The sequence below is a fragment of the Anabrus simplex genome, chromosome 2 (genome assembly GCF_040414725.1).
Source record: "Anabrus simplex isolate iqAnaSimp1 chromosome 2, ASM4041472v1, whole genome shotgun sequence".
In the NCBI taxonomy this organism is placed as follows: Eukaryota; Metazoa; Arthropoda; class Insecta; order Orthoptera; family Tettigoniidae; genus Anabrus; species Anabrus simplex.
Window position 1 is genome coordinate 148,053,271 of NC_090266.1, and position 72,089 is coordinate 148,125,359.

Genomic DNA, 72,089 nt, shown 5'->3' on the forward strand with positions numbered 1-72,089 from the left:
GATACGCTTACCATTTTATACGTTGGTTAACCACTACCGTTCTTACCACCTACTCTTCCCTCAAAAACTAATTGAACAAGTCAAGATGTGTCCTCTCATTATATTCTTCTCGTCAAATTTAGCCAAATCAATCTCCTCTCACCAATTCGATTCAGTATCTCTTCATTCATGATTCGATCTACCCATCTCACCTTCAGCATCCTTCTGTAACACCACATTTCAAGAGCTTCTATTCTCTTCCTTTCTGAGCTTGTTATCGTCCATGCTTCATTTTCATACAATGCCACGCTCCAGACGAAAGTCATCAGAAGCATCATTCTAATTCGAAGTGAGCAAAACGTCTTTTGTTAAAAAGTCGTTCCTTTCTTGTGCTAGTCTGCATTTTATATCCCCCATGCTTCTGCCATCGTCAGTTATTTTACTACCCAAGTGACAGTATTCGTCTACTTCCTTTAAGACTACATTTCCTAATCTAATTGGGCCGATGACCTTAGATGTCAGGCCCCTTCAAAGAACAAGCAAGCTTAATATAATATTTCTTTCAGCACCCGATTTTGTTCGACTGCACTCTATTACCTTTGTTTTGGACTTATTTATCTTCATCTTGTACTCCTTACCCAAGACTCTGCACGTAGTATTCAGGAATTTCTCTAGATCGTCTGCAGACGCAGATAAGATAACAATAACATCGGCAAATCTCAGGGTTTTGATTTCCTCTCCTTTTATTGTGATTCCCTTTCCAAATTCCTCTATGATTTCCTTTACCCCGTGTTCTATATAAACATTGAGAAAGAGGGGAGACAAACTGCAGCCTTTCCTCACTCCTTTCCGGATTGCTGCTTCTTTTTCAAAGCCTTCGAGTCTGATCACTACGGGCAGATTTTTGTACAGATTGTAGATAATTCTTCTTTCTCGGTACCTGATCCAGATCACCTTCAGGATTATAAATAGCTTGGTTCAATCAATATTAGTGATTGCCTTTTCTAGATCTAGGAATACCATGTACGTGCGCTTGTCCTTCTTAGTTCGATCCTCTAAAGTTTTATTATTATTATTATTATTATTATTATTATTATTATTATTATTATTATTATTATTATTATTATTATTATTATTATTATTATTATTTTTGCTAATTGCTTTACGTCGCACCGACACAGATAGGTCTTATCGCGACGATGGGATAGGAAAGGCTCAGGAGTGGGAAGGAAGCGGCCGTGGCCTTAATTAAGGTACAGATCCAGAATTTTCCTGGTGTGAAAATGGGAAACCACTGAAAACCATCTTCAGGGATGCCGACAGAGGGGTTAGAACCTATTATTTCCCGAATACTGGATACTGGCCGCACTTAAGCGACTGCAGCTATCGAGCTCGGTTCTATTATTATTATTATTATTATTATTATTATTATTATTATTATTATTATTATTATTATTATTATTATTATTATTATTATTATTATTATTATTATTATCATTTAATTACCTAGCGAGTTGGCCGTGTAGTTAGGGGCGCAAAGCTGTGAGCTTGCATCTGCTAGATAGTGGGTTCGAACCACACTGTCGGCAGCACTGAATATGGTTTGCTGTGGTTTCGCATGTTCACACCAGGCAAATGCTGGGGCTATACCATAGGCTAATTAAGGCCACGGCCGTTTCCTTCCCACACGTAGGCCTTTCCTCCCATCGTCGCTATAAGACTCAGCGAGGGATCCCACCTCTACCGCCTCAAAGGCAGTGTCCTGGAGCTTCAGACTCTGGGTCGGGAGATACAACCGGGGAGGATGACCAGTACCTCGCCCATGCGGCCTCACCTGCTTTGCTAAAGAGGAGCCCTGAGAGGAATGGGGAGATTGGAAGGGATAGACAAGGAAGATGGAAGGAAGCGGCCGTGGCCTTATGTTAGGTACCATCCCGGCATTTGCCTGGAGGAGGTGGGAAACCACGGAAAACCACTTCCAGGATGGCTGGGGTGGGAATCGAACCCACCTCTACTCAGTTGACCTCCCGAGGCTGAGTGGACCCCGTTCCAGCCCTCGTACCACTTTTCAAATTTCATGGCCGAGCCGGGAATCGAACCCGGGCCTCCGGTGGTAGCAGCTAATCACACTAACCACTACACTACAAAAGCGGACCCACGGGATTTCAACACCAGGAATCAAAGAACGTTCGCCGGGATGGTAAGCAAGCAGCCTAGCCGCTACACCACCCCGTTCCGCAGTAATACTACTAATGATAATGGATTGCTCAAATATCGTCGCTGGGTCAAGGAAACCTCGTAACTCCTTCGGAGCATAGTTTTCAGAAGAAGCCCAAAATTGAGCGGTCAGTAATGGTCAGAGAATCATTCCTGGCATCGTCATTGCTTAATGATAGCTCAATTATTCGACCATTGGAGTCTTGCGTTCCCTTCTCAGACAACGCGACAAGCCTTCACAAGACAGATGGAGAAATGTGGTTTTCTCGTGAGTGGGATTACGAGGTTTTCATTGCCTAGCAACGATATAGGCCTATATACGTGGATAATTATTCATGCAAAAATTACTACTGTATTATATGCAGCGCGATTCAGCCGCCCCTTCCAATGTAGTTTTATGCAACCCACAATATCCATTCCGTCCTGAAAATATCTGCCCTACTGTTATATTCGGACAACACAACCAGATATCTTGGTATTTACCGCCTCACTATGAGAGGACGCCGTAATGTTATACTCGTATTAAAACACTGGAAGACATGCGTGTGCCTTCTAGATCATACGAACCTGAGACGCCGGCGAAACACTAAATTGATTTTCTGACCGCAGTAAACCTAATGCTTGCTATAAGCTGCGCTCCGTGCCGTACGGAACCGTAGTGTAGTTCGTAAAGGCGTGGCGGACCTGGCTTGCATGTCAGGTAGGAGGTTCGAATCCAGGGCGAAGATTATAAATATTTTAAAATATATTTCTTTTTACAATTGGCTTTACGTTGCACCGACAGAGATACGGTAGGTCTTATGGTGACGATGGGGATAGGAGTGGAAAGGAAGCGGCCGTGGCCTTAAATAAGGTACAGCTCCAGCATTTGCCTGGTGTGAGAAGGGGAAACCACGAAAGACCATCTTTAGGGCTGCCGACAGTGAGGTTCGAACTTACTATCTCCCGGATGCAAGCTCACAGCCGAGCGCCCCTAACCGCACAGCCAACTCGCCCGGTAAACATTTGTTTAATCCCTGCACGCAATGTATGTTCAATAACGGCTTCCATGCAAACTGTGTGTGAGTGAATGTGTTTGTGGCCCTAAGAAGGGACGAATAGTTAGCAGGCCGGATACATACCGACCGGAAATAATAGGAACACAACTGACCTGAAAATGCTTTATCGCAGCAAATGCTCGATGTGATGACCATTTTGGTTTATGCACATTCGGGCCCGATGTCCAATAGATCGTCCTGAGCCCTGAAGCATTCCAGGTGTACAGTAATTGCTCGGCAGGCGTCCGTGATGAGTTGCCGGAGCTGGTCGGAGTTTTCTAGCGCTTGAGTGTAAAAGACATTCTATTAATGTCTCCAAAAGAATAAGACTAACTGCGTTAAATCCGGTGATCTGGCGGGCCAAGAAACAGGGCCTTCTTGTCCTATCCATTTCCCTGGCAGTCCCTCGTTCAGATGGTTACGAATGGGCAAAGTCGAATGTGGTAAAGCTCCATCCTGTTGCAACCACATCGTCAAACGATCGTGCAAGGGCATATCCTCCAGCAGCAGTGGGAGTTCCTGACGCAGAAAGTGCAGGTAGCTTGGCCCAGTCCATTGGCCCTCAAAGAAATAAGGTCCAATCAGGCGATCCCCCAAGATTCCACACCAAATATTCACTCCGCGTCGTACTTGATGGGCCGCCTGTCGCACCCAGTGAGGATTGTCCGGACTCCAATAGTGCATGTTGTGGCGATTGACGTTCCCATTATTGTGGAAGCGCGATTCGTCCGAGAACAAGATATGCGATACAAATGCTGCATCATTGTACAGCCTGCCTAATATCCACTGACAGAACTCCATTCGAGCTTCGAAATCCCGTCCATGGAGCTCTTGGTGTAGCTCAAGGTGGTATGGGTGAAATTAATGTTCATGCAGTATTCGCCAGACGGACGGCTGGCTGGTGTTCACCTGTCGTGCGGTCGCCCTTGTACTGATGTGTGGGTTATTACGAGCTGCCTCCAGGACGGCATCTTCTCTTTCATCCGATGTAGCGGGCCTATCCCGGACTGGTGGCTGGTTGGAAATCACGCCTGTTGTCCTTAGGCGTCTTTCAACACGGCGGAATGACGTAGCAGTCAGGTGTCGCCTGTCGGGATACCTTTCCTGGTACAGACGTTGTGCTTAGCACGCATTTTGTCTTGCTCCCCCATAAACGAGGAGCATGTTAACTTATTCCTCTGTGGAAGACATGCCGAATGACAGCAGCGATTACAGTACATTCAGGCCCTAACCAGCGGAGTATGCACAGAGCACAAGATGAATAACATCGTCATTCTACTGTTTGAATGGGGCAAACGTGGGCCTGTGTTTACGTATTGAAACATCATACCGAAGCAAAAATATTTTTAAAAGCAGGATTCGAATCGCCGCTGGCTAGGCGAAAGCCTAACCACATCCGCTACGCTACGTTGCTCGAAACATGCTGGTAGTACGACTTGAGCAGAGTACATACGCCATTCGGTTCGGTGTTTAAGACATTAATTACTGCCTGTTACCTAGTTTTATGCAGTGATTCCCCTCTTCATTACACTCGGTCACGAGGGACGACACATTAACATAATTACGTGGTAAAAGGACGTTGCTACATGATTTTCAAGGCGTCATGTTTGCGAACGGATGATATGAAATTTCGCTAGGGTTTAGAATCGTGTGTAAAATGCACTCACTGAACATACATCAGTACCATACAGTACGTCTGCAGGGGAATAGCACCCCTATAACCATGTGAACGTTAGTTGGGCTGCATCAAACAATATTGGAAGGGGCTGCTGAATCACGCTGGATACTGCTACTGAAAAAATTGAAGTGAATGAGTGGATTTCGAAACAAAAATTTTAAGACGAGCAATGCAGCGCAACGAGCATTTTGGGAAGAAAGAACTGACACATACTGTATTTTAGAATGCATAGTTCGGAAAGGGGACTCTGTTTAGGGGTAGACGAAGACACTAGTTCAAACTATATGTTACTGAAAATGAGCAGACTAAAATATTTTCTGAACTGCTCACTGAAAATAGAATCTACGATACATTTGCGTACCCCTTGAGACGACCCCGCGAATCCCTAGTGGTACGCGCACCACACTTTGAATACCACTGCACTATTGTATGTGTAGGTTCAGCAGGAATGGAGATAAGCTACGGGATACTATCGTATTTTCAAGAAGAACCCCGCGATATAAAATCGTTAATGATAAATGAAATGAAATGGCGTGTGGCTTTTAGTCCCGGGATGTGTACGAGGACTTCGGCCCGCCAGGTGCAGGTCTTTTGATTTGACACCTGTAGGCGACCTGCGCGTCGTGATGAGGATGAACTGATAATAAAGGCGACACATACACCCAGTCCCCGTGCCAGGGAAACTAACCAATTTATGGTTAAAATTCCCGACCCTGCCGGGAATCGAACACGGTACCCCTGAGACCAAAGGCTAGCACGCTAACCATTTAGCCATGGAGCTGGAGATCGTAAGTGATCATACAACAGTTCAATATTTTGCCCACCACCGTATTCATAGTCGTATTGGCTCTTACAATAGTTTACATGGTCAGAACTGTCGATTCGACCTGCCTTAAAGGTAGCAGAACATGCACCTCAGCTGCTTCTTTCTGTTCTCCTGTAAAGTTAGTGAAACATCACTTACGATAGTTGTTTTTTTTTTTTTTTTTTTTTTTTTTTTTTTTTTTTTTTTTTTTTGCTATACGTCGCACCGACACAGATAGGTCTTATGGCGACGATTATGGTAGTTAACCCCTGACGTCTAGAATTGTAATAATAATATTGTTATTGGCTTTAAGTCCCACTAACTACTTTTACGGTTTTCGGAAACGCCGAGGTGCCGGAATTTAGTCCCGCAGAAGTTCTTTTACGTGCCAGTAAATCTACTGACACGTGACTGACGTATTTGAGCACCTTCAAATACCACCGGACTGAGCCAGGATCGAACCTGCCAAGTTCGGGTCAGAAGGCCAGCGCCTCAACCGTCTGAGCCACTCAGATCGGCGTCTAGAATTGTAGACTACTGTATAAAGTGTGTGTGAAGTCTGATATCAGTGTGAATACACCAAACGGGTTTTATATAACTGTTGATATCGTGAATACAGTACATCCATGGGACCGGTTCTAGGACATTTCGCACCACCAGATATTTCGTACCACTTGACCTGGAAAGTGTCAACTAATGACTTTAGAATATTTAGGAGAGGGCATTCCGTACCACTTGAAAGAGTGGGAAGTATTGTGAAGCAAAAATGAAGGAATTCATTTGTATATTCATTGTCCACTACTGGCGCAGAAACCTCCGCACGGTGTGACCACTACTGATTGGCACACGTGTTAATTCTTATCTCGTATTCGTCATTTGCCGGGAACTGGCTACTTCAAACTTTCAGTAGTTTCCTGTTTTCGCGTGACCTTCAAGCCCATATCGGCCAGTTCATCCGAATCTGTTATTTTACTTCCTTGATAATGAAATAATGTAGTAGTTTATCACTTTTCGCAATACTATCCATCGTTATGCTCATCAGGCACATTGCGCCCGAACACGATGTATATTTCTATTGTATTGTTTCTTTCAGTATTTATACTTCAAAAAAATCAACTTTCTTACGATAATATTTACATAAACATAAGTGATAAGGATACTTTAAAGGGCAATTATTAAAATAATATCGAAGTTTTCCTGAGCAAATGTTGTAATTTTTTTCGTTTCTCATTTCTAAAGTATGTCTATCAGGCTCGTTACGCCCGCTGGCGTAGAAATGGAAATCCAATTTGACATCAGGTGGTACGGATTGTCCTGGCGTAAATATTTGGGGATTACGGGAAAACCGTTCGCGGGTAGATAAAGACTAAGGTGGTACAGTATGTCCTCAAAAATCAAGTGGTAGGGAATGTCCGTGGTACGAAATGTCCGGACACCCATGGGACCTCCAGTGTGTGTCATTTTGCTATCCTATGTTTAACGTCGCACTAGCTTGCACAGGTTTTTAACAACGATGGTATAAGAAAGGGATAAGACTGGAAAGGCAGCGACCCTTGCCATAATTAAGGTACTTTTTCAGGTATTAAAGTTTTTTGTTTTGTTTTTACCATTTCCTTCACTTCACACCGACACAGATAGGTCTTATGACGACGATGGGATAGGAAAGGGCTAGGAGTGGGAAGGAAGCGACCGTGGCCTTAATTAAGGAACAGGACCAGCATTTCATTTATGTGAAAATGGGAAACCAAAGAAAACTATTTTCAGGGCTGCCGACAATGGGGTTCGAACCCACATCTCCCGGATGCAAGCTCACAGCTGCGCAACCCGAACCGCACGACCAGCTCTCCCGGTGGTACTAAAATGGGAAAGAACGCAAAACCATCTTCAGAGCTACTGGAGGTGGGGGGCTCGAAAACCATCAATCATTCTCTGAACGTAAGCTTGCAGCTACACGACCATTACCGCGCAGGTGACTTGCTCGCAACCCCAAGGACATGCCTTCTTATTTGAAATACCATTACAGAGATTCACAGGGATTCAAACCGCAGGACAATTGAACATGTTAGACCAGGACAGATTATGTTCCAAGTTTTCTGGCCTTCGAACTAGCTAGGATATCAGTTATAAACCTACCAGTAGCTTATGTGCAGCCAATGTTCAGTATTCGGAAGATAGTGGTGGTTTTCCGTGGTTTCCCAATTTCACAACAGGCAAGTGCTGGGTCTGCACCTTATTAAAAGCCACGGCTGCTTCCTTCCCACTCCCAGCCCTCTCTTGTCCCATCGTCGCCATAAGTCCTATCTGTGTCGGTGCGACGTAAGGCAACTTGTAAACAAACAAATAATAAAAGAAACCTACCATGCTATTGGTTTTGAATTTCAGCGAACACGAGAGGCGACGGTGGCATAAGACATGGCTAGAACTGGAAATAAATGACCGTGACCCAAACTTTTCCACATGGGAAACCACAGAAAATTATCTTCGGTGCTGCCGACTTTGGGGCTTGAACTCACAATCTTCCGAACGCAAGCTAATAGCCACACGGCCCGAACCGCACAGTCAATTCGCTCTGTCAGTCATAAAGCTCAATGCGATTGGCAATTAAATTGTTGGCAATAAATGTTGGTGAAGTAAATCACGAAACTAAAAGATAATACAACGTTAAATTTTCCCCGTAAATTTATTACCGTTAAGTAATTAGACATCATAACCAACCCGATGACCTTCTGTGGAGTGTAAGGTTTAGAGATGTGTAGCTAAGTAACAGAGGTGAAACGTAAGTTAGACGTACCTCTTCATAACACTTTTTTACCAGATTGTCCCTATGATTTGAAACAGAGATGAATTTTTAGCAAATTCGTGTAATATACCCCGGGATTTACTGGGAAGCTAGCATAAAACTGTATGGCGCCCTAGGGGTACCGACACATAAAGGAACTCCCGTGGGACAAATTTCCTGCACTTTGACTTCTTAGCAAACCGTAAAATTAGTTAGTAGGACGCAAACATTATTATTATTACTATTATTATTATATGCGAATACGCACATTAGGACTACGCAAAGTTCCTAGAGGCATGCATTTGCCTTCCTTCGTACACATATTCCTTTCATTCTTTTACTGTAGGCTTCCTTCCTACCTTTAGACCAGGTTGTTCCAGTCTTCTGTTTCGGTCTTACCTCTTGATCAACTTGCCATTTGTGAATTTTGGATCTGAAGATTTCCCTCTTTTCGACATTTGCTGGTGTAATTCCTGCCTGTTTCAAGTCGGTTTTGATTTCGCCCATCCATTTCACTGTGTCTGTTATGGCTTTACTCTTGTTTTCGCAGAATTCGACTGTTTGTTTTGTATGTCTGGATACATTCATTCAATGTGCCCGTGGAATCTTAGCCTGCGTTTTATAATGTATCTTAACTGTGAGTATTTGCTTTTCTGTCTACCTCTAAGTCGGTATTGTCCGTCGGCGAGTTTTGGGCCCAGAATTTTTCTTATGATTTCGAGTTCGTTTTTCTCAATATTTTCAATGTCTCCTTTCCTGGTCAAAATTAGCTATTTCTGACCCATAAGGGTATTCTGGTTTAAAGACTGTATTGTAATGCCGTTGCTTTGTGTGCTCGGAGATGCATTTTTTTGCAGATATCCTAGGTTAGTCGGTAAGCAGTTTCCATATTTTGGCATCTAATTTCATTGGCTATTATTATTATTATTATTATTATTATTATTATTATTATTATTATTATTATTATTATTATTATTATTATTATTATTATTATTATTATTATTGTCCAGCTCCATGGCTAAAAGGTCAGCGTACGAGATCTTCCACTCAGAAATTTACTCACTTCCAACATTGATACAGGAATTAGAAGGACGTTTTTGAAGACTTTCGTCTGGAGTGTGGCATGTATGAAACGTGGACGACAACGAGCACAGAAAGAGAATTGAAGCGTTTGAAATATGGTGTTACAGAAGAATGCTGAAGGTCAGTTGGGTAGATTGAATCACAACTGAAGAGATACTGAATCGAGTTGGTGAGAGGAGATCGGTTTGGCTAAATTTGACGAGAAGAAGAGATAGAATGGTAGGGCACATCTTAAGGCACCCAGGACTTGTTCAGTTGGTTTTTGAGGGACCTATACGCGGTAAAAACGGCAGGGGTAGACCAAAGCATGAATAGCCTATGACAAACAGATTAGAGTAGATGTAGCTACATAGAAATGAAAAGGTTATCAATTTTTTATTATTAACAAATACATCGCAAATGGGAAATATCCTGGTGGCAATGGTCACTTACAGCAGTGTAACAATAAAGTTAGCATAATTCCCCAACAGCAAACAAACAAACAAACAAACAAACAAACAAACAAACAACAAGCAATTCCATGGAAAGAAAACATTACAAGAAATACTACTAGTTTAACATTCTAAATCCAGCATCGTCATATACAAATTCACACACAACTTATATCCAGTGCATAAACCTACGTCTTACAATACTATAGGTTTAGCTTACTACTAGTTCAATATTGTGAGTGATAATAAAGTGATGTTAAACAATATTTCTTCTTCTGCCGCTTTTCCCACACCTGTGGGGTCGCGGGTGCGAACTGCGTCGCACTTGGTACATTTTCCCCTGTTTTACGGCCGGATGCCCTTCCTGACGTCAACCCTATATAGAGGGATGTAATCACTATTGCGCGTTTCATAATAATTAATAATTAATGTTATTTGTTTTACGTCCCACTAACTACTTTTAAGGTCTTCGGAGACGCCGAGGTGCCGGAATTTAGTCCCACAGGAGTTCTTTAACGTGCCAGTAAATCTACCGACACGGGGCTGTCGTATTTGAGCACCTGTAGAGGTTGGTACTGTAGTGTGTTCTATGAATATGAAGAGGAAAGTGTTGGGACAAACACAAAAACCCAGTCCCCAGGCCAGAAGAATTAATCAGAGGCGATTAAAATCCCCGACCCGGCCGGGAATCGAACCCGGGATCCTCTGAACCGAAGGCGTCAACGCTGACCATTCAGCCAACGAGTCGAACAAAGTGATGTTAAACAATAAGTAACCTAAAACAACAACAAGAGTACAACATGCAATTATTATTCTTCCTCTTTATCTGTTTACCCTCCAGGGTCGGTTTTTCTCTCGGTCTCAACGAGGGATCCCACCTCTACCGTCTCAAGGGCAGTGATCTGGAGCGTCAGACTCCGGGTCGGGGGATACAACTGGCGAGGATGATCAGTACCTCGCCCAGGCGGCCTTACCTTATATGCTGAACAGGGGCCTTGCGGCGAATGGGATGATTGGAAGGGATAGACAAGGAAGAGGGAAGGAAGCGGCTGTGGCCTTAAAAGTTAGGTACCATCCCGTCATTTGCCTGGAGGAGAAGTGGGAAAGCACGGAAAACAACTTCCACGATGGCTGAGGTGGGAATCGAAACCATTTCTACTCAGTTGAACTCCCGAGGCTGAGTGGAGCCCGTTCCAGCTATCGTACCGCTTTACAAATTTCATGGCAGAGCCGGGAATCGAACCCGAGCCTCCGGGGGGGGGAGCTAATCACTGTAACCACTACACCATAGAGGCGGTCAACATGCAACTCCATGGAAAGGAAATATTGAAAGAAATACTACTTCATTACCTATCTAAATCCAGCGTCATCGTATACAAATTCACACAGGATAGGATGGTATTAAGAGCTGCATCAAACGAGTCTATGGTGTGATGACCCAAACAACAATACAGTGTTATAATGAGTGTTTCGATAGACTGAAAAGCTTTATAGCAGTAATATTTTGAAAAGCAATAATAATAATAATAATAATAATAATAATAATAATAATAATAATAATAATAATAATTTAGCATGGCCTCCGAAGAGGTATAATGCAGGTCTTTGATTTGACTCTCATAGGTGATCTGCGTATCTGTGATGATGCCCTACATAGGATGAAATCTAATGTTGCATCGGTAGATGCAGAGTGGGTCTCTGGCCATAAGTGGCCACGGTTGGTCCGTGGCCGAACAACTCTGCACTCTGACCGGCCAACCGTGCAGAGGAGGGTTGGCCACGGCTCTACCGTGGCTCTACGCCTCTGCATGCGGGAGACGGGACAGTGCTGGACCTCACGGCTGGCCCCAACCGTCGGCTGTCCTGAGAATGGCCTTCCGTGCTTTTCCATTCTCCTGCACTAGGGTGAATGCCGGGACATTTCCTAGTATAGGCCACGGCCGCCAATACCCTCACCTTCCCCGAGCATCTCCTTCACCGTAAGAAATCTCCTGGCCTGAGAGACGGCATTATCGTCTAAGAGGCCCGCCTCCCCCTTCAGGGGAGGATTGAAAACATTTTAGTCGTAGTAGTAGTAGTAACTAATGTTGAACAGGTACAAACACCCAGTTCCCGGGCCAGACGAAATAGCCTATGAAGATTTAAATGTTGACACAACCCGGGATCCCTTGCAAGAAAGGCAATAAGCTAGCCATGGTGCGGATATCGCAACAGTAGCATACCTCACACATTACTCGCCAACTGAATAAAGAAGTGACTCTATAGTGCTTGTCTGGTGTGGTAAACATCGTTAAAGCGTGATATTTCGACACAGCCAATTAGCGACCATCACTGCCACATTTTCTAGCGATGAACCCTCCTTAGTCATAATACTGCACTACACTCACCGCGATTCCAACATCGGACTCTCTCAATCAATAAGGGATATGGAACAGAAGCTTCATGGTAGCGAGAGTACTGCTTTATACAAGTTACAAGACTTAGAGTATCTGGAGAAATACCGGTGATATCAACAATCCACTTGTCAAGTAGAAGAAGAAGAACGGCCCGGGATGAGTAGGAGGCCTACATATGGTAGAGAGCTGGCCTTCTGAGATCAAGCTGACGGGTTCGACCCCAGGCCAGTCCAGTGATATTTGAAAGTGCTGAAATCTACCAGCTTCGAATGGGTAGATTTACTGGTAGGTAAAAGAATTCCTGAGGAACAAAGTTCCGGCACATCGGCTTCTCCGCGAACAGTAGTCTAAAATTAGTTAGTGTAAGTTTAATTATAGCCGCCCCGTGGTTCGATTCCCGGCCTGACGGCTGGTTCGAGGTCCACTCAGCCCACGTGATTAGAATTGAGGAGCTATCTGACGGTGAGGTAGCGCCCCGGTCTAGAAAGCCAAGAATAACGGCCGAGAGGATTCGTCGTGTTGACCACACGACACTTCGCAATCTGCAGGCCTTCGGGCTGAGCAGCGGTCACTTGGTAGCCCAAGGCCCTTCAAGGGTTGTAGTGCCATGGGGTTAAGTATAATAATAGTACAATCTGCTTTACATCTCACCGACACAGATAGATCTTGTGGCGAAGATGGGATAGGAAAGGGCTAGGTGTGGGAAAGTAGCAGCAGTGGCCTGAATTAAGGTACAGCCCCAGAAATTGCCTCGTGTGAAAATGGGAAACCACGGCCTCTCCCCGCTGGGTTGTGTTGTTCAAATCCCGGTCAGTCCATGTGAGATTTGTGCTGGACAAAGCGCAGACGGGACAGAATTTTCTCAGGGTACACCGGTTTTCACCGAGCTCGATGGCTTCAGTCGCGTAAGTGCGGCCAGTATCCAGTATTCGGGAGATAGTAGGTTAGAACTCCACTGTCGGCAGCCCTGAAGATGATTTTGCGTGGTTTCCCATTTTCACACCAGGAAAATGCTGGGGCTGTACCTTGATTAAGGCCACGACCACTTCCTTCCCACTCTTAGCACTTTCCTATCCCATCGTCGCCGTAAGACCTATCTGTGCCGGTACGACGTAAAGCAACTTGTAAAAAAAGTCCGGTCTTTCCTGTCATCTTTCATTTCAGCAACACTCTCCAAAAGCATTTCATCTGTCAGTCATTAATCATTGCCCCAGAGAAGTGCGACAGGCTTCGGAAGCCGGCAGAGTTCGTATCCCCACCGCTAACTGGGGCTGCATTCTGTAACCGTTACTTCAGCAGCTACACCAAACACAGTAAAGGGAGGAAAGTGAGTGCAATTACACAGTGCCTAAGACACTACACACACAATAAAACATCTGATGAACTACGCGGAACTCCGCCGATGAAATGAAATGTCGTATGGCTTTTAGTGCCGGGATATCCCAGGACGGGTTCGGCTCGCCAGGTGCAGGCCTTTCTATTTGACGCCTGTAGGCGACCTGCGCGTCGTGATGAGGATGAAATGGTGATGAAAACAACACATAAACCCAGCCCCGTGCCATTGGAATTAACCAATTAATGTTAAAATCCCCGACCCGGCCGGGAATCGAACCCGGGACCCTCTGAACCGAAGGCCAGTACTCTGACCGTTCAGCCAACGAGTCGGACACTCCGCCGATAACAACACTGGTAAATGTCAGTAGAGGCAACTTGACGATAAAAAACCAGGAACGTGGAAAGGAGCTAGGAACCTACCAAGGGCATGGAGATGGCTTAGGTTGCAGTTTCCGAGAAATCAACCGTAATCCTTGATTTTCAAAATATATATATATATATATATTTTTTTTTATTTAGGAAACCAAAACAGCGAGAAGCCGAATTACGGAGTTCCAGAAAGGAAAAATATACTTACAGTGGACAAATGGACTTTACAAATGAATTCCGAACAAATTCAGCCATGCGGAAGGTACCGGTACACAGTTTGTACAATACAGATTAGATGTTCTTTGAGACACACAAATTAGACGTTCCTTGACAATAGCTTCCTATAAGTTCAAAGAATCACACAAATACCATACCTCTAATTACAAACCAAGTTGTACAATACAATTTGGAAGGTGAGAAGAAACGTAACATGCTATTACAATTTAGAGTGAAGTTAAACGAACCTAGCAAAATATCTGAACAACACAATTGAAACAGGGTAAAATCCGAAATATCTAAACTTGGCGCAGAGGCCAGTTCAACTTGGTCCCACACCAAAAACACTTCTGATGGGGTGCAGCGTGCATCAAGTGACACGGAACTACTAGAGGCAAAACCCCATGGGAAATACATAAAACTACAAATTACATGTTTAGCGAAACAAGGAAAGGGGAATGCCTCCAAAACAAACAGGCAAGCCCAGTTGAAAAGCTAAGGCATCTGAAATAATTGAGTGGCGAGTCTGGGTATGGTTAGGACAAACTCCTAAATGAAAAAGCAAGCGAACATGAAATGTATTTTAAGGCGGAACAGAAATCAAGAGTGCTTACCCCAAGGTGTCCCATGCCGGTAGCGAGGTGTCGCTGACGACTTCAAAATTTCGGATAGTCAAGAGATAGAAGACAGACCACGAAATGCTGCCTCGCTCTCTTTACAAAGGGAACCCTGGCCTTGGATTAGCCAATCAGAACGCAGGAGCCTGCCTATCGTCACCCAGATTCACCAATCACAACTCTTACTTCAGTCGCGATGTTTAAATAACTTTCTCGAATACACACGATCGCGAATCTTCAGTCGCGATGTTTAAATAACTTTCTCGAATACCCACGATCGCGAATCGTCCATTTCCAGAATGGTCCTTTCTAGAATACATAACTAACAAAGGCCAACAAACCCTGTTCTAAATTCACGCGACAACTTTCTGGACAGTTCCAGTAAATATAGAAATGAAATCTGCTAGTTACACATAAAATATGATACCAAAATACTTACACTGTACAGGTTAGGTAATTACATGGCATACAAATAAAACATTATATCACCACACTTCAGATCATACAGTAGGCACTACTTAACAAGGTTTACAAATAAAAACTTCTATAAACACTTTCCACTTCCATTATATTCTAACCTGTGTCATCTTCCTCCCCCCGGAAGTCGAACCACGCTCGACACTTAACCTAATTTTACCAGGGAGAAAGGCGATCACTTTTGAAAACGTTCTCACTATAGATTAGTAAAGATACATGACACTAACAACCATTATCTTCTTTAAGTTGACTTTCCAACCATCAACGAAAACAATCAGTCACTACACCAAAGGTCCTTTTAGTAGCCTGGAGTTTACAGTTTACCTATAAATTTCAAAAATCGTACAAGGTGTTCATTGATCCACCTATTCAGTAAATACCACATAAATGTCCACATGGATAGTCACACTAAACTTCCAAATGCCTTTTGAACATTTTACAATTGTTTTGACGATATTTACTCTGTCCACCAAAGGATGTACACACATTCTTTCTGCCCATTGTTAGTAATCCAGAACATTTTCGCTTTCTTGTCAGACAGTGTTCAAGGCCTCTTTTAGGCGAGATTACGGACTAAATATCTTGCAACACTTTTCACACCAGTCACAGCACAGCTAGGCCACAAGTTCTTGCTGATGATGTGGCTGCCGATACGGCTGTTTGCCGCCAGCCTACATTCAATTTCATTCCAAACCAGGTAGCTAGGTAAGTTTCAGTCCAGTGGTATCTTGCACCAAATAAGCGGATGGGTGAGACACCGTCCAGTCAGACTGCCTCCAAAGGACGTTCGTCAGAGAATTGTGGTGCCGGATGGTAGCGCCGAAGGCACACAGTGTGCCTCCCAACTTGGCACTTTAGGTTGCCGGCAGAAGAAGTTGATCACTGCAGCCACTGTAACATAAACAAACCGCAGCAGACAGGGGAACACTTAAGGCAAAATTATCCTGCTGGCCTCAAAGATCTTGCATAGAGTCACCCAATGGGTAGCATAATGAGTATGCCGTAGGGGCACTCCCTCACACACCAGGGATATTAGGGCACCTAGCTCCGCTGTAAGCACTATCTATACTTCATTCATTTGACAAGCTTATGGTGGGGGTGAAAGGAAACTACAGGAGTTTACCCTAAGCCTGAAAATAAGGGGAATAAATTCCAAGTAGTGACCTAAACTAAAAGCTACGTAACTTATAATACTAAATCCATTACACTAGAGGGTACCTAAAGTATTTACCTACACAAATACTTACAACTACCTTACCATAAAACTTATTATTACCTTATAAGAAACTTTTACAAATAGCTTACAACTAAATCTACATGGTCACCCACAATGGTATTTACCCCTCCCTACATGACTTAAGGTACATTGACCTGGGAGAGGTGGACTCTGCTGATCCTTTTCCTTTCGGGATCGCTCACCAATAATGTCACCGAGTAAGAAATTTTAAAATGGTGCAGGGACCTAGAAATCTGGGGGCCAACTTACTGATAACACTGCCCGCAGCGCTACTGACCGGGTGCGTTTTAATAAACACCTGGTCACCCACAGACAGATCGTGCGGTCTTCGGCCGTGGTTGTAATTACGCTGGACCTTAGCGTAATAGACCTTCAAGTTCTTTCGTGCATGGTGCCAATTTGCTCGGATCTTTTCTGGGCTAGCATCGTCGGGCAGAAGGTCATTAATTGACCACAGATTAGATAGAGGAGAATCTGGAGTAAACGCCAACATTAACGAAACAGGGGTTAGCTTTTGGCGTTCAAGGACAGAAGTGTTAAATGCAAAAGACAACCAATTTAGTGATGAATCTCGCTTGGAGTGGTCAGTGGAGTGATAAGCGATGAGGGCAGATCTCAGGTTACGATTAACTCTCTCAGCATAATTTGGCTTCGGGTAATACGGGTTGTGGTTACATGAGCAATGGATAGATCAAAACGGAAATTCCGGAACTGGACAGAAGTAAAGGCTCTTGCGTTATCACTTACCAAAAATTGACAGGGTCCAAATGAGGAAAATATCTGTTTCAAGCACGAGATGGTGGTGTTGGCGTTAGCCATACGAGTGGGGAACAGCCACGTAAAACGCAAAAAGCCGTCAATACACACAAGTATGAAACGATGACCATTCCTAGATCTCGGGAAGGGCCCGAGGCAGTCGAAGAACAGTCTCTCCAATGGACGACAAACTTGCTCGGAAGATAAGAGACCTAGACGAGTATTCGGGGCGGGTTTACTGATGTTACAACTCTTATAGGACTTGACAAGGGTACGGATCTCACTATCCATGGATTTACAAATGAAGTGTTTACGAATTTTCTCTCTCGTTTTGAAAACGCCCAGATGACCGCCCACTGGGGATTCATGAAAATATTTGAAGAGAGCCGGTACAAGGTTAGATGGGACTACAATCTTGGGGTCTCTGCGACCGCGAGCAGGACAACACAATACACCATTCTTAAGAATGTAAGGCTTAATATGCTCACGGGATTTAATCCTGTCGATAATAGCTTTTAGCTCAGCATCGTCCTCTTGGTGTTAAGTTATATCCTTGAAAAGGAAAGGAGAGGCAGTGAGAACTACATTGACAAAGGCTGATACTTGTTCAGGAGAGGGGTCTGCAGGCTCTGATTGAGGGTCAGATCTGCCTGGATAGAACATCCTACTGAGGCCATCAGCCACAACGTTTTCCGTACTACGAATGTGGCGGGCTTCAAACTGGAAGGCTGAGATGCGCATTGCCCAACCTGCTAGACGACCGGTCTTTCGCGGATTGGCCAGTACCCAACTCAACGCCTGATTATCAGTTTCCAGATCGAAAGGAAGATGTTCCAGGTACATTCTGAAGCGTTCTAAGGAGAACACAACAGCACAGGCTTCCAACTCATAAATGGAATAATTTCGTTCAGCAGGATTCAGGGCACGAGAAGCATAAGAAATAGGACGACGCCCTTCTTGAAATTCCTGAAGAAGAACACCGGATATGCCTGAGTAAGAGGCGTCAGTCTGAAGAATGAAGCGTTTGAAAAGTCTGGCATAGCCAGTACCGGATCGTTACATAAGGCGGATTTCATGTCCATGAAGGCTTCACGTTGGGCATCACCCCATACAACTTTGGCATCCTCTCTTCTCAAGGCATTTAATGGGGCTGCCCGTTCAGCAAAATTGGGAATGTATTTTCGAAAACAATTAACCATGCCAATGAATCTAGCTACAGCTTTGACGTCCTTTGGAGTGAGAAAATTCTGGATGGCGGCGGTACGAGACTGATCGATTGAGACACCCCTCCCCGACACAATGTGGCCCAAGAAGGACATCTGGGGTTTTGCGAAGGAAACCTTGGTGGCCTTGAGGGTTAGCCCTGCTTTACGCGGTCTTTCAAGCACTTCGTTGAGATGGACAAGGTGTTCCTCGAAGGTTTCACTAAAGATCACCAAATCATCAAGGTAATTATATACGAACTTAAACTTAATGTCAGATAAAACATAATCCAGTAACCGAGTAAGGACAGCAGCGCCAGTCGCGAGCCCAAACGGGACACGCTCAAATTCATATAGGTTCCAATCGGTCGCAAAGGCTGTGAGATGCTTGGATTCTTCGGCAAGAGGTATCTGGTAATAGACCTGATTTAAATCGAAGATGGGAAAATTTTTTGCATTAGCGAACCAAGAAAAACAAGAGTGCAAATCAGGAAGGGGGACAGATTGGAGGACCACCTTACGGTTCAACATCCGATAGTCAACTACCGGACGATAACTACCTTACAGTTTAGGTACCAGAAACATGGGAGCAGAATAGGCTGACATAGAAGGGCGTATCACTCCGTCAGCGAGCATTTGATCAATAATAGCCTTAAGGGCTTTCATTTTGGGAGGTGACAACCGATGTGGTGGAAAGCGAACAGGTAAGTTATCCGTAACTTCTATTTTGTATTCTAAAACATTGATGACACCTAACCTGTCGGTAAAGACATCAGGGAACTTGTCGCAGAGTTTCCTCAGTTGATTGGCCTGCTCTTCGGGTAAATGATTAAAATCAAAAGCCTAACCTGACGGTAAAGACATCAGGGAACTTATCGCAGAGTTTCCTCAGTTGATTGGCCTGCTCTTCGGGTAAATGATTAAAATCAAAAGCCTTGGGTTCGTCAGAATCTTCAAGAACAGCATTAACGTGACAAGGCAGAATAGGGGAGCGATCACACCGCTCAAAGATTCTCGCACAAAATTGAAAAATGGAATTTGTTGAACTGCAGGTCCAAAATCACGCCTGTTTTAATATTCATGTGACAACTTTCTGGACAGTTCCAGTAAATATAGAAATGAAACCTACTAGTTACACATACAATACGTTACCAAAATATTTACACTCTACAGGTTAGGTAATTACATGGCATACAAATAAAACATTCTATCACCACACTTCAGATCATACAGTAGGCACTACTTAACAAGGTTTACAAATAAAAACTTCTATAAACACTTTCCACTTCCAGTATATTCTACACCTGTGTCACATTCCATTCCTGACCCGGTTTAAACTGGGAACAAGTTGTGAATTTTCATTTCCGTTATTATTAATTAAATTAATATTATTATTATTATTATTATTATACGTAAATACTAAATCATACGTACATTTCTTTTCTATTCCGTTATCCCTTTCAGCGATCAGTCCGCCAGCCTCCTAAGTTTATACAAACAAACAAAAAAGAAATAGCGTAAGGCTTTTAGTGCCGGGAGTGTCCGAAGACATGTTCAGCTCGCCAGGAGCAGGAATTTTGATATGACTCCCATAGGCGACCTGCGGGTCGTGATGAGGATGTAATGATGATGAGGACAACACACACCCCCAGCCCCCATGCCAACGAAATTAACCAATGATGATTAAATTTCCCGACCCTGCCGAGAATCGAACTCGGGACCCCTGTGACCAAAGGCCAGCACGCTAACCATTTTGCCATAGAGCCGGACTCAGTTTGTACAATGTATCCCATATAATATGACTCGCATAACAGGCTTCATAACCTGAGCCACGCCATAAATTAATTCATTATTTAATAAACTAAACGCCTCCACAATACTCTATTTGCAATTAGCTCTATAACTTAGTATAGTTCCACTCCTATTATCGTTTGACCATTAATAACTGAATCATACAATCACCGTCTTGGTTTTCCTCTACGTCTCCTACTTTGAACTAACGTATTTGATCAGTCGGTGTATTGCCTGAGAAGGTTATGTGAGGAAATGAACCTTCCTGTGGCTGTGGATGATAGTATATTCGATGATAAGTAAAATATATCGTCACATTAAGGAAATGGTTATTGACGTAAAAAACCAATTGATTATGGGAAAGAAAGACCGTCAATATTTCTCATTTCAGTTCGATGATTTAATTTGAATTGTCGGTTGGAAAACAATATTTTAATTCTGACCTTAAGGCTGGAACGGCACCTGAAGTCAATTAAGGAGTTGTCTGACATCTCGGACAATGAATCCGGTCTTGAAAACTTGATTCAGGTTTGGCTCCCAATCATCAGTTGATCCCAGTGAGCATTTTTGAGCTCGCATACATGTGAGATAATACAGTCGCTCAGCAAACAAGAAGTCGATTAACATGAAACGATTCTATTTCTAAGCAATTCTGCACTTAACAGGTTCTTTAAGTCGAAAGTCAAGTCCTAGAAAACTCAATCGTAAATCCTTTTTAGTTTTTCCAATTAGGTTATTATTTATTTCAAATATTTTTTTCATTCCTAAAGTAATATATGATCATCAGGAAAGTATTATCTTTTTCCAACTCAAAATCAAAATTTGTTGCGTTTGGATGTTTTGTCATGTATGGGAATCTGTGCAATCTGCTATAAAGGAAGTTTCCACATCACTCCAGCTAATTAATGTGAAAAGTCCTGAAGTAAGTTTATTCGTTCTTGCTACACTAGCGGTACTAGCGAGTTCATCCTCGAGGTACAAATAATTTGGAAACGTGTAAAGGGGGAATAACAAAACTTATAGGAAGCATGTAATTGTTGTTACGTGCCAGCTCTGTGGTAGCCCCTTTCGGTACTTCCTGAAACGGACTAGTGAGTCAGCCGAGCGGGGAACTCCCAGCCGGCCTGGAGGGCATGGATGGTCTTTCCGTGTGTTTCTGAAAGGTGCAGCGAGAATATTACATTTCTAGCCATTTCACTAATATTCCGGTACATACCACCCAAGCTATAAAAAAGAAACTAGCCGCGAAATAAGGGACTCAGTGTTGGAGTCGGAGTTGAACTCGGTGTGTTGGAGTTCGGTGGCCGGGCTGAGGGCGAGAGAGGTGTTGGCTATCTCTAGTGTCCCACCAGAGTCTGAACGAGTTAGTGTAGTTGTTGTTGTTTCGGAGTGTCGTGTGAGTTGCTGGACTATGTACGACTGTTGGCTGCCGTCAGTGTCCCATCGGAGTCAGGGTATCGCCGCGTACGGAATGGAATACAGTCTGTACTGCCGTAGAGTACTGTGTGTGTGTGTGTGTGTGTTTGTTTTCTGTGGACTGACAGTCGCAGAGTGAGTTCCTGGAGCAGCTATCATGAGTGTAATTGGAACATTGTTAATGGTCGTTGTTGTGAGGAGTATTGTTATGCTCTTTAACACTGTGGAGCTGTTGCTGTTTAGTTGTTCACTGTGTTTGCCTGCGTGAATTACTGGGCTGTCTGTTGAGTCAGTCATCGTGTGGTGGGTAGAGGTCTGTACGCAGCTTTTGTGCGGAGTGACTAACTTGTGAGCGCAAGGGAAAGGGCTTTCGATCAGGATTACTGTCTCCAAGGTAATAAGAACGAGACGGACACCCTGCTATGTGAAAAGAACAGAGACTCGTAAATAATAATCAGCAATTAATGAGTGTGATCAGGGGATGTGTTGAGATTAAGTTTATGGCAATTTTTACGGCCGGATGCCCTTCTTAATGTCAACCTCACTTGAGGAGCTAATGAAGATGAAGTGAAAGATAGTGAAAGAAATTGGATAAGAGGGTTGAACGGAATCGGCTGCGGCCTCTGGATAGGAATTGTCTTGTATTTGTATGGAAGTGAAAATGGGAAACCACAGAAAACCATTCTGAGGCCCGTCGACGGTGTGGTTAGAAACCACTTGCCTCCCGAATGCAGAGCTTGGCTCCATAACCGTAGAGCGTTAACATGCGCGGCCACACCGCATCAACAAGAGTGGTTCTAGTTAAAAATAGGCCTGAAATGGTGAGCCATTGTATCAACACAGAGGAATATGGTTGTAAGAAATATTAGAATCACAAAAAAATATGGGTACAATTCCCATTGATTGAACGAAAGTATAATAGTACCAAAGAAGACATAACACAAACAACGGTGATGGTATTACCTTGATTAGCACTGAGGCAAAATGCTCATAGGAATTGTGGAAAAGTAACTGCGATGATTAGTACGAAACTAGACAAACAGAAACTAATGTGATTTTTCGACAACGAAGAATCTGTCAGGACGAGATATTTTGGCAGATGAAGTTCTACTGTTTAGAGTAGTAAATGAGTAGCAGGAATGTGAGCGATTCCAGGGGGACTTAAACAATGTAGTGAGGTGGACAGCAGACATTAATATGTATGTAAATGGAATGAAAAGTCAAGTTGTAAGTTTCACCAAGCGGGGAATGTCCTATCAGTTTTAATTATTGTGTTGATGGGGTAATAGTACCTCTTGGGGAACAATGTAACTACCTAGGTGTTAATTTAAGAAATGATAGAATAGAACCAGCCCAGACGTGCCATTTGGGCTCATCTGTTGGATTGGCACGCCCCTCCAAGAAATGATCTTCATTGGGGTATTGATATTATCGAGGTTGTTAAGAAAGTTTACAGATCTGTTCGCATGGTTATGAGAGTATTTAGGAGTTGTAGTAAGGACGTAAAGGAGCGGGCATATAAGTCTCTGGTAAGACCGCAGTTAGAGTATGGCTCCAGTGTATGAGACCCTTACCAGGACTACATGCTACGAGAACTAGAAAACATTCAAAGGAAATCAGCACGATTTATTTTGGGTGATTTCCGAAATAGGAGTAGGGTTACGAAAATGTTGCAAACTTTGGGCTGGGAAGACTTGGGAGTAAGGAGGTGAGATGATCGACAATGCGATATGTTTCAAGCTGCCAGTGGAAAGAAGGCGTTGAATGACAGAAGTGGAGCATTAAGCTTGAGTAGAGCTTTTAAATGTAACAAAGATCATAATATGATGTTAAATTTGGTATTCAAGCGGACAAATTAGGGTAAATATTCATTTATAGGACGAGGAGTAAGGGATTGGAATAAATTATTAAAGGAAATGTTCGATAAATTTCCAGCTTTGTAACGTTCCAGACGTCACAGTGTAATTATGTTAATTTTATTATGTGTAATTAATTCAGGAATTTAACGTCATGATATTTATCTTGGTATGTAATTTTATTATAATTCATGTTTGATCATTTGCTCACTATCATTTCATTACTTTGTAACTACGACTTGTAAACGAGGGCTGAATATCCTAATATTAACTTAGATTCTTGCGACATTCGTTTAAATTTAACTTGCAGTAGATTTTCCTCTATCTTGCCACATCACCGAGGAAGAAGGAAGGACAAATTTAGACATCAAATTCTGGGAAAAGCGAGCACGTGTTCAAGCGTTGTAACCACAGCTACTGTATTTCGACCAGAATAATTCAAACTGATCACCGCCTATATTTTCAAAGGAGCGTCATGTTGCCATGGATACTGAGTGAAAGGGCTAATAGAAGAACAGTTGATATCATGGTTGGGACCCATCAACTTTAATATCTGGAGTGGGGAGAGACGTGTCAACTGATTGGACCACGTGTAGCGACCTGTAATTAGAGCCAGAAAAGGTTATAAAAGGGCTTGTTGGAGCTCTTGGCATGATTCTTCTTCTATCTTGTATTTCGCTTTAGGTCTGATAACTTGTCTTATGGTTGTTGTACCATAGTGGACTAGTGTGATAGTTTATCACTTCTACATTCATTACTTCGTTACCACGACGTGGTACTTAGGAATTTCTGAATGATGGGTGTATAGCCACTCTCATCAGGAAGTACGAACTGCTCTGTATTAGACCAGTTTATACCAGTCTAAGACAATTGGTAGCATTAAACTAGATAGAAATGAAACTTCAGTGCACATTTTCAGTAAAGTTGGAAGGATTGTTAATTGAGTATCCTCTCCACATAACCCAAGGAGGTTTTTCTAACTATGATTTAGGGCTCATCTCCAATATATGGGATAGAGCATAACAGGGAGTGATAGTTTCAAAGCCATCATCCAATTAGTGGTTGATGCAATTTGCAAGGCAGGAATGGTACTTAGCTGCAGATGAAGATATCTCAAAGACGACCGGTGATGTTCTAGCTACAAGGATGGAAGCTTTCCAAGGACCAGCAGAACAAGACTACATGGTGAGCAAGCGAGTTAAAAATATTGCAAGTTTTCGCGAAGTAGAGTCATTCAATTTTTTGTTAAATTCATTTCCTATTTTAAATTCAGTTCTCGTCAAACCGTCGTCATTTATATTCAATATAATAAATAGTATTTTCCTAGTTCACTTTAATCAGTCTGCCTTAATTAGCCTTTTGATTTCTAATTCTCCTGCTTAATGATTAGTGCACTATCACCCCATCCCTGTGATGAGAGTCCGTCCAAGCTTTATTATAATTTTTTTGTTTTTAAGTCATCAACTTAAGGATTGGCGCCCTTAGCTTGCATAGTTGCATTTCTCGTTCAATTATTGTTCTCAATGAGGGGAAAGTCACAGCTTCTCGGAAAATGTTTAAGAAAAAGCTAGGTAAACAATTGATAAGGATTTATTTATTTATTTATTTATTTATTTATTTATTTATTTATTTATTTATTTATTTGCCAACTACCCAGTTACGAGATTAACAGACAGTTGAGTTCAAGTATTGTATATGTGGTCAATGCCTGTATAACGACCTTATAGGAAGTGTCAACTGTCTTGACTGATTATGAAATGAAGGGAAGTGATTGTAACCAAACATGTTTATCTCCGTAATTACGCCACATTGATATTGATTGTAGACTGAGGTCTTGCTTGTTGCAGGAAGCAATTAAACCTGCAAACACTCATTGTTCTCAGTCGTAGTTTACATGAAACTTTTAATGGAAGGCAAAAAAAAAACAGGAAAAGTATGGACTCTCTTAAACAGTTTTGATTATGCTGAAGTTCAGTATGAAACAGCGAACGTTTTGGGATCCTGGTAGAGAGAACATGGGGAGAATAGCCGAGAATATGAATTACGTGGTAGTATTGTATATCAAGCCAGCCCCGCGGTGTAGGGGTAGCGTGCCTGCCTCTTACCCGGAGGCCCCGGGTTCGATTCCTGGCCAGGTCAGGGATTTTTATCTGCACCTGAGGGCTGGTTCGAGGTCCACTCAGCCTACGTGATTAGAATTGAGGAACTATCTGACGGTGAGGTAGCGGCCCCGGTCTAGACAGCCAAGAATAACGGCCGAGAGGATTCGTCGTGCTGACCACACGGCACCTCGTAATCTGCAGGCCTTCGGGCTGAGCAGCGGTCGCTTGGTAGGCCAAGGCCCTTCAAGGGCTGTAGTGCCATGGGGTTTGGTTTTGGTTTTATTGTATATCAAACTGTAAAGTTATGTTACCCGGTGAGTTGGCCGTGCCGTTAGGAGCGCACAGCTGTGACCTTGCATCCGGGAGATAGTGGGTTCGAACCCCACAGTCGGCAGCACTGAAGATGGTTTTCCGTGGTTCCCATTTTCACACCAGGCAAATGCTGGGACCGTACCCTAATTAAGGCTACAGGCGCATCCTGCCCACTCCTAGGCCTTTCCTATCCCGTCGTCTCCATAAGACATATCTGTATCGATGCGACGTAAAAGATTCAAAAGACACCTTCGCTGTAATTTTCCAACAAATCTATACACGTTGCCAATAGTGTATTGTGGCCAATGGAGAGTACATTGAAGGCACCTAAAGGTATTTTATTTGTAACTTCTGTTTTCTTCGTTTTTCTAGAGGCAGCTTCTACCCCATTCTTAATCTGCAGGCAAATTGGAAACAAACATAAAGTAGCAAAATCAGTTCATATTTAGAAAGAACGGAACACGAAAAGGAACACATACAGCGACAGGGCAGTGTGAGAAGGGTCAGCAAGAGAAGCTGGAGAAAAGGGCAAAAATAAAAACAACAGGATAAAGACAATGCCGCATTTCCATACACTGAATGGGCTCTCGTTATCAATCCCAGTTCTTTCACATCTATTTTTTCATAAACCACGACGAGTTCGTTTCTGATTTTAGCTTCTCAGGAAGAAGATGTGGAGGTTTTCCTCTTCTCTTTGTCCGTGTCTCCTCTTTTGTTGCTCCTTCTTCCCACACCGATTTCATTGATTGCTGGCGGTTTAACATCCCACTAACACACATAGGTTTTCGTCGACTATGAGTTAGGAATTGGCTTGGACTAGGAAGGAAGCAACTATGGCCTAAATAACGCCTGGTGTGAAACTGAGAAAACACAGGAAAACGTCTTCAGGGCTGCCAACGGTAGGGTCTGAACCGTTATCTTACTAACATTGACATGCCAATATGTTCATTCTTTTATGTGTTCATTTTCATATTCCCATTTTTATATACGCCGTATCCAGGCTGGAGAGATGCAGACATAACTGCTTATAATGTGAGAACTATTTGAAAGTTGACTGTCAACTTTTCACGTACTATCGAATCGTGTGTCACGCCTGCACGGAAATGCAATGACAAAATCTTGCACATAAAACTCATTGTCAGTATGAAAGGGGCACTTCAAAACTGAACTTCAGTTTAGGACTACATAAAAATGGTGTTATAGGTCGTATTATTAATGGAGTCTACAGTGAGAGGACATTCTTACCCTGACATGTTGACAAACTTTACCGTCCCAGAGATACCTCTCGGTTTCCCATTTTATCAGGATGTTGCACTTCCATAGAGATGTTATCCCATTTCAATCAACATCAGTCACTACTGATCTGCATTTAGGGCAGTCGCCCAGGTGGCAGATTCCCTATCTGTTGTTTTCCTAGCCTTCTCTTAAATTATTTCAATGGCATTGGAAATTTATTGAACATCTCCCTTGGTAAGTTATTCCAATCACTAACTCCCCTTCCTATAAATGAATATTTGCCCCAATTTGTCCTCTTTAATTGCAACTTTATCTCAATATTGTGATCTTTCCTACTTTTAAAGACGCCACTCAAACGTATTCGTCTACTAATGTCATTCCACGCCATTTCTCCGCTGACAGCTTGGAACATACCACTCAGTCGAGTAACACGTCTCTTTTCTCCCAGTTCTTCCCAGCCCAAACTTTGCAACATTTTTGTAACGCTGCTCTTTCGTAAGACATCGCCCAGAACAAAATGAGCTGCTTTTCCTTGGATTTTTTCCAGTTCTTGAATCAAGTATTCCTGGTGAGGGTCCCATACACTGGAACCATACTCTACTTGGGGTCTTAGCAGAGACTTATAAGCCCTTTCTTTTACATCCTTACTACAACTCCTAAACACCCTTATAACCATGTACAGAGATCTGTATCCTTTATTTACAATCCAATTTATGTGATTACCACAATGAAGATCTTTCCTTATATTAACACCCAGATATTTACAATGATCCCCAAAAGGAACTTTCACCCCATCAACGCAGTAATAAAAACTCAGATTTATGAAACTCACAACCTGACATTTAACCCCGTTTATCATCATACCATTGCCTACTGTCCATCTCACAACATTATCGAGACTGAATGAGACTTGTAATTAACGTCGGATTGGAAAAGTGGATCTTAATACCTCTCCCCCCCGCCCCCACACTCTCGACCGCCGTATTAGGTCCGGTTGGATATTTTCGCACGGGAGTTTAATTAAGAATGTTGTTCACAAGACAAAGTTTGAGATCTAGCTGATACTACGTATCACTCAAATAGCTGAGCGTATAACGCCACAAATGCTTATAAGCAGATGACAAAAGCTTAATTGCCGTTTAGACAACTATATGGCTACAAATGAAGTTGACATTGACGTGTGCCAACATACATAAAAGATTTGCTATTACTCCGTACAATGTTGGACAAACAAACGCAAAATTCTTATACCAAGCGAGCTGTCTGCGCCGTGGGAGTAACGTAGCTGCTAGCTTACTTTTGGGAGATAGTCGGTTCGAATCCCACTGTCAGCAGTCCTGAAGATAGTTATCCTTAGTTTCCCTAATTATTTATTTTTTTGCCAGTGGTTAAACGTCGCAAAAGCACATCGAAAGTTTTCGGCGACGCAAGAAAGGGCTAGGACTAGGAAGGTAGTGGCTGTGCCTTTAATTACGTTACAGCCCCAGCATTTGCCTGGTGTGAAATGGGGAAACCACGGAAAACCCTCTCCCGACGGTAGGACTTGAACCCACCGTCTTCCTAACCGCACGGCCAACTCGTTCGCTAGTTTGCCGTCCTTTGACAGCAGGTTGTGCCGTAATTGAGGCCACGATCGCTTCCTTCCGTCCCATCGTTGCCATAAGAGCTGTCTGTGTCAGCGAGACGTGAAACTCTGATATTAATAACATATGCCCTACTGTTGGCGCCAATTGTAATATACCAATTACCATTGTACCACTGTTGGGTTACAATTGTTATCTAGTCAAATACTTTGCCTCACGGTTGGGCATTAATTGTAACATCCAAAAAAGAATCATGTTAATTTTCGTACCATAACTGAATGTAATTATCACGTGGCGATTTCCAACGAAAAAAAATTAAGTGAGTGAATAAATTTCCGCCTCTGTGGTATAGTGGTTAGCGTGATTAGCTGCCACCTCCGTAGGCCCGGGTTCGATTCCCGGCTCTGCCACGAAATTTGAAAACTGGTACGAGGGCAGGAACCGGGTCCACACAGCCTCGGGAGGTCAACTGAGTAGAGGTGGGTTCGTTTCTCACCTCAGCCATCCTCGAAGTGGTTTTCCGTGGTTTCCCACTTCTCCTCCAGGCAAATGCCGCGATCGTACCTAACTTATGGTCACGGCCGCTTCCTACATTCTTCCTTGTCTGTACCTTCCAATCTTCCCATCCCTCCACAAGGGCCCTGTTCAGCATAGCAGGTGAGGCCACCCGGGCGAGCTACTGGTCATTCTCCCCAGTTGTATCCCCCTACCCAGAGTCTGAAGCTCCAAGACACTGTCCTTGAGGCGGTAGAGGTTGGATCCCTCGCTGAGTCCGAGGAAAAAACCAACCTGGAGGGTAAACAGATGAAGAAGAGTGAATAAATACAAAAATGACGACAGCAATCATATTACCTATTTATAATCTGGCAAAAATGCTTGTAAATGGGCGCCAGAGGTCACCATAGGATCTCTCACTTTAGAGTCTTAATAACAAGAGCAATAAAAATAATAATAAATTGTAGAACGTAAAAGATTCTACGCAGGTCGTGTTCATAGAGCTATAACATAACGGTGAGTGGCCTCTGAAGAGGACGGGTGCAGGTCTTTCGAATTGACGCCATATAGGCGACCTGCACGTCTGTGAGGGTGGTGTCTTACCTATGATGAATTCTAATGATGAATAGGGCCCTCACACCCAGCCCCCGGGCCATCCGAATTAACCAATGAAGGTTAAAACCCCGAAACTGCCAGGAATCGAACCAGGGAGATTCTGGACCAAAGGCCAGCACGCTAACCACTTACCCATGGAGCCGGACTTCATAGAGCTGCAAAACTGGTACTCTGCTGACTGGGCCTTACCTACTACCCCCTGCAAACGTTAGAAAGTGGTAGGAGCATGCTTACAAGGCTACTATAAATAAATGTAATTACTAACCAATCCCCATGGTACTACAGCCCTGAAGGGCCTTGGCCTACCAAGCGACCACCGCTCAGCGGGAACGCCTGCAGATTACGAGGTATCGTGTGGTCAGCACGATGAATCCTCTCGGCCGTTATTCTTGGCTTTCTAGACCAGGCCCGCTACCTCACGTTCAGATAGCTCCTCAAATCTAATCACGTGGGCTGAGTGGACCCCGAACCAGGCCTCAGGTCCAGGTCAAATGGCGTGACAATTAAATGGAATGTGCTTTCTGATTTTTATCTTTATTTTAGTATCTTTTAATATCAAGAACCAACCACCTATGTCACAATTCTCAAATAATTGTAAAGTTTTTGGACTCAAATATTAACACAAATATTGTTAAGTAATAGTATACCACATTTTATATTGTAATAGTTTTTTAACGATCTCTAATCCATTTTACAAGACATAGTTTTTAACAGTATTCATAAGTCATACCCAATCAGGTACCTGATCTATTCTTAAGGTAAAATATGGCTGATGATGCCTACTATTGATAGGCGAAACATGTACCATCCAAAGTATTAATTTTATGTTAAAAATTTTAATAAGGACAAAGTACTAATTTTTAACATTGTATTGTATTGAATAGGTGGGTGAACAATAAACGCATACTAGTGTTATTTAAGACAAATACTTTCAATACGGACACAAACATGAATTTTATCACATGTAAAATCCTAGTAAGCTTGTGATTACGTTGTGGAGCTAGCGTTTGGTTGGTACCAGTGCACGAACACCTCTCGAATTCCGCACAGTTGTGTCTATCTGGAGAGGCACGTACAACTGTGTAATGGAATGTAAAAAAAAAAAGAGGCGGACAAAGAGTAACGACGATCATAAAAGGTAGCCACTAGCACAGATAAGCTGATGGAGCACGGCAACCTGAAGTTTAGTGCAAAGTCTCTGCTGCTTATGACGTCAACCACAAGTACGAGCCTCTATTAAGCAAACTCGAACCGGCAGAACGTCTTGACAATGTATCAAAATGCGCTGGAGTGGGCGTCATCTGTACCAGTGGTATTCAAATTGTGGTACGCGTACCACTAGAGGTACGCGGGTTCGTCTCAAGGACTACGCAAATTTATCGAAGCTTCTGTTTCCAATTAGCATTTCAGAAAAAGGCGATCCTGTTCATTTTCAATAAAAACTTGTTTTGATTTAGTGTTTTTGTCTGCCACTACACAGAGTCCCCTTTACGAACTATTCATTCCAAAATGCGTGCCAGTTTGTACCTCCCATTGGCTAGGTAGGCCCTATGTAAAAATGCTTACTTATGCTGCATTGCTATTTTTTTACTCTTTTTAAAAAATATTCTTCTTCTCCTTCTTTGTCTGTTTACCCTCCAGGGTTGGGTTTTCCCTCGGACTCAGCGAGGGATCCCACCTCTACCGCCTCAAGGGCAGTGTCCTGGAGCTTCAGACATTGGGTCGGGGATACTACTGGGGAGAATTACTAGTACCTCGCCCAGGCGGCCTCACCTCACAAGCTGAACAGGGGCCTTAGTGGGGAATGGGAAGACTGGAAGGGATAGACAAGGAAGAAGGAAGGAATCAGCCGTCGCCTTAATTTAGGTACCATCCGGCATTTGCCTGGAGGAGAAGTGGGAAACCACGGAAAACCACTTCGAGGATGGCTGAGGTGGGAATCGAACCCACCTCCAGTCAGTTGACCTCCCGAGGCTGAGTGGACACCGTCCCAGCCCTCGTACCACTTTTCAAATATCGTGGTAGAGCCGGGAATCGAACCCGGGCCTCCGGGGGTGGCAGCTAAAAACACTAACCACTACACCACAGAGGCGGACTTTTAAAAATATTTTGTTCCGAAATCCACTTAGTCACGTTTCAGTCGCAGTGCATATAGACTAGTACAATAGTAATTGTGGCATTAATAATTATAATCGTATTTATATCGTTGCTAGACAACTCCACTCATGAGAAAACCACGTTTCTCCATCTACCTTGTGAAGAATTACCGCGTTGCCTGAGATGGGAACAGAAGGCTACAGTGGTCGAATAATTGGCCTATCATTAATCAATGGTCTACCTCCGTAGCGTAACGGTTAGTGTTATTAGCTACCGTCCTCGGAGGCCCGGGTTCGATTCCCGGTACTGCTGGAAACTTAAGGATGGCAGGAGGGCTGGTGTGTGGTACGTGGAGCTCACCTCCAGTGGGGATGTGCCTGAAAAGAGCTGCACCACCTCGGGATGAGGACACGAGTGTACTTTATTAAGCAATGAAAATGCCAGGAAAAGTTCTCCGGCCATTGCTGACCGCTCTGTTTTGGGTCCCCTCTATAAACTTTACTCCGAAGGAATTACGAAGTTTATCAATCAATCAGTCAGTCACTACTGATCTGCATTTAGGGCAGTCGCCCATGTAGCAGATTCCCTATCTGTTGTTTTCCTAGCCTTTTCTTAAATGATCGCAAAGAAATTGGAAAATTATTGAACATTTCCCTTGGTAAGTTATTCCAATCCCTAACTCCCCATACTATAAACGAAAATTTGCCCCAATTTGTCCTCTTGAATTCCAACTTTATCTTCATATTGTTATCTTTCCTACTTTTAAAGACACCACTCAAACGTATTCGCCTACTGATGTCCTCCCACGCCATCTCTCCACTGACAGCTCGGAACATACCACCTAATCGAGCAGCTCGTCTCCTTTCTCCCAAGTCTTCCCAGCCCAAACTTTGCAACATTTTTGTAACGCTACTCTTTTGTCGGAAATCACGCAGAACAAATCGAGCTGCTTTTCTTTTGATTTTTTCCAGTTCTTGAATCAAGTAATCCTGGTGAGGTTCCTATTCACTGGAGCCATACACTAGTTGGTGGAACCATACCCTAGTTTACTTTGCACAGGGCGATACATATACAATACATTCCTGTTATCTTGAGGGAACAGATTGTTGTAGCGGCTTAGCTGCTTGCCTGTCATCCCTCCTACCGCGGTTTGATTCCTGATGTTGCTGAGATAGGATTTTCAGCTGAAAACCCGTGGTGTCAGGAAGAGTATGTGACCTAAATCCCTGGCCACAAATCTTTCAAGCCTCAGTATGTGCAGGGACCCGGAGCAAGCGGCATAAGCTGCAGATGATGATGATGATGATGATGATACCGGGCACGCTGGCCGTGTGGTTAGGGTCGCGCTGCTGTGACCTTGCATCCGTAAGATAGTGGGTTCGAACCCCACTGTCGGCAGCCCTGAAGATGGTTTTCCGTGGTTTCCTATTTTCACACCAGTCAAATGCTGGGGCTGTACCTTAACTAAGGCCACGGCTGCATCCTTCCATTTCCTAGGCCTTTGCTATCACATCGCCGCCAATAAGACCTCTATGTGTCGGTGCGACGTAAAGAAAATAGCGATGATGATGATGGTTAATATTATTTGGCATCCAGCAACAATCGCTTGTTACTTTTGGTATAATAGCAATATACGCATACTTCGGGTGTACGAAGGTAAAACTATTGGATTTTGTGGTACGCCAACCAAGAAGTTGGTCTATACCACCATGGCGTTTCAAGGTCTGATAATGTGTCAAGCGAAGCACTAGATAGCCGATCTGAATGATGCTGCGATCATCTCCATCTCACTGCCCAAGCTACATTTGTGGATTGGAACCCTTATTCCACACCACACACGTTCACATTTCTTTCAATGCATAAGAACGAATTGACCACAAGACACGCTTTTTTATCAGCTTGTATCAGGCAATTATCAACCGAGTGGCTGCACGGTTTGCGTCACACAGCTGTCAGCTTGTATTCGGGAGATAGTAGGTTCGAACCCCACTGTCGGCAGCTTTGAAGATGGTTTTCCGTGGTTTTCCATTTTCACACCAGGCAAATGCTCAGGCTCTACTTTAATTAAAGTTAAGGCCGCTTCTTTCCCACTCCTAGCACGTTTCCTATCCTATCGTCGCAATAAGATCTGTCTGCGCAGTGCGACGTAAAGCAAATTGTAGGGAAAAATAGGCAATTGTTCTTAGTCATTTATTTATTACAAGTTGCCTTACGTCGCACCGACACAGATAGGTCTTATGGCGACGATGGGACAGGAAGGGGCTAGGATCGGCAAGGATGCGGTGTGGCCTTAATTAAGGTACAGCTCCAGCATTTGCCTGGTGTGAAAATGGGAAACCACGGAAAAACATCTTCAGGGTTGCCGACAGCGCGGTTCGAACCCACTATCTCCCGAATACTGGATACTGGCCAAAATTAAGCGACTGCAGCTATCGAGCTCGGTTGTACTTACTCAGTACGTAATTCGAATTATCGGATGTCATGGACAAGTGGTGTAAATCCGTTTCTTTTTTGAACGAATGGTATGTAATTTAGAAGTGTATCAGTGTCTGTGTAGTACAAAGTAAAAATTGAAGTGATGTGATCAAAAAACGGGATATGTCACTACATATTAGTTTTGAGATATATCTATTTTTGTGTATAATTCTGTATAATAATAGACTATTCCTACGCTTTATAGTTAACCCTACGTGCTCATTAGGAAGATTAAAGGCAAGTACCAAAATATGTAACCATATAATAAAGTCACATACTAGCAATGTAATTAAGGAAATGACTGACAAGTCCCGATTTTTATTTAAACAACACTAGTTTCACCAAAAATGAATTTTTACCGCAGAAATTCGTACAATTTTATAGAAAAATGTATTTTTAATCATTTAAGCATATTAATACGCATTCCAAATAAGTGTATAAACATGCGTCATATAACAAAACATACATATCAAAATCGACGCTGACATGGAAAAACAAGTCAATAACCTATCAGTAGCTTGGCTTGTCACACGGAAAGGATAATAAAAAGGGATTTTTTTTTACTAAACAACCCAGGTTATTTAGTCACACAGATATATTCATATTTGATGTGGATGCCAATTATCGGATTATCGCGATCACTCTCCCAAACTTCACTTTCACACGACACAAAATATTAACACTGGTTTAGACAAGGAAAGAGTCACTGAACGAGTCTCATTTTAACACCAACAGATGCGGAATAATACGAAGATAAGAACCACAGCAATAACTCATATACCACCAAAATGGTGACTAGTCTCGCTTTTTATCTCAGCGCCTCAATTATGGACGAGTCAGTACATTTGTAAGGGTTGCTTGGAGGAGGCGGTGAATGTTCACCCGGAATGACGTGTGTTCGATTTCCCGTTAGGAAGTCGAAAATGTTAAGAAATGAGATTTCCACGTCTGGAGTGGCCCTGAGGTTCGCTCAGCCTACACTAAAAGTGAGTATCATGTTAATTTCTGAGGCGCAAAGGTGGTCAGCATAGGGCAATCACTCTATCCCACTGAAGTACCGTGAAGAAATAAGAAATAAAGAAATAAGTTACGGCCAATTACACGAGATCATCGAACTAAGTAGAAATTACTGCACCTACTCGCCTTCTGACGGGATATAATAATGACAGTCGGCCTCTGAGCATCGAGTTATGGATTAACAGTGGATCCTGCGAAATCTTGCAATTATGTGACTTGAGCGAATGTGTGAGTTCTAAATGCTGCCTGCGTTAAGAAATGATGTTTGCATAGAAAATTACGAAGAAAAATTTGGTGTTCTTTATCTCGGGTGTCAAATTAAGTTCGATGGGACAACCAAGCAAAGCAGGACATGAATGCCCTTGGAGAAGTGGAAGATAAAGGCTTCTTCTCGGTACTCAGAGGGATAGAGTGATTGCCCTATGCTGACAACCTTTGCACCTCAGAAATTAACATGGGACTCATTTTTAGTGTAGTCTGAGTGAACCTCAGGGCCACTCCAGACGTGGAAATCTCATTTCTTAACATTTTCGACTTCCTAACGGGAAATCGAACACACGTCATTCCGGGTGAACATTTACCGCCTCCTCCAAGCAACCCTTACAAATATACTGAATCGTCCATAATTGAGGCGCTGGGATCAAAAACGGAACTATCCTATCATCTCGTCGTCATAAGACCTATCTATGTCGGTGCGACGTAAAGCAGATTGAAGGAAACGATCCATTTCATTCTTCCATATAGGTTTCTCCCCGCACTTTCCTGGTCAGAATAGAGATTCCTCAAAATGTAAATAAGATGATGTGGTATTCCCTCGCTCTTGAGTACTTGCCACAATATACTGCTTTGGCGTAGTCAGTAAAGCAAAGGTACGTGTGTCTTTCTGAAATTATCATGCCTCCTCCAAAATCCAGTGACTTGATTTCTGATTCGCCTATCTTTCTAGAAAACGGCTTACTCTTCAGGTAGTTCTCGGTCCATATACTAGCGGAACTTATTTTGTATCATCTTGAGAATAACTCTCTAAGGCCGCGTGCACACCGAGCGCGCTTCGCATAGTGTGTCGCGTGTTGCTCAACGCTAAGCGTCACGCTAAACATAACCAGTGCTTTGTTCGTAATCCAGGTGTTCACACCGTCCGCGCTCTGCTGCACTGAACGCCTATCTTACAGCTAAGCGAAGCGCCAGACAACGCGCAGTGTTGGTTAATTGCTTAGCGTTACCTAGCTGGTTCTGAATCTATGGAAGAAGAAATTATTCATGCAGTGTTTCAAAGAGAAGAAATATGGAACCCAAGACACAAAAACTATAAAAATGTAACTGTTTTCCGAAATAAGTGGACTTAAGTATCTACAACAGTTGTATCGCATTCCTACAGTAAACATATACAGTAATATTACTTCTACTGTCACACTTTACTGGGCTTAACATTGAGACAGGATGAAACTGAGTATGAATTTTAGTGTCGGAAGTGTCCGAGGAGAAGTTCGGCTTGCCAGGTGCAGGTCTTTTGAATTGACGCCCGTAGATGACCTGCATCATGATGAGGATGAAGTGATTATAAATACACACATACACCCAGCCCCCGTGCCAATGCAATTTACTAATTATGATTACAATTCCAGACTCTGCCGGGAATCGAACCCGGGACTCTGTGACCAAAGGCCAGTGCGGTAACCATTAGCCATGTAGCCGGACACTTTGTGACAAAGTCATAGAATCTCCCAGACTCTGTCATATCGGTTTATAATTTTGCCAATGGAGGGTGGTAACATGAAGAATATCACTCAGCAGGCTACTAGTGGGCTTGGAAGTAAATATTTCTGTTTATTAATTATATTTGTCACACATTTACTCCACTTTTGTTACGATGATTAATTGTGTATGCTAATTGTAACAATATTGCAAAATACTATTTATAATTATTATATAAAGAGCGTGATTTAGTTGGAAATTTAATTTCCACGTGTTTGTGACACGGTGTTCCTAGATAATTCGGAAAATTGAATTTCTCCCAATACTTCCCTGCTACTTGACGCCACATTTCAGTTGCAGGGTTTGGAAGGTCAAAGGTATTTTTTGTCATTCTTAAGTAATCATAAAATTTATCGCGATAAAGTCTTGCATCTCTGTGCAAACGATGGAATTCTCTGAAAGTAATTCGTTCTTCATTAAATTCATGAACCCACTTTCGATTCTTTTTCCTAATTTTCAATTTTAGGTAACTGTTATCCATCAGTAAACTGTTTCTAGTGTACTTGGATAACGGCATTAGTTTGTGACCACCCTAAAACGCCTCGCACCAACCTAAGCTGAGAGAGTTTTCGGTGTGAACAGCAAGCACGCCTTGCGCTATGCATAGCATTTCACGCTACACGCGACACACTATGCGAAGCGCGCTCGGTGTGCACGCGGCCTAAGGCTGCGTGCACACCTTGCGCGCTTCGCATAGTGTGTCGCGTGTTGCTCAACGCTAAGCGTCACGCTAAGCATAACCAATGCTTTGTTCCTAAGGTAGGTGTTCACACCGTCCGCGCTCTGCTGCGCTGAACGCCTATCTTACAGCTAAGCGAAGCGCCAGGCAACGCGCAGTGTTGGTTAATTGCTTAGGCTGCGTGCACATCGAGCGCGCTTCGCATAGTGTGTCGCGTGTTGCTCAACGCTAAGCGTCACGCTAAGCGTAACCATTGCTTTATTCCTAAGCCAGGTGTTCACACCGTCCGCGCTCTGCTGGGCTGAACACCTAGCTTACAGCTAAGCGAAGCGCCAGGCAGCGCGCAGTGTTGGTTAATTGCTTAGCGTTACCTAGCTGGTTCTGAAGCTATTGAAGAAGAAATTATTCATGCAGTGTTTCAAAGAGAAGGAATATGGAACCCAAGACATAGAAACTATAAAAATGTAACTGTTTTGTAAAATAAATGGACTTAAGTATCTACAACAGTTTTATCGCATTCCTACAGTAAACATATACAGTAATATTACTTCTACTGTCACAATTTACTGGGCTTAACATTGTGACAGGGCGAAACTGCGTATGGATTTTAGTGTCGGAAGTGTCCGAGGAGAAGTTCGGCTTGGCTGGTGCAGGTGTTTTGAATTGACGTCCCTAGGTGACCTGCGTCGTGATGAGTATGAAACGATTATGAATACACACATACACCCAGCCCCGTGCGAAATGAATTTACTAATTATGATTACGATTCCCGAGTCTGTCGGGAATCGAACCCGGGACTCCTGCGACCAAAGGCCAGTACGGTAACCATTTAGCCATGTAGCCGGACACTTTGTGACAAAGTGCACAGAATCTCCCAGACTCTGTCATATCGGTTTATAATTTTGCCAATGGAGGGTGGTAACATGAAGAATGTTACTCTGCAGGGTAGCAGTGGGCTTGGAAGAAAATATTTCTGTTTATGAATTATATTCGTCACACATTTAGTCCACTTTTGTTACGATAATTGTGCATGCTAATTGTAACAATATTGCAAAATACTATTTATAATTATTATATGAAGAGCGGGATTTAGCCGGAAATTTAATTTCCACATGTTTGATGCCCGGTGCTCCTAGACAATTGGGAAAATCAAATTTCTCTCAATACTTCTCTGCTACTTGTCACATTTCAGTAGCAGGGTTTGGAAGGTCAACGGTATTTTTGTCATTCCTAAGTAATCATAAAAAATATCGCGATTAAGTATTGCATCCCTGTACAAACGACGTAATTCTCCGAAAGTAATTCGTTCTTTAGTACATGAACCCACTTTCAATTCTTCTTTCTAATTTTCAATTTTAGGTAACTGTTATCCATTAGTAAACTGTTTCTAGTGTACTTGGATAACGGCATTAGTTTGTGACTACCCTAAAACGCCTCGCGCCAAACTAAGCTGAGAGCACGGCGTAGAGTTTTCGGTGTGAACAGCAAGCACGCCTTGCGTTATGCATAGCATTTCACGCTACACGCGACAGACTAAGCGAAGAGCGCTCGTTGTGCACGCGGCCTAAAGCGTTACCTAGCTGGTTCTGAAGCCATGAAAGAAGAAATTATTCATGCAGTGTTTTAATGAGAAGAAATATGGATCCCAAGACACAAAAACTATAAAAATGCAACTGTTTTGCAAAATAAGTATACTTAAGTATCTACAACAGTTTTATCGCATTCCTACAGTAAACATATACAGTACAGTAACATTACTTCTACTGTCACACTTTACTGGCCTTAACATTGTGACAGGATGAAATTGCGTATGGATTTTAGTGTCGGAAGTGTCCGAGTAGAAGTTCGGCTTGTCAGGTGCAGATCTTTTGAACTGTCTCCCGTAGGTGACCTGCGTCGTGATGAGGATGAAATGATTATAAGTACACACATACACCCAGCCCCCGTGCCAATGGAATTTACTAATTATGATTACAATTCCCGACCCTGCCGGAATCGAACCCGGGACTCCTGTGACCAAAGGCCAGTACGGTAACCATTTATCCATGTAGCCGGACACTTTGTGACAAAGTGCATAGAATCTCCTAGATTCTGTCATATCGGTTCATAATTTTGCCAATGGAGGGTGGTAACATGAAGAATATCACTCTGCAGGCTAGTAGTGGGCTTGGAAGTAAATATTTCTGTTTATGAGTTACGTATATTTGTCACACATTTACTCCACTTTTGTTACGATGATAAATTGTGTATGCTAATTGTAACACTATTGCAAAATACTATTTATAATTATTATATAAAGAGCGTGTCCGCCTCTGTGGTGTAGTGGTTAGCGTGATTAGCTGCCACCCCCGGAGGCCCGGGTTCGATTCCCGGCTCTGCCACGAAATTTGAAAAGTGGTACGAGGGCTGGAACGGGGTCCACTCAGCCTCGGGAGGTCAACTGAGTAGAGGTGGGTTCGATTCCCACCTCAGCCATCCTGGAAGTGGTTTTCCGTGGTTTCCCACTTCTCCTCCAGGCGAATGCCGGGATGGTACCTAACTTAAGGCCACGGCCGCTTCCTACCCACTTCCTTGCCTGTCCCTTCCAATCTTCCCATCCCTCCACAAGGCCCCTGTTCAGCATAGCAGGTGAGGCCGCCTGGGCGAGGTACTGGTCATACTCCCCAGTTGTATCCCCCGACCAAGAGTCTGAAGCTCCAGGACACTGCCCTTGAGGCGGTAGAGGTGGGATCCCTCGCTAAGTCCGAGGGAAAAACCGAACCTGGAGGGTAAACAGATGATGATGATGATGATATAAAGAGCGTGATTTGGCCGGAAATTTAATTTCCACGTGTTTGCTGCTCGGTGCTCCTAGACAATTGGGAAAATTGAATTTCTCCCTATACTTCTCTCTTACTTGTCGCCACATTTCAGTTGCTGGGTTTGGAAGGTCAAAGGTATTTTATGTCATTTTTAAGTAATCATAAAATTTATCGCGATCTGTACAAACGATGGAATTCTCCGAAATAATTCGTTCTTCATTAAATTCATGAACCCACTTTCAATTCTTCTTTCTAATTTTTAATTTTAGGTAACTGTTATTCATCAGTAAACTGTTTCTAGTGTACTTGGATAACGGCATTAGTTTGTGATCACCCTAAAACGCCTCGCGCCAAACTAAGCTGAGAGCACGGCGTAGAATTTTCGGTGTGAACGGTGGTGATGGGACATTCGATTCATTTTACTGAATCTATTCATTTGATTCCGTTCACGTTACTGAATCGATACAGTGATCCGATTCACGGCACATTAGTCACCGCTCCTACTGCATCTGTGTAGTATGTGCTGGTATGACAGCAGCAACAGCATCCAGTGCTCTCAGCTGCCATCTGGTCTTCATACTATGAACTCCTTTCTTAGAAAAAAATGCTAGTCACTCTAATATATCGAAGGTTTCCCGCGACGCAGGGTGGGAAAGGTTAGGATTAGGAAGGTAGCAGCCATGACCTGAATTAAGGTGCGAAAATGGGGAACTACGCAAAACCATCTTAACGGCTGCCGACGGTGGGATTCGGACCCACCATCCCCCGAATGCAAGCGCATAGCTACGCGGTACTAACCCCACGACAACTCGCTTAGTCATTTTTGAAAATATGTATTTTTCTATCAGCTAAGGATTTTTAAATCGTCATATTTTGTATAGGCTACCCGAGATGTACAGTAGCCCGCTGGTTTTTTTATTCAACATACAGCACTGTTGGTTAAGTTATTGCATCTGTCCACATATGATTGAAGTCTTGTGCAACGATGTGACATATGAACTGAGAGAATACTGAGCGGTTCTTCCCAATATAAAACAGGTACTTTTGAGTGGTCATGAGCATGATTCATAGTCATAGGGCAGGCTAGAGTCGAGTTTAATTGTCAAATGTCAACTAAGTTATAATACTTAGAGTCATTAAACTAATTAATAGTATAACCCAATAGCCTACCTACTTACTAGCTACTTCAGAATTATATTTTACTACCATTTTAACACTGCAAATAAATCCATCTATTATTTAAACCTCCCTATAAGAATAGAACAGTGAATGCAAATGGGTATTATTTTCAAATGAGCTGTTGCTCGAGAGTCCATTATAGCATACGATTCTTTCAGTGTAGCATGGGTCACTGTATGTCTCGCTGCAGTGAGCCGATAAGGAGCCGTGCGTATCTTGTGTCTCGCTGAGCCGGCTCGTTCACGATTCTTTCCGTGTGCTATGGTGAACCCTTGAACTTACCATTCCATCGTTGGTCGGCCACGGCTGCTACAGTAGAACAATCCAGAACTCTTAAATCATGGGTCGTTGCGGGAATAAATTCGGTCACGATCTTAACCAAACGATGGGGTTCAGAAGAGAGCCTAACTACTTGAAATGAGGAGCAAAATGTGCTTACTAACTTTTATTAAATTGAAAATAGCACGATAACATTATTAATTTAATATGCATTCTTGAATAAAAAAAATTATAAATTATTGATTTTTGAATGTTTCAAACACAGTCACATTACATAACGTTGATTTGTTTCTTACAATATCGGAGAGTTGCTTCGGAGAAGTTACTATATTAGTGGACAGCGAAACTGAAAAATTGAAAAAGGGAAGACCTGAAAACCGGGCACCTATTATTCCAAACGAGAACTGAGAGTTAATCCACACGATTCGTGGAAAATCTGACTTTCAACAAGTAGAACGCCTGATTTTCTCTCAATTAAGGTTATCCACCAGTCGAATACCCTTAACGGATACGGAACACCCGCCGAATGGACCCTTAATCGAACCAAACTGACTATCAGTTGCTTTGGATAGGTTGCGAAATATTATGGGAAAGCATGGTGTTCACTACGAGTTACCAGCATCATTCACAATTGAAATAAAATTCCACCATGTATTTGTCATTCATGACACCCTTAAGTGACAAGGTAATCCCGATGCTAAATGTGCATCACCCAAAACAGCTGTTCGGAAGGTACCAACAACAACAGGATCCGTGAGGATCTTACGTTATGTCGTTCTAAAGGAACAAAACTGCGAAATGCAGGAAACACTTACTAATCATGCATTTAGAAGAAATGCCAAACACTGAAGTTAATTAAAAGTGGAAAGTCACTTGAAAAGAATTATTATCGAACCGATTTTCAGGTTATAAATGGGTTTGTTATGCTTAATAAAATTACCAGTCCACGTTAAAATTTACTATAAAGGAATTCTTTCCCTTGAAAAACAATGCTACCCGTACAGATCTATCTATTTACTCTCTGTCCCAACACACTACTTATAAAATGATTACTTACTTACTTCAACTATGAATAAAAATGAAAGTACGACAAGATTGAAAATAAAATATTGTTACTGGCTGACGAATCGAAACCGCATTCGCAACTCAAGTCTCACACTAATACACTGAGTGTCAATATGCACACTATCAAACGACACGGGCGTCAAAACGATAAAACAATTAAGTCCGTAAAAATAAATTAACATCTCGAAGTCCTTAAAGCTTAACACGCACGGAGAATCACAGTAAAAATATTTAATCTATATCGGGCCGATATCCAACATTTGGACAACCCTCACTCGTCGATAGCGGTCCCGTTATCTCAATGGAGAGCTACGCATTGACCCTCTTCATAATCATATCATGCTGTAGATGCTACCTTCGTCCAGGCCACTTCAACAGAAAAACAAAAGAAACATCTAATCTGAGACTTGAGTGTGTACAGCTGCCATCCCAGACCTATCGTCGGGCTCACTTGAAATCTGTACATCCTAACACTAATCACTATGTACATGATACCTTCCAAATTCTATCGTCGGGCGTCAAAGTGGGTCGTACCACGCATCCCTTAACATATCAGGCGAACTAGCAATTTCAAACAACTCCGACATTTAATACAAAATCTGGTCAGACAAATAACGCATGACGGAACCAACGTCTCTTACTATCAAATGAATGCAAGTCGAAAAATACAGTAAGTCTCTACCTCATTACAATACGTGAACTCAAAAATAAATATACGTGACGAACGATTCTCCACCTCGAACACAATCTCAGCCTGTGCATTGAAGTTTCAGGGAAGCAAATGAAAATTCTCAACACACGTCTACCATTTAGTGGATGTCTACAAAATAATAATCATCACTACCGCACTCGAAACTCACAAATCGCCTATCGTCACTTCCACCTATTTATATCAATGACATATCCAGTGAACAAATTCAATACAACACCAACCGTGCGTCCAAAGTGCTCTTTTATCCTTGAGGTCGCATCATTTTAATATTCATACAGGCTTTACGTAACAAAATCACTGGACGTTTACTACCAAGATTTTAACCTTTTACTAGAATCGTTTTCACTTGGGATCTTTCTATAAATTTACGGTGCTTCACACAGTAGTCGTCTCAAATTCGGATTGATTGCGGAAACCAATACAGCCTGCCTCAACACAGCCTGTTTCCTAAATACTTCCTCTGCAAAAATATAGCTTGTCTCAAACTCCTTTTCCTCGCTTTATTCCAGCGGTATCACTTAAAATCCAAGCTTCATTTCATCCATCTCTCTCATCTCCACATACATATAAATTCGTCGCTCTCAATCCCTTTCTCTTATATTTCCAAGACCCTTTTTCATAATTCAATCCGCTGGTGAAAACAACCATTATTAAACACATCCCTTACTTTACTATTATTACGACTTTCAGACCTCGAGAATCCAAGAGCACACAGCGACTTTTCGTATCATTGATATACACGATGTCTCCAAATTTCCTTCCCATTAATAACGGTAACTCTATCAAATTTCACCGCAATTATCTAAATATGCCTGCGATCCTTGTAAACAAATAAATATACTGGTTAAATGCAATTTTAACATAGAAAACTTTCCTTATCCCGCGGTAGACATTATTATTATTATTATTATTATTATTATTATTATTATCGACCAACATTTCTGAATTCAACTGACATTTGAAATTAAGATATTCGCCACGATTAATTTACACTTATAACTTTCCAAAAAATCCACGCTTGGACACTATCTCATCGAACATTTAACACCAAAATTTAAACGTCGCATTTTACCGTTCTTGCCATGAAAGTTACACACTGAAATTTTCACACGCTGACCCAAAATTACAACACCTTTCGCCTGATAATTATGAATATCAACCCGACAATCATCTTGAAAATTTTGTTGGGACAGAACAATTAAAACTAACTACAACATAATATAAATATAGACAGACCTGCACATGGTACCATTCCCAGCATTCTGGTCACATCGTCACCAGCAGACCTCGTGCTTAGCCGCACATTTTCACAGATAACATTTTCATTTCCAAAATCTCACTCATACAAACACTACCCTTCTCACACACGATATTAAAATTACCACATAAATCAGGCACTTTTTCTGTAATTTGCACCACGACTTCCCTCGTTCTGCAGTCGGCTATGACTGTCTGACTCGTTCCCAGAGCTGTCTCTCTCCGTTACTCCAATAAACAGGTGTTCAACAGATAAAGGGAGCAGAACTACTCTGAATAGCTTCCCCAAACCCTCTTCACTTTCAAGCGTACATGAGACGATATAAATAAAACCTGCTGTGTATATTTCAACCAGCCTACACTTTCCTAGTTCGTCGGCTAACGTTCAGAACTTTTCCAATCACTTCTCTTCTTACCCGAGTATGTGGACCTTAGCCACGGACATGTATTTAATTATTTGTCGATCAATCTGGCGCGAATTTCCAATGACGACGGGCACAAGCTCCCGCGGCTTCAAGTTCCAGATCGACACTGAAAAATCTACGGTGGGGGGTTTCTTTTATAATCTCAGAAGGGACGCTATCCCCACTATGAGGCTTGATTGTGTAATCTGCTAATTTTGCGTCTAATAGACCGATTTTGATGAGACTTGTCCCAGAACTCCGGACAGACTTGCACTTATTTTAGATGTTAATCTTATAATTTTACCACACTCACAACAGGGGAAATAAATTATTTCTGCCCGAGCGTTTCGCGCGTTTTCTTCATCCCATGACCTTGGCACGTGTAGCTAGTTCACTGATCTGATACTGACATGTACTTAGGCTTAACTGCATTTAAGTTTTTCCCTGGGGGCTCTGTCTTCACGTAGGGTGTACGAATAATTTTACTTATTTATTTCTTTATTTACTGTGTTGCCAAAATCCCTCGTTGTATAGAATTCCATGAATTTAAAGAATTGTCGGGCACTCGAGTTCCACCGAGGTGTCCCGGTATTTCACGAGCTTGCCGTGAGATCCTTCCCACGCGACATCGGGGCTCTTAGGAGCGCAACATGGCTGCCCTCAAACATAAAAGTAGCTTCTTGATATCAAATACTTATTGAGAAAAAAAAAATATTTTTCTCACCGTAGAATTATGGGTTCAATGGCTCACCGTTTGTCTCACTGCAGCGGAAGCTCGGCTCTCCGCCAGTGTCCAGTGAGCCGATCAGGAGCCGTATGTATCTTGTGTCTCACTGAGCCGTGCTCGTTCACGATTCTTTCGGTGTGCCATGGCTCACTGTATGTCTCGCTGCAGCGGAAGCTCGGCTCTCCCCCAGTGTCCAGTGAGCCGATAAGGAGCCGTGCGTATCTTGTGTCTCACTGAGTCGCGCTCGTTCACGATTCTTTCGATGTGTCATGATTCACTATCTCCCTGCAGCGGAAGCTCGTTTCCCCGTCAACGTCTAGTGAGTGCGCCACTCAGCACTGTCCGCTGGGAGTAAGCTGAATCGTGTGCCGTGAGCTCGCCGTTCCTGTGAATCGATTCACTCGGACACTTGAGCCTGCTTCGAATCATGCATTCAGTAGCCTACACTAGTGAACGGCAAGCACGCCTTGCGCTATGCATAGCACTTCACGCTACACGCGACACACTATGCGAAGCGCGCTCGGTGTGCACGCGGCCACGTGCGATATAAGTGCGACTATTCGGTAGTACGAACAGTCTCCTTTGTAATCAGGACGAAGAGTGAGTTTTCAATCTTTTCGCCACTGCTCGGTTCTCCTTATTTGCTGACATGTTGAATGCAACACTTTCACAGCATGCTCTCTTAGGATTTTGAACAATTATGCTGGGATTCTGTCATATCGTCGCTCCTATGTGATAATGCTCTTCGTATCTCTTACGTTACTTAAGACTGATCACGCCTCCCAGCCACATACGCATATCGTCTCTTAAAAAACAAGACTGCGTATCTGACAATGCCCTTCCTATCCATTATGTTCCTTAGGACTGGTCACGCCTCTCAGCTATACACGGATATGCAGTCCATCAGAACAATTTTCGTTGAGTTCATTTTCCTATGCGCGCGTGTAAAGGAAAATGAACCTTATTGTACCGTAATGTAGGAATGTAAGTTTGCATGACATAAACCCTTCCTTGAGTAAGATGTATTCAAGGCTCATTTTTCTTTACAGAAGCGCATAGGAAAACTAACTCAACGAAAATTATTCTGATGGAATGGATATCAATATGTGGCCCGGGGACGTGACCAGACTTAAGGAAAATATTGGAAGGAACTGCATTGTCAGATACGCTGTATTTTTTTAAGGGACGATATGCAATCCATGAAAACAATCTTCGTTGAGTTCATTTTGCTATATGTGACTGTAAAGGAAAACGAACTTATACATCATACACTGGGAGTGGGTAAATATGCCATGCAAACACACATTCCTGCAGTACGGAACTGTAAGGTCCGTTTTCCTTTACACATCAACATAGGAAAATTAACTCAACGAAAATTGCTCTGATGGACTGCACATCAATATGTGGCTGGGAGGGGTGACCAGCCTTAAGGGCAAAAATAGATAGGAATACCATTGTCACATTCGCGGTTTTATCATAGGAGCAACGATATCATGTTGTTTGCAATACTTGTTTATGGCCCACTTGATTTCTCTTTCTAGAATACCTGCCTTTGTACCTGAGATGACATTAACTTCATCATCAGGAGTATTTAGTTGTTTTCCATAAAAACCTTCCACATATTCCATCCAGTTTTACATAATATCCTTTGCTTCCGTTAGAAGTTTGTAGTTTTTATCTTTTATCATTCCAATTCCTGCCTGAAATCTTCCTCTTATGCTTCGAACTTTCATGCAAAGAACCCTTGTCTTACTCATTCCCTTACTTCCCTCCACTTCTTTACACTGTTAATTCAGGAAGACATTACGCATCCCTGCCGATTAAATCTGCTTCTTACATTTAATGTACATTCAAGAGGTATACGCTTACTACCGCGTGCGCAAAAGAAAACTGGCGCCGAAACCGTGATTTCGATGCGCCAATCAGTTGCTGCCTCTTGTCTGCGCGTGCGCAGCTCCCGAGTACGTCGCTATGTCATTCCGTGTGTGTGAATGAGAGAAACGGACGTGTTTAGTGACCAGTTGAATGCAACATATAACGGTGCTCACGATAAAGAAAACAGCGCGTGTTAATTGTCGAGTATTTAGCGAAGCATAATTCGTGGAAAACCGGTGCGGGACTGTTTGCCCCGAGTTTAAAGACTGAATGTGTTTTGGTAAAACTTCCACCAAAGATTGCAATGCAGAACTAAGTGGTAAAATGGCACGAAATGGGCTCTGTAGCGAAAAAAGTGCGTAACTATCCGAAAAGAGTTCGAACACCAGAAAACATTGCTCGACTGAAGGAAAGTCTGGAACGAAGTCCGACGTTATCTCAACGCCGTTCACCTGTGCAAGTAGGAATTAAGAGATCGTCGGGGGCCGATGACCTTAGATGTTAGGCCCCTTTAAACTACAAGCATCATCATCATCATCATCATCAAGAGATCGTCGTATCGAAACATTATCAAAAAGGACCTGCAACTATATATTTACGAATTTACTGTTGTGCATTCGTTAAAGCTTCCAGACGAGCCTCCGCGTGTTGAGTTCTGCCATTGGTTTCTGAGTGACGTGAAGTCAGGACATTTGGATCTTCTGTTTTTCATTTTTGCACATAAGTTCTGGTTCAGCCGGTCAGGGTATGTGAACTCAAAGTACACGCGCCATTATGCATCAGAAAATCCCCATCAATACGTCGATAAGCCGTTGCATAATCTCAAGTTTGGTGTGTGGTGCGCAATGTCTGGTGTCCACATCGTAATACGATTCTTTAATCTAACTGTTAATGCTAACCGGCATGCCCAGACACTGTCTAATCCACATGTGGATCAACTATCAGTACATTAATGACTGTATGGATATTTTCATCAGGACGTTGCAACAGCACACGCCGCCTTGACAACCTTGTCACGAGTGCATAAGGTGTTCGGTGAGGAGAGGACAATCAGCAGCATCAGTGCAATCGATTGGCCACCTAGATCGCCTGATCTCTCTCCCTGTAATTTTTATCTGTGCGGCAAATTGAAGAGTCAGCTGTACTCCAACAATCCTCACACACTGGAAAAGCTACAGTAGAGGTTTAAAAACGCTAATGCTGCTATCCCTCAGGCAGAGCTGTTACGTATGTGTCACAGTTTAATCAATCGAGCATAACGCTGTATCGCCGTCAACTGTGCCCATTTCTAGAATCTCCTGTGATGTTCATTAACAAGGGTCAATTCCGCATCAGTCCTATTGCAAATATTTTCCGGGCCAGTTTTATTTTAGCCCACCCTGTATTTACGTTGTATCTGCATGATGGTATGGATCTGGTAATCCATCTCAATTTAAGCCTAAATTTGGTAATTAAGAGCTCGTGATCCGATCCACAATGAGCTCCACGTCTTGTTTAGGTTTATTATATAGCACTGGTCCTCCTATGTAGTCAATCTGATTCCGGTACTATCTGGCGAGGTCCAGATTAATAGGCGTCGTTTGGCTAGCTGGGACATTGGGTTCGTAATGACCAGCGAGTTGTTCTGACAGAATTCTAGGAGACTCAACCCATCATCACTTGTTGTAAGTAGGCCAAATTTTCCTGTTATGCTATGTACGTTGTGATTTCCTACTTTGGCATTTCAGTACCTAATATCGAAGACGACGTCCTTTTTTGGTGCCGACTGTAGTAGTTCTAGTAAATCTTCATAGAACTAGTCAATATGGTACGCCGACCCATTAGTCCAGTATCCTGGTACGGATCGGGGATGAGGTGAGATGAAATTATATGGCAAGTTTTCAAGTCAGGATGCCCTTCCTAACACTAACCAGGAGCTAATGAAGATGAAATGAAACGAATGAGAGTGAATGAGATCGGTTAAAATAGTTGAAGGAACGCTTTTGTTTGCTATTTTTTGAAGGTCGAACTAACACATGGAAGGTTTTCGGCGACGGAAGGACGGAAATGGCTAGGATGGAAAGATAGAGGCCGGGGCCTTATTTATGGTATAGCCCCAGCATTTGCCTGGTGTGAAAATAGGACACCACGGAAAGCGAACTTCAGGATTGCCGAAGATGGGATCATCAACGGCTCTGTAACGCTTGGATCCGCGTTTGCCGTGAGGACCAGACTCCTTAAATCGGTTGCAAATTTCGAACCAGAGTATCCAAATTGACAATCAAATGCGCCAACAAGACCTATACCCTAGTTAACGCCCATGCCCCTGCAAATGTTAAAAACCTGGACGAAGTGGATAACTTCTGGGACCTACTGGATGAAAATCTAGGCAAAATTCTCAAATACCACGTGAAGTTTATTATAGGTGACTTCAACGGCCCAACTAGGTCGAGAACAAAAATACAAGAAAATGTTAGGAAATTATCCTGCTTACAAAAGAACCAACCAAAACGGCAAGAGATGGGCTCCATTCGAGAAAATCACAACCTGCAGGTCATGCCAGCTCACTTTCTCCATCTATCCATAAAACACAGACATGGCGATCTCCAGTGCAAACAATCGGAGAGTTCCAAATAGGACACGTCGCGATCTCCAGGAGAAACAACCGTGAGATTTTGAACTTCAAAGTAAAAAAGGCATAAACGTGGCCTCAGACCACTACATGTCTACCGATTCCCACAAACTCCAGGAAGATCCCAAAACAGACCATACGCTTTGACAAGAATAAACTTCCACAAACTTCCCACAAACTCCAGGAAGATCCCAAAACAGACCATACGCTTTGACAAGAATAAACTTCAACAACGGATCGTGAAATTCCAGGCAAAGGCTAGACCAAGCGACTATAACTAAATAAAAAGAAACAAGAAACATGACTGGTGGAATGATACCTGCGAATCAGTCCTCAAGGAAAGACTCGATGCGTTGAAACATTGTTACTCGACGAAATCGGAATCCAGCTGGGAACCTACAAAATCCAACGGGCCCAAATAGTTAGAGTGATCAGAACTGAGAAACGTAAGTACGAAAAATCACTTATTGAAAAGATAGAGCAAAATTTTAAGAAAAATGAAACCAGAGAGTACATTCAAAAAAGGAAACTCACTGACTATTAGCCGCCATCGCTATGATTTCATCGAAAGGACGGTACACTGGCGACTTCAAATGAAGGAAATTGTAACATTCTACTTCAATAATCTACTAAACTGCGATAAACCCCAAAGCCCCATTGAGACTCAGAAACCCATACTCAGGTGCCTAGAATCCAGACCACCCAACAATGATAAAATCAAGCGCCACATAGCCCGTCTCAAAAACAACAAAGTGCCTGGAGAAGACTGAGTCAGTAGTTGCAGAAATGGGGAAATATAACCCTGAGGAATCAACTGAAATATTGCATAAACAAGTACAAGAAATCTGGATTGAGGACACCCTACCCGAAGATGGAAATCGGCCCTGATCCATCCATTGCACTAAAATGGCAACATGAAAAATATCAACAAATACAAAGGAATATCCCTGCTATCGTTAACCTACATAATTCTCTCGCTTGCCACCGTGGAGCGTTTAGAAGCCCAAATAGGCGAATATCAAGGGAGGTTCAGGAAAAGTTGCTCTGCAGCCGAACAGATACATAACCTCAAAACGATCATCGGGTATTGTACTCTAAGGTCCAAACAGTACGTATCAGTCTTTGTTGCCTTCAAGAAAGCATGCAACTCGAGGTGCTGCTAAATATCTTTAATGAATTCGGGGTTGACCTGAAATAGCTGGCATTATTTAAAGCCACCCTGACAGATACAAAATCCTAGATAAATTTCCAAGAATATCTCTCGGATTCAGGCCACCGTGACTCAGACGGCAGCGCGCCGGCCTCTCACCGCTGGGTTTCGTGGTTCAAATCCCGGTCACTCCATGCGAGATTTGTGCTGGACAAAGCGGAGGCGGGGCAGGTTTTTCTCCGAGTACTCCGGTTTTCCCTGTCATATTTCATTCCACCAACACTCTCCAATATCATTTCATTTCATCTATCATTCATTAAGAATTGCTCCAGAGAAGTGCGACAGGCTTCGGCAGCGGGCACAATTCCTATCCTCGCCGCTATATGGGGGCTTCATTCATTCCATTCCTGACCCGGTCAAATAACTGGAAACGGGCTGTGGATTTTCATCTCTCGGATTCACTTGAGGTCAAAACAGGAGACAGACAAGGCGATGGGCTCTCTCCTGTCGAGAATCAATCTGTAATGGACCATTGCTATTGGCTTTGCGTTCTACTAACTAATTTTATGGTCTTCAGAGATGCCGAGGTGGCGGAATTTTGTTCCTCAGGAGTGATAGTAAATTTACCATCACAATGCTGACGTATTTGAGCACTTGCAAATACTATCAGTCTGATCCGGGATCGAACTCACTATGTTCGGCTCAGAAGGCCATCACTGTACTGCGAAACAATCTCTCCAAAGCAGGGAAAGTGAGACAAATTTTATTTCGAAAAGTTGTAATTATTTGTACTCCTGCGGATTCGGACAACAGTCCCCAAACAATTCCACTGCCAGGCCTCCAAGTGAGGGATAAAATCAAGCTCTCTGTTCATAGCATCATCCTCGCATAACGCGCCTATCCAGGTCGACTTCATCCGTAATCCAATTATAGAAGCATTCATAGCAGCAAACCAGTTAATCATCATAATGAGGAGCAAATTAATGGCCCTATCTGATAAAGCCCTTCCAAAAATCGTACGAGCCTTTTGAAGTCCTTCCACCATTCCCGCCTAGTATAGTCGTCCCATCACCATCATCCAGATCATAAAGAACGTCTAGAGGGGCGGCGATATGGCGGTACCGAACCATTTATCACAACCAAATTTAAAACACAAGCATATGTTAATAAGATCGAGCACCACACAAAACTTGAAGTTGATTAGTTAATTTGTTGCAAAGTTGTCAACAAATAATATTTATAAAGTATGCAGTAGTTACGTAGAAATGAAAAGGTTAGCACAGGGTAGGGTGTCATGGAGAGCTGCATAAAACCAGTCTATGGACTGATGACTCAAACACAACACAATATTTATTTTTATATGTAGCATGGAAAATGCTCCTTGCAGCGCAGTTTTCATTTTTTGGGTTAAAATTTGACAGTCTTGTCAAAAATACTCGTTTCCTTAATAATAACTCTGGGTTTTTGAGTCAGGTATAAACTATTGGAGACATAAGTTTTTAAATTTCTCATTATTCATACAATAGGCCAAAATAGGCCAAACTCTAGTTTGGTTCTTTTTTTTTTTTTTTTTTGCTTTACGTCGCACCGACACAGATAGGTCTTATGGCGACGATGGGACAGGAAACGGCTAGGAGTGGGAAGGAAGCGGCCGTGGCCTTAATTAAGGTACAGCCCCAGCATTTGCCTGGTGTGAAAATGGGAATCCACGGAAAACCATCCTCAGGGCTGCCGACAGTGGGATTCGAACCCACTATCTCCCGGATGCAAGCTTACAGCTGCGCGCTCCTAACCGCACGGCCAACTCGCCCTGTCTTTAGTAACCTATTACGAGAAATGTTAATGACTCACTCATATCTAAAGGATAAAATTTACCAAATAAGCTACCTAATTGTGAAACTATATCCCTACATTGGTTCAAAATTCAATTTAAAATTTTGGAATTATTCCTGGTTCTCCTCTGTGGTGTAGTGGTTAGCGTGATTAGCTGCCACCCCCGGTGGCTCGGGTTCGATTCTCAGCTCTGCCTCAAAATTTGTGGAGTGGTACGAGGACTACTCAGCCACAGGAGGTCAACTGAGTAGAAGGAGTTTGATTCCCGCCTCAGCCATCTTCGAAGTGGTGTTCCGTGGTTTCCTACACCTTCTCCAAGCAAATGCCGGGATGGTACCCAACTTAAGGTCACGACCGCTTCCTTCCCTCTTCCTTGCCTGTCCCTTCCAAACTTCCCATTCCCCCGCAAGGCCCCTGTTCAGCATAACAGGTGAGAATGCCTGGGCAAGATACCGGTCCTCCTTCCCAGCTGTTGTTGTTTGAGTCTTCAGTCCATAGACTAATTGAATGCAGCTCTCCGTAACAGCCTATACCGTGTTAACCTTTTCAGTTCTACATAAATACTACATTGTACATGCACTCTAATCTGCCTTTACATTAGTAATTTGGTCCACTCCTAGCGTTCTTACCACCTAAACTTCCCTCAAAAACCAACCGAACAAGTCCTGGGTGTCTTAAGATGTGTCCTATTATTCTTCTTCTTTTCCTTTTGATTTTGAGACGTAACCGTGAATTTATACCCGGTTGCAGTCAGAGTATTTCCAAACAGAGGAAATCCCTCAACCTCACAGGATGTGACGGCGCAATACCTGAACCTGAACGCCGCCACTTCCACTGATGAAAACTTTGTTGTCGTGGCTGAAGAAAACCCACAGAAATATCCTCAATCAGGATTCCTTTGCAGAATATTCCTGAATTTGGTCCTTAAGGCTTTGCCTGCACAAGAGCATCGTTTATCCGGCCCTCATTAATTCGGATATCCGGTTTATCCGGATCGAAAATAGTAAAAATGTATTTTTACCTGTACAGTATTACTTTTACGGGGTCGATTCTTCTTGAAAGTCTTTTCCGCCAGGGTCAGTTAATGACAGGAACTGGAAATAAGTCGGTTGCGGTCTATCAAAGGTACCATCCCGGCATTCGCCTGGAATTGAGAATGGGAAACCGTGGACTCTTCTGAGTTCCTTGACACATTTGTACGCATTCCCGGACGCTCGGACGTAGATTTGAACGACGTAAATGACTGCTTGATATATTGTAATTCAGGCTACGGTGTAATGACAGATGAATACATTATTGCCTCTGGTTCCTCGGCAGGTAATGACGAGAGGGATGGTGAATTCGAAAATAAAACCGGCGCTCCATGAGAAGGAAACAATGATTCAGGAAGATGCAACAATACAGCTGGACAAACTGATGGCCTATTTACAATCCCAGACTGAAACCACACCGGCAGAACTGATGTTAGTAAAAGGTCTTCGTGATCGTGCTACGCGCAAACGCTGTACCTAATGTAAAAGAGGAATTTCATCCAGGACATCTCCATTGCCTGCACTAGCAGCAGGTCTCTAGCCTCCAGCGATAATATGCTAGACAGCAGTGTACTAAAATATCTTCACTCTTTACAAAACACCACCATCGTCCAACAACGCCGACGAAGGAAAAAAATTCAAGTTCCCTATTTATCACAGGAAGTTCCCAAATGTTTGAACATGTAACCATGGATCTGCACACAGAGTACCACATCGTCTGCTGTCTCTTTCGACGACTGTGCTGTAAGTGAGCTGTTACTTCCGACGACCAACGAGATATATCGCAGTAAAGGATGAAATAAGCCCGAAATAAATTACATCTCAGGCGCCTAAATAAGCATTTATCACAAAATGGGCACTAACGGGCCAAACAGAAATGTCTAGGCACTAACAATTGCCTTTTATTCGTCATAAATTGACTTTACTCTGCATGTTTATCAGTTACAGGACCAAACAGGAATTGTCAGAAATATCCTCAGCTCAGTTACCACTAGGGCTCGGAAGTTGAGGAAAAATCCTGAGTGGCTCAGACGGTTGAGGCGCTGGCCCTCTGACCCCGACTTGGCAGGTTCGATCCTGACTCAGTCTGGTGGTTTTTGAAGGTGCTCAAATACGTCAGCCTCGTGTCCGTAAAAGAACTCCTGCGGGACTAAATCCCGGACCTCGCCGTCTCAGAAAACCGCAAAAGTAGTTAGTGGGACTTAAAGCAAATTACATCATTTATTTATTTACATTTTATGGCCTTCATTGGACCACTCTAGCCAACTTTATACAAAGAATTTTTTAGTTTCCTGTCAGCCCGGTACTTCTTCGTTCTCTCTGATCTTATCCTTCTTTCTTCATCGGAAATCACCCTCCCTATTGTCTGTTTGTTGATTCTGATTTGCAGTCTGGTTTGTTTGTCTGTGAGCTTCTTGATTTTGTCGGTTTTGTTTCTTAGGTCTTCCACTGTAATTTGTAGTTCATCCATATCTTCCTTGATTTCTATAATACAATTTCCGTAATTATTATTAAAAATCATTTCCTTTCTCTCGAGTGTCCGAAGACGAGGCCCAAAATAACATACGTTCATTCTGGGTCATTGTAGACCAGAAAATGGTGGGTTTTATTTGTCCTTTCTTGCCTTTTTGGCGGTATTTGACTTATAGGTCCTGTTTTGGTCTCTCAATTCGAATCGTCATTATTCATCCATCACCTCTTAAACATCTTTTCTGTAGTAAGAGATCAAATGAAATGAAAATGAAGCTAATGCTTGTAAAGCCAGGGGTATCAGATTATGTGCAAGATAAGTGAAATAATATTACAAGGAGAAAATTTTGATGTGAGTATTTTTGAAGAAGAAGATCTCACTTGCTTGAATTAGGCCTATGAAACCTTAACACTCGTTGGTGTAAAAAGAAGTTTCACGATGTTTTTCAACGTGTTGTCCTAAAACCGATGATCCCGTACACTTAAAAACGTGGTGCTGACTACTGTGATATACTCCAAATCCAACTGAGGTAAGATTTCCGATTTTCAATTTCTGTAACCCTAGTGTGGTTAAGCCAAATGTGATTTCAGTTATACTAATGTCAATTTCTCACTTCAGGACGTCCATTGCGGGTTCACTGAATTCATTCTAAGCCCACAAAACATTTCATTCTAAATTCTGTAAGTATTTTTTAACAGAAAGGGAATTCCTTTTTTTAATTATGTTAGTCTAAAAATATAGACTATAATGTCTGAAAGAAAAAGTATCTTCACTCATATATTTTTGCACCGAATTTTTCATACCACAAGAGTCCGACTCGTTGGCTGAATGGTCAGTGTACTGGCCTTCGGTTCAGAGGGTCCCGGGTTCGATTCCCGGCCAGGTCGGAGATTTCAATCGCTTCTGATTAATACTTCTGGCTCGGGGACTGGGTGTTTGTGCCCGTCCCAACACTCTCTTCTTCATATTTAGACAACACACCACTCTACCAACCACCACAGAAACACGCGAAAGTGATTACATCCCTCCATATAGGGTTGGCGTCAGGAAGGGCATCCGGCCGTAAAACAGGTATATATGTGCGACACAGTTCGCACCCGCGACCCCGCAGATGTGGGGAAAAAGCGGTAGGAAAGAAGAAGACGGATTTGCCTACCACAAGAATTTTGCATTTTTAGACATTACATTCCTTTATTAAGTAAGTAATTCAAACTAAAATTATGAATAAATTTTGATAGCAATTTTTACGTCCTTTTGGCCAGATTTTAGGTTCTTTTTTGGATATTTTAGGTCTTTTTTTAAGCAATTTATTGCTCTACAACTTCCGATCCCTAATTATCACACACTTCACCAACTTTCCTAAATTTCGTAAGCCCGGGCGAGTTGGCCGTGCGCGTAGAGGCGCGCGGCTGTGAGCTTGCATCCGGGAGATAGTAGGTTCGAATCCCACTATCGGCAGCCCTGAAGATGGTTTTCCGTGGTTTCCCATTTTCACACCAGGCAAATGCTGGGGCTGTACCTTAATTAAGGCCACGGCCGCTTCCTTCCAACTCCTAGGACTTTCCCATCCCATCGTCGCCATAAGACCTATCTGTGTCGGTGCGACGTAAAGCCCCTAGCAAAAAAAAAATTTCGTAAGTGAAGGCTGGAGAGAAAAAGACAGGTAAGTCACATTTTTGTCGAGATAGAGTTTGAGGTGCCATTACATTCACCATGGAAAGGAGTATATTTTAGAGGTATGAAAGAGAAAAGAAACCAGGGTACATAGTCATGTGTTTATTTCACTTCAAAAGTTTGGTGGATGGATGGAATGCTAGACATTGTTCGATATTATTAATATTCCAGACTTCAGCCCCATTTAGATATTTCAATATTTGATTTTGTTTGAATAACTTACTTTTTATAACAAAAACTTATTTTTCTCCGTTTAATAAAATGTGCTTCACTGTTCTTTTCCCTCGACCCTTCAATGGTGTTCGTCACACAAAGCTTAGCTTCAACTCCGCTGCAATTACTCTGTGAGATTTGTTACTTACTCAGACCTATAAACTGCAGTTTTGAAGACAAAGAAACATTTTCCCCTATATTTCATCTCTTATGTTATCTCACAATGTGTTTATCGTTACAGCTGACTTTCACGTGTTCCAATGAGGGGGTAAAGTCCTAGAAGAACTTCCTTTATCTTTACTCTGACGAGGAAGGAAGTAAATAACTGCCAACCCGTCCAAACTCAGCAGCGCTGTCTCGTCTAACTACAGTTTTCATCCCTTGAGATGGTTATAGTTTTCTCATATACAATTTGTGAAAAGTCCAAAACGACACTTAAAACATAAGAAATATTTTCTTCTAATATTTGACTTAGTCTAGAATAATGTCATATGCCGTGATTCTAAATAAGAAAAACTGGCATAGGGCTCTTGTTACAGTACTCACTAGTTAAAAAATGACAACAAATTAAGAAAAATGTTAAGTAATATACGAAAAACTGTATAACTCTGGAACTAATAACTACATTGCATTTCTGTTTGAATAGGAATACTATCTATAGTCTGATATCTTTTACAGTTTGTTTAAAACGCAGTTGAGATCAACAGTATTCTGTAAAAAAGGAAGTCAGCTCCCGGAAGAAAAAATCTTTACATCGGTCTGTTTTGAAACCAACTTTGCTTTAAGGGAGTGAAAGCTGGGTGAACTCAGGATATCTTATTCATAAGGCAGAAGTAACAGACATGAAGGTAGCGAGAATGATTGCTGGTACAAACAGATGGGAACAATGGCAGAAGGGTACTCGGAATGAGAAAATAAAGGCTAAATTAGGAATGACCTCGATGGATGAAGCTGTACGCATTAACTGGTTTCGGTGGTGGGATCATGTGAGGCAAGTGGAGGAGGATAGTTTACCTAGGAAAAGAATGGACTCTGTTGTGGAGAGTAGGCTAAGAGAAGTAGAGGGAGACAAAGACGATGGTGGTTAGACTCAGGTAAGGAAAGGGTGTATTCTGCCCGAAGGCAGGTCCGAACCTCCACAGAGGTGTTCTTGAGCCGGAGTTTACGTGCGGTAGGGTGGCCAGTTCCTTTCCGCGTGGCAACCCATCCAAATCTTGACCACGACCAATGTTGCGTAATTTCGGAGATCTCACGGAATCCCGTGTTTCAACACGGCTACGGCCGTTGGCGATTTAAGATGAGAGGTATAGAATTAAACGAGGCGGCGATTAGTAAATTCACAGAGGCTTGCAGACCGAACGCTGATAGGCATCGTACCAGGAGGTACACCTCAACCCCGCTCATTCAAAAGAAGCGCCTTAATGAGCTCCTCTATCGACCAAAAGGTGAAATTGCTACTACAGGAAGTTGGGACATTAATCAGAAGATGTCACCATTGAAGTATTGAGTAACTGTGTTATTGTGAAGATGCCTAAACTGACAGAATTTTTCCGCCTGGTGTTTCTTTACTTCAAGAAATTTGAACTTTTCTCCATAGATGGCAGTACAAAAACTAAGGTCACGCACTCTGGTGCAATGCAATACTATTTGTTATTGAAAGAAATTTTGTGTTTATAGGTTTTCTCGAGTAAATCAACTTTCATTTATTTATTTTTATATATATTTCAAGGTTTGCAACACTTCTCTCTCATTCCGCAGTTTTTGAATGTGACCAATCACTAATTTCTGTACTTGTTTTTCAGCCTATCACAGGCATTTTCTTGGTTTTTGGATGTAACATTTTAATTTGCCAATAACATTGAGAGAGTGTGTCCGGATTAGTCCAGAATCCTCTCGAACCTTCCCTTCGGGTATATAAGCTGAGGCTTTTCTGGCTAGTGTGTGTGTGTGTGTGTGTGTGTGTGTGTGTGTGTGTTAAGACAGGAGGCAGGCAGAACAACAGCCAGGTAATGGCCACCTAAATTCTATCTTTCTTGCTGTCTTCGCAAATTTATCCGAGGGGAATGTCCGAATTTCTAACAATGTAACCAATCTTTTCTAAAATGTAAAATTTCGTTCGGCTGATTTTAAAATTTCATAAAATCTTTAACTGTAATTCGGGGATAGAGAGTGCGTTACACTCTCGAGTTCCCCTTCAACTTGGTTTGAGGTGACTACGACTTTGTAACTGTTTTTCTTCTTTTCTGTAATGCATTAAATTAACCTTCATTCGTGTCACCTCAGTAGCTTGGGATTAGCCCTTGTATCACTGGGCCAAGAGCCCCGTTAAGGTTATATTCTTCATTTAGGAGTGCTAGTGTACGCATCCATTCATTTTGTGTTCGGGCCATTAATTTACACTGATATTCTTTTTCCACGAAGGCCCAGTAAGGTGGGGTACTAGATACCCCTGTATAAAACTATTTCCATTGTAAATCGTGCCTGGTGAGGCCAGAGATTGTAACATTTTGATGTAATGTTGCCTTGAGTATGTGGTAAGAAATCGAGAGCATGTAGGCTCTTTTCTAAGTTGTAATAGTGAGGGGCGCCTCTGGAAGGCTAAAGATTGTTACTTTGGAGCAAGTGCTCTTGAATTTGGGAGATTTCTATCCTTGTCTAAACAATACATCTTTTGAAATTGTAAACGTGTTAACCAAGGGCTCCAAGCCCAAAATTGTTAAATTCAGTATTCTGTGGTGTTCCACCCTTGTAATTGAATTGGCATTGTACCTGTGATTTCATTGTTATTTCACCTAGTGAAAATTGTTAGGTTTGTTCTTCTGAAACAAATATAACCTTTATTTAAAGTTTTAATTCAAATTTTGATATCGTAGTTTGACCCATTCAAGCCCACACCTTCTTTCACCCCTCTGCGTTCGACAGATACACCGGAACGGGCATAACAGTCTATATAATAATAATTTCGTGTGGCTATTTCTAGCCAAGTGCAGCCCTTGTAAGGCAGACCCTCCGATGAGGGTGGGCGGCATCTGCCATTTGTAGGTAACTGCGTGTTATTGTGGTGGAGGATAGTGATATGTGTGGTGTGTGAGTTGCAGGGATGTTGAGGACAGCACAAACACCCAGCCCCCGGGCCACTGGAATTAACCAATTAAGGTTAAAATCCCTGATCCGGCCGGGAATCGAACCCGGGACCCTCTGAACCGACGGCCAGTACGCTGACCATTCAGCCAACGAGTCGGACATAACAGTCTATAATGAAGATGTATGTATGTTCACAAGTTGCTTTACGTCACACTGACATAGATACGTCTTACGGCGACGATGGGATAGGAAAGGGCTAGGAGTAGAAAGTAAGCGGCCGTGACCATCCTTAAGTTATAGCCCCAGCATTTGCCTGATGTGAAATTGGGAAACCACGGAAAACTATCTTAAGGGCTGGTATATTGCTTGTTTTTTTGAACATGGGGTTTGGTATTATTATTATTCTTCCTGTCTTAATCTGTTTACCCTCCAGGGCCGGTTTTTCCCTCGGATTCAGCGAGGGATCCCACCTCTACCGCCTCAAGGCCAGTGTTCTAGAGCGTGAGACATTGGGTAGGGGAATACAATTGAGGAGGATGACCAATACCCCGCCCAGGCGGCATCACATGCTATGCTGAACAGGCGCCTTAGTGGGGGATGGGAAGATTGGAAGGGATAGGCAAGGAAGAGGGAAGGAAGCGGCCGTGGCCTTAAGTTAGGTACCACCCCTGCATTTGCCTGGAAGAGAAGTGGGAGACCACGGAAAACCACTTCCAGGATGGCTGAGGTGGGAACCGAACCCACTTCTACTCAGTTGACCTCCCGAGGCTGAGTGGACCCCGTCCCAGCCCTCGTACCACTTTTCAAATTTCGTGGCAGAGACGGGAATCGAACTCAGGCCTCCGGGGGTGGCAGCTAATCACACTAACCACTACATCACAGATGCGGACTGGTTTTTTATTATTATTATTATTATTAATAATAATAATAATAATACAAGAGCCAATATACATGGACGCTTAATACGTAGCCTATACATCCCTCAGAGTATATGAACATTCTTCTAATTATACCATATTTCATAAAAATTTGTTAATACTAATATCAACTATGTATAGGCCAATTAGTGTTCCCGGTGTTATTCAACACACACACACACACACACACACACACACACACACACACACACACCTCCCCTTTCCTAGTTGACGGAAGGATGGGACGTAAAGCCAATCGTTAAAAAAGCACAAATCGTGGTCCTTAAGCAGCAGTCCTTACGACAAGTGGACAGTCCACCTAAAAAGGGCATCTCTAGGTGTTTTTATTACTTTTCCTTTCCAAACCTTTGACGCTTTTAACTTTCATTAGGCCTATATACATTCTATTCTGTTCTATTGTTTTCCTTCCCTCGTTCCGAAAGTGTTTCATTTTACGTAGAACCTGTATAAGCCTATATGAATGTCACCTTGGTATAATATTGTTCTTTCGATCGTAACTTCCAGTTTTCGAATTTACCGTCATTGTGCCTCCTTGGCTCAGGCAGCAGCGCGCCTGCCTCTCACCGTTGGGTTTCATGGATCAAATCCCGGTCACAATAATTTTAGATTTGTACTGGAGTAAGCGGAATGGGAGAGGCTTTTCTCCGGGTACTTCGGTTTCCCTCTCTTCTTCCATTCCAGCAACACTTTCCATTATAATATAATTTAATTTCATCCGTCAGTCATTAATCATTGCCCTAGAGATGTACGACAAGCTTCGGCAGCCGGCAGAGTTCCAATTCTCGCCGCCACTAGATGGGGGCTTCATTCATTCTATCCGTGACCCCGTCGAATGACTGGGTAAAGACTGTGGATATTCATTTTTCATTTATCATCATTACATCCTGAATTGTAGCAGGGACATTTTGAAACAGAAATACCTGAAGTTTGCCTCGTGTGCCACTACATAGACTACATCATTATACGGTGCAGTACTTGTCTGCTGACTATTATTGAGCCTAGTGTGTCTCCACCGGTTTGTAAGTTTCACTAATAGGAAAAGTCCTCTCAGGTTTAATTACTGTGTTGATGGGGTGAACGTTCCGTATGGGGATCACTCTACGTACCTAGGTGTTAATACCAGTGAAGATCTTCATCGGGGTAATCAAATAAATGATATTATAAATAACGAGTAAAGATCTCTGCACATGGTTATGAGGGTATTAAGGGGTTGTAGTAAGGCTGTAAAGGAGATGACACATAAGTCTCTGGTAAGGCCCAAACTAGAGTAGGCCTATGCTTCCAGACTATGGAACCCTCACCAGGATTACTTGATTCGAGAAATTGAAAAATCCAAAGAAAAGCAGCTCGATTTGTTCTGTGTGTTACCGGCAAAAAGAGAAGCGTTACGAAAATGTTGCAAAATTTGGGTTGGGAATAATTGGGAGAAAGGAGACGAGCTGCTCGACTAAGTGGTATGTTTCGAGTAGTCAGTGGAGAGATGGCGTGGAATGACATTAGTAGACGGATCTTCTTCTTCTTCATCTATTTACCCTCCAGGGTCGGTTCTTTCCTCGGACTCAGCGAGGGATCCCATCTCTACCGCCTCAAAAGCAGTGTCCTGGAGCTTCAGACTCTGGGTCGGGGGATACAATTGGGGAGGATGACCAGTACCTCGCCCAGGCGGCCTCACCTGCTATGCTGAACAGGGGCCTTGTGAGGGAATGGGAAGTTTGGAAGGGGTAGACAAGGAAGAGGGAAGAAAGCGGCCATAGCCTTGAGGTACCATCCCGGCATTTGCCTGGAGGAGAAGTGGGAAACCACGGAAAACCACTTCCAGGATGGCTGAGGTGGGAATCGAACCCACCTCTACTCAGTTGACCTTCCTAGGCTGAGTGGACCCCGTTCCAGCCCTCATACCATTTTTTAAATTTCGTGGCAGAGGCGGGAATCGAACCCGGGCCTCCGGGGGTGGTTGCTAATCACACTAATCACTACACCACAGAGGCGGACAGACGAATCTAACAGTCTTGTTATCACTACCCTCGAACTCGGATTCAGTTCCCAAAATATAATTATTACATAATCTATTACATAGTCTACAAGCGCTTTGAAATTATCGTCGCCATTACTGCAATGTCGGTTGTACTGGATAATGAATTCTGAATCCGATGAAAACAAACTGTTGTTCAACAGTCCCAGTGTCACGCAGAAATACAGACAGCATTGTTTACCAACAGTACATGTCTCTAGTCAAGTAGCCACGAATAAGTTGGAGTAGTGTTTTTAAAAGTAGGAAAGATCACAATATGAAGATAAAGTTAAAATTCAAGAGGAGAAATTAGGGCAAATATTCGTTTATAGGAAGAGGAGTTAGGGATTGGAATAATTTACCACGGGAGATGTTCAATAAATTTCCAAATTCTTTGCAATTATATTTAAGAAAAGATTAGGTAAAAAAACAGATAGGGAAACTGCCACCTGGGTGACTGCCCTAAATTCAGATCAGTGGTGATTGATTGATTGATTGATTGATTGATTGATTGATTGATTGATTGATTGATTGATTGATTGATTGATTGATTGATTGATTGATTGATTGATTGATTGATTGATTGATTGATTGATTGATTGATTGATTGATTGATACTTTTTCTTAATCTGTAGAATGTTCGCATGCTGACGATATTTGCTTTAAACGCTCACTAACAATGAACGATAGCCATGAGGTGGAGAAAGTTTACTCACTACAGTGGTGGGGCATACGATAACTAAGTAAGTGGCTTGCTTCATCAGAAGGAACAAATATTAACAAACGAAACTTCGTCCACTCCGGCTGATAAGATGTGTTTATAACTCACAAGCTGGCACGTTGCTATCAACTAAGCCAGCAAGCCCTCTGTTACTACGTGTTACTTTCGCGTTATACAGGATGATCTGAAACAACGTGATCCGGGTATGTTGAGTGTTAGAGAGTTGTTCAAACTGATACGCAATTTGAAATAATAATTCGTTATCTCGCGCCATTTTCTTTTCATCAGCTGCTGAAGTTAGCCAGTCAGATCGCTTCGCAGGCGAATTCAAATGGGTTTTTGCGAGGATTTCCCTGGGCTAAATTCACCCCCCAGCGAAGGTTTTCTCTTCCATTGGTGCCCTCAAGCCGGTCTTAGGCCACTTGCAGATTTAGCAACACCGGCTCGCAAAACACATTTGTATCCATTTGAGCAGCTGATAAGTGTTAACAGCGCGAGATATCGAATTAGGCCTATGTTTTTCAAATGCCTTTCTTTCTTTCTTAATCTACTTACCCTCCAAGGTCGGTTTCTCCCTCGGACTCAGCGAGGTATCCCACCTCTACCGCCTCCAGGGCAGTGTCCTGGAGCTTCAGACATCGGGTTGGGGGATACAACTGGGAAGGATGACCAGTACCTCACCCATGCGGCCTCACCTGCCATGTTGAACAGGTGCCTTGCGGGGGGGATGGGAAGATTGGAAGGGATAGAAGCGGACGTGGCATCCCGGCATTTGACTGGAGGAGAAGTGGGAAACCACGGAAAACCATTTCCAGGATGGCTGAGGTGGGAATCGAACCCACCTCTACTCAGTTGACCTCCTGAGGCTGAATGGACCCCGTCTCAGCCCTCGTACCACTTTTAAAATTTCGTGGCAAAGCCGAGAATCGAACCCGGGCCTCCGGGGGTGGCAGCTAATCACACTAACCACTACACCGCAGAGGCATACGTTTTTCAAATTACGGTATTTAGCAGTAAGATTCGGATGTTATGGAAGTCCGACTCATTGGTTGAATGGTCAGGGTTGAGGCCCTCGGTTCAGAGGGTCCAAGGTTCAATTCCCGGCCGAGTCGGGGATTTTAATCGCGTCTGATTAATTATTCTGGTCCGGGGACTGGGTGTTTGTGTTTGACCCAACAACCTTCCTCTTAATATTCAGACAAAACACTACACTACCAACCAACACAGAAAAACACCATAGTAATTACATCCCCCCATATAGGGTTGGCGTCAGGAAGGGAATCCGGCTGTAAAAAATGGCCAAATCCACATGTGCGATACAGTTCGCACCCGCGATCCCACATATGTTGGAAAAGCGAAGGAGGAAATATTAGAAGAAGAAGAAGAAGAAGAAGAAGCAAATTCGGATGTTAAGGATAAGTCATATTTCTTTCCTGAGCTCATATTAAACGAAAGTTGAAAAAATAACTGTCTGCCTCTGTGGTGTAGTGGTTAGCGTGATTAGCTGCCACCCCCGGAGGCCCGGGTTCGATTCCCGGCTCTGCCACGAAATTTGAAAAGTGGTACGAGGGCTGGAACGGGGTCCACTCAGCCTCGGGAGGTCAACTGAGTAGAGGTGGGTTCGATTCCCACCTCAGCCATCCTGGAAGTGGTTTTCTGTGGTTTCCCACTTCTCCAGGCGAATGCCGGGATGGTACCTAACTTAAGGCCACGGCCGCTTCCTTCCCTCTTCCTTGCCTATCCCTTCTAATCGTCCCAACCCTCCACAAGGCCCCTATTCAGCATAGCAGGTGAGGCCGCCTGGGCGAGGTACTGGTCATACTCCCCAGTTGTATCCCCCGACCAAGAGTCTGAAGCTCCAGGACACTGCCCTTGAGGCGGTAGAGGTGGGATCCCTCGCTAAGTCCGAGGGAAAAACCGAACCTGGAGGGTAAACAGATGATGATGATGATGAAAAATAACTGTGAATAACAGGTCCCTGGCTCCGTTTAAAGCAATTTTTAGTTGCAAATACATGCACATTTCGGCCATTTTTATTGTTTTGGTCATTTCGTTCATGGTAGTGATATAAGGTCATATTTGGTTATATTTTGAGAATTTTTGTTTAAATAGAGGCGTCGTTTTTTATAAGGTACATGATATCTGCGTCGAGTTTCAAACACAGGATTTGAAAATACCGTAGTAGATGCACTTTTCCTTCTTTTCCTGGAACAGATAGGTGGCAGGTTTACAAGACCTGATTCCGAGAAAGAGATGCTGTACGAACGTACGCCGACAGATACCGAAATGCACAGTCCGCCTCCGTAGCTTAGCGGTTAGCATTATTAGCTGCCGTCCTCGGAGTCCTGGGTTTGCCACAGATTTGAGAATGGCAGGAGGACTGCTATGTGGTTAAAGTGGCACATGCTTTGGAGGTGAGGACACAAATGTACTTTATTTACGACGTTTTTTTATTATTAGGAAAACAGAGTGAGAATGCTTAGGGCTATGCTATTGAATGAATGTATAAAATGTTGACGTACCGGTTGCAGCTCTGTCAGTTCACATGATTTAATGTGTCTGCTGTATTATCGCTAATAACTTTTTGGCACGTTCAATGTTAGTAACAATAGGTCTATAATAATGTCACACATCTCTAAAATGATTGTCACATTTTAACTTTGTAAGATCATATTTAGCTAGTTCTTATCAATCACTATTGATCTGCATTTAGGGCAGTCGCCCAGGTACCAGATTCCATACCTGTTTTTTTCCTATCCTTTTAGTAAATGATTGCAAAGTAATTGGAAATTTATTGAACATCTCGGGCCTCCATGGCTCAGGCGGCAGCGCGCAGGCCTCTCACCGCTGGAATCCGTGGTTCAAATCTCGGTCACTCTATGTGAGATATGTGCTGGACAAAGCGGAGGCGGGACAGGTTTTTCTCCGGGTACTCCGGCTTTCCCTGTCATCTTTCATTCCAGCAACACTCTCTAATATCATTTCATTTCGTCTATCAGTCATTGATCATTGCCCCAGAGGAGTGCGACAGTCTTCGGCGGCCTTGCCGCTAGATGGGGGCTTCATTCATTCCATTCCTAATCCGGTCGAATGACTGGAAACAGGCTCTGGATTTTCATTGAACATCTCACTTGGTAAGTTATTCCAACCCCTAATTCCCCTTCCTACAAATGAATATTTTTTGCCCCAATTTGTCCTCTTGAATTATAACTTTATCTTCGTATTGTGATCTTTCCTACTTTTAAAGACACCACTCAAACTTATTCGTCTATCGTCATTCCACGCCATCTCTCCACTGACAGTTCGGAACATACCACTTAGTCGAGCAGCTCGTCTTCTTTCTCCCAAGTCTTCCCAGAATAAACTTTGCAACATTTTCGTAACGCTACTCTTTTGTCGGAAATCACCCAGAACAAATCGAGCTGCTTTCCTTTGGATTTTTTTCCAGTTCTTGAATCAACTAATCCTGGTGATGTTCCCATACACTGGGGTGGATATTTTTCCAGTTCTTGAATCAACTAATCCTGGTGATGTTCCCATACACTGGAAGCATACTCTAGTGGGGTCTTACCAGAGACATAGGCCTTCTCCTTTACATGCCTACTACAACCCCTAAATACCGGCATAATCAGGACATATTTGGTTGCATATTTTGTACTTCTTTATGTCATAAACTTCCGAACCCTATTTATCAGTATGACCTGGCCTCTAAAGCTCTGTCCTGTTAAAGTTATTTCCGACCATTTTGTATCGGTCTCGTAGGAATATTCGTGTATTTACGAACACGCCTGTGCATTTTGCCTGGCCGGGGCGGTATAGGCGTGCTCGGTTCACCCAGAAGGTTGTGGATTCGATTCCCGCCAGGAAGTTAAAAAAAAGAAATGAGATTTGCTCTTCCGGAGGTGAACGTCGCCTACACCAAAAATGAGTACCAGGTTAATTCGTGGGTGGCAAAGCTAACCACTCTACCCCAATAAGTGCCGCAATACGGATTGTGGGAGCCTTTACCTTCCACCACTCCCAGGGTCTTCATAGCCTGTGCGGAGAGGATTTTGCTTTGCTTTTTGCTTGTGAGTTTGCGGCAGGTGTATTGCTAATGAACTCAGATTAAGTTAATTAGCTTGGTATTCTCACCATACACGCATAACGCTTTCTTTTCCTTTTTACAATTTCTTTACATACATACATTATCATTATAGACCGTTATGCCTTTCAGCGTTCAGTCTGCAAGCCTCTGTGAATTTACTAAACGTCGCCAAAATCCTATATTTGCAACTAGTGCTGTGGCCTCATTTAGTTCTATACCTCTTATCTTTAAATCGTTAGAAACTGAATCTAACCATCGTCGTCTTGGTCTCCCTCTACTTCTCTTACCCTCCACAACAGAGCCCATTAGTCTCCTAGGTAACCTATCCCCCTCCATTCGCCTCACATGGCCCCACCACCGAAGCCGGTTAAAGCTTCATCCATCGAGTTCGTTCCTAATTTAGACTTTCTCCTCATTCCGAGTACCCTTCTGCCATTGTTCCCACCTGTTTGTACCAGCAATCATTCTCGCTACTTTCATGTCTGTTACTTCTAACCTTTGAATAAGATATCCTGAGTCCACCCAGCTTTCGCTCCCGTAAAGCAAAGTTGGTCTGGAAACAGACCAATGTAAAGATAGTTTATTCCGGGAGCAGTCTTCCTTCTTACAGAATAATGTTGATCGCAACTGCGAGCTCACTGCATTACCGTTACTGTACCTTGATTCAATCTCACTTACAATATTACCATTGTGGTGGTGGTGGTGATTATTGTTTTAAGGGGAAGTACACCTGGGCAACCATCCTCTATATAACGCTAATCAGAGAGAAAAAATGGAAGGGGTCCGACAATTCGAAAATGAAGGTATCGGCCAAAGAAAGACAAGGGCCACGAAGAGCGTGAACATGAAAGACTCCCTAGCCCTCGCAAACCTAATAGCGTCGGGGTCGGAAAAGAACAAGAGTTAACCAAGAGAGGTCGGATAGGATAGATGAAAGTGAGGAGCCTGGCACAAGTAAGTGGAAGCAATGCCAGGACTCAGCTGAGGGCACCGTGGTCGCTCCAAAGTTCAGAGCCCCTGGGGCCCCTTTTAGTCGCCTCTTACGTAGAGAACACGCATCCTAAATACTTGGAATTTTTTACCTGTTCCAGCTTTGTATAACCAATCTGATATTCAATTATCTTAGTTTTCTCACTTGTTGACATCAATTTAATCTTTGAAAGGCTAATTTTCATACCATACTCATTGCACCTATTTTCAAGTTCTAAGATATTAAACTGCAGGCTTACGGCACAATCTGCCATTAAGACCAAGTCGTCAACATAGGCCAGACTGCTTACTATATTTCCACATAACTGAATTCCTCCCTGCCACTTTATACCTCTCAGCAGATGATCCATGTAAACTACGAACAACAAGGGTGAAAGATTACAGCCTTGTCTAACCCCTGTAAGTACCCTGAACCAAGAACCCATTCTACCATCAATTCTCATTTAAAGTCACTTTAATTATTGACGGTTTTAAGTGTTTCGGCGGCGATGCGAAAAGAGATGATCAGGACCCGGAAGGAAAAAAGTGGAGTAAAAATGGGAAACCATTCGTGAATTAATCTATTCAAATAATTTATGAATTTCGTTTTTATTATTTTTTCCTTAATAGAACGATTTAAAGACCATGAGCGCCCGCAGAGGAGGGGCAGACTTTAATGAACACACAGAACGTTGCAGTTGTCCAGACTAAAGCAGACAGACGTCTTGTCACGCACGCTGTCCGAAAAGAAACTGCAAATTCATGGAACTAATATTCCCGGAGACTTTCATCAAAAGATTTTTAAAATCCAAAACTTTTTCATCGGGGACTTTTTTGGCTTATAAAGCAAAAAATGACCAGCGACGGCAATTTCTCTTGTGCAATTAAGAAATAAACTCGCACTTGTTTGGAAATAACTTTTTCAAAGAAATGCACTTAAATTTACTGATAAACTCTAAGCACACCGTTATCAGTGACAATAAAGAATACCGGCGATTTATTTTAGGACAATTCCTCCCATACAATGGCATGATTTGACGCTCGGAAAGAAATAAAAGGGAATTTCGAAGGAAACTTATAATTTGATTAATTTATAAATTTGTAGGCTACAATAAAACAGTTACCTACTTATCGTTCTAACCATTTTCTTGTCCACCATATTTCCCACAAAACTACAGAATATATTTTTGATTAGCTAAATTTGAAAGTCGACATATTTGGCAACAGTGCGCTTCACTCCGTATAAGGAAACCATTGGTTATAGGAGTTTACTGTACCTTTACGATGTGAACATGGTGATAGTGTGATTCTAGTGGATTTTGAACGGTGATTTAGAGGCAGTTCCTTCTCGGTAACTCTTCCGTGACCTAATTAGAAATGTGTTTGCGTGATCAGATAATACTATCCCCTCCCCTATGACCTTCACTGTTGACTGGACTCGCTACTGGCCGCAAGAACTAACCATTATTCAGTCCCCACGCAAATAAAGAACCATTTAAAAGTAAAATAAAATTAACATTTCCTTTGACCATTTCAGCAAATTCCAGTGCATATCGGCGGCTGAATGTTTGCAGGCAGCCTTCGATTAATAAAGGCAGCATGTGATAGGGTTAGGACTTGACAAGTTTGGCCTTTCCCTTGTTAGCAACCTCCTGTAGGGGAGCGGGGAATCGAGGAGGGGGAAATTAGCGATAAACGATGGTGTTAGTAACCGGCATTACTGCTTTCACTCACGCCCGTGCCCAGACCCAGCCGCTAGGTGAGTCACTATGCCGGCAGGAGGGTAATGAACAGCACTCCCCTCCACTCCTCGCCCCTAACATACTGTGGTCTGCTGTCAAGGATCTTGGCACCCGGATCATACGTGGAGGGCCCGCCCGGATCGGTTCATTCAAGCCCTGACATGCCGGCTGATAAAGTTCAAATGACAAGACTTGGTCTGGTTACTGATACA